Source organism: Euprymna scolopes, chromosome 14 (assembly GCF_053919585.1).
Source record: "Euprymna scolopes isolate OS-2025 chromosome 14, ASM5391958v1, whole genome shotgun sequence".
Classification (NCBI taxonomy): domain Eukaryota; kingdom Metazoa; phylum Mollusca; class Cephalopoda; order Sepiida; family Sepiolidae; genus Euprymna; species Euprymna scolopes.
Window position 1 is genome coordinate 94946784 of NC_136495.1, and position 72089 is coordinate 95018872.

The 72089-nt window shown below is 33.5% G+C and overlaps 1 protein-coding gene across 1 annotated transcript; it reads left to right on the forward strand.

Annotated features, from left to right (window-relative positions):
- Window positions 1-698: 698 nt before the first annotated feature.
- On the forward strand, window positions 699-36781 carry LOC145293170 (uncharacterized). The gene is made up of 7 exons (XM_080139635.1): window positions 699-741; window positions 2203-2305; window positions 28490-28567; window positions 31864-31947; window positions 33240-33419; window positions 35264-35403; window positions 36665-36781. Exons 3-7 carry the CDS (start codon window positions 28496-28498, stop codon window positions 36765-36767), a joined length of 579 nt encoding a protein of 192 aa, XP_079995761.1. The 5' UTR covers window positions 699-741; window positions 2203-2305; window positions 28490-28495; the 3' UTR covers window positions 36768-36781.
- Window positions 36782-72089: the final 35308 nt, after the last annotated feature.

The following is a 72089-nucleotide window of genomic DNA, read 5'->3' on the forward strand; positions in this document are numbered from 1 at the left end:
CATCACTAGTAGAAATTTAAAAATGGTACTTCTATAGGAGGCAACCTATATCAGCTCGAATGTTTCCAATTTATAAATAGACTGGAAATGGGCAGAACACACGCTAAACAGTCAGTTAGTACCGACATTGAATGAAATATCTTTTTGCATTTTTCTCTGATTTAGGGTCAATGACATGACATCTTCCTCCGTGTTAAGAATCAGTTTCGTAATTGTCTTACAATCATTAAATAAATCAACTTTCGAACATTTTTAACAAGAACCAGAAAAAAAAAACGAGTTGAACAAATAAATATACAAGAAATAGATGTTACCAAAGGCAAGATAAGCAATCAGAATAACTTTTTTGTGTGTGTTTCAAAGTATGTTAAAGTGTTTATTAACTTCGAAACAAAACTAGCATTTGTTGGGTTGGAACGAAAAAGATGGCAGTTTTGTTGCAGAGGAGTGAAAGGCGGCATGAAGGTGACAATCGACCGTTACAGCTCATGAAGTAGACGCAAGGCAAAGAGATAACGGCAATAGCAAAGAATGATGACAAACACAGTTCGCTTTAAGACAATAGGATATCGCGCTTTATTATCACCAAGAAAAGGGTAAAATGTGTTGCAATAGATTCAAGATCAGCTGGAGTGAGAATGGGAGTCTCGCGAGGTTGAGATTCTTGGGTCCTTGAGGTAGGAACTGGTAGTTAGATCTTAGTGTAGCCGATCGTCAATGGGCACTGGAGCAGTGGAGCAGGTAGGTGGACGTCAGTGGGCGTTGGTACAGGTCACACCATATTACTTGCAGTTAAAAGTGTCTTCAGTGTTTACTCACTTTCATTTTAATTTAGGTTTAATTTAGGTTAGAAATAATTCTTTTTTGTTTAGTTTGTAAAAGATGAAAATTTTGTTTTCTCTTTGTTGTTTGAAATCGATCGTTATTTTTTTTTGTTGTATATTTATTTTTGCCAACTTTTTATTTTATTTTGTTGCCCTACCTTTCTTTTAGTTTTTTATTTCTTTCTAGCAAAATTTTTCAACTTTATTTTCCTTGAAACTTTTTTTTAACAGTAACTCTAACCTAACTGATTACGATTTGAAAGATGCGAATAAAGAAAAAATGTAAAAAGGCAGACGACACTAAAAACAGCCTAAACCCCCTAAAATTGCAAACATGACCCTTTTGTTTGGGTTAGATATGGCCCAAATCAAGAGTCCATTTCTGTTTGTTGCCCTTTGTTGAAGTTTTTGGTTTTTGTCATGCCGACTGCCTTCTTTACGTTTTATCGCGGCTTTCAAATCTTTAAACGACTTCGAAAAATTCCGGTTTGTTCCGTAATCGCAAACAGTCGGGCTGATATGGATCCCCTAAAATAGTTTTGCGCAAAGTAAATATACAATAAATTAACAAAAGTTAAGTTATTCATCCGAGTGTTTGCTAAAATGTTGTTGCTAACTTAATTTAATTTTAATCGCGAAAAATAAATAAAAATACCCCAATTCTCTTTTTCTTAATTATTCATATTTTTAATAATATGAAAATAAAATAATCTTTTCGTAGAAAACCGAACGGTACAACCTCCAAATCTGATTCATTATAGCCTTAAAGTAAAAATTGAAATAAAAAAAAAAGAAAAAAATTCTGAATCAATCAACGAAATCATTATTTTTTTTTAATATTAAAAAGAAAAATAAAAACTAAAAAAAGCTCCGGATAACGTTTCCATTTTAAATCTGACCTTCTTTGTTTTCTTTTGGAAAGAAAGAGAGGTCAATGTAATTCTAATAATAGTTTTAAAACATCTCGTACATAAACGGATATTTAAGGAAAGTTTACGAAACAAATATGTACGAGTTCAGTTAAAATAATTTCTTATCTCATTCTAATCAAAGGAAAATTGGTATTTGCATAAATTTTATAAGCTAAATATAAGTAATGAAAAATAAAACAAAACAAAATAAAACAAAATTAAAAACATGCTTTTCTTCAAAATACTTCGCTAGGTTTCGTTGAATCCCGGAAACTGTCGAAGACGTTTGTCTTGCATCTTCGAGACTGTCGGAAACGTAAATCAATGTAGAATTTTAAATATCATCATTTTTTTTAATTGGTTGTTTTGGGAATTATATTTCATTGGAATGTTTGTTATTGAATGATAAAATGAAAAAGACGATTGTTTGAAAAACTTGTAACTATTGCTCCTTTATTTCTTACCAGACGATCACGTGGTTGTCGGCATAAACAGTGTCGGCGGCAAACAGGAGAGCCGATTATTTCGTTCTTTGCAGCGGCGACTGTAAATATTATTTATTTATACTTAGTAAGTGCGACGATTACAATTACTTACATCTTAAAAATGAATTAGAAGTTATGGAAATATATAATTTGCTTAAGCTATTTTCGTTAAGTATATAATAATGAGGAAAGAAGTTGGTGTTTATGCATTTTTGTTACCGTGTTATTTTTTAAAATTGTATTTTAAAATTTTACGATAAATTGTTAAGTGAAAGTACAGAATAATTACAAAACATCCCCTTCCTATGTTAGAAATGGCTTTCTAAATAATAACGGTATTATTTCAGCTCGGTAACAAAAGTGCATAAGTACCAAGAAGTTTGTGTTTATTTTTATATTATTCATATTCGTTTTTTTTTTTTTTTTGTTGTATATTTTCCGTATCTTTTCTTCGTCCGTACTATACACACACGCGCATAATCTCTCTCTCTCTCTCTCTCTCTCTCTCTCTAGAGAGAGCGATCTTAAACATAACTTTATATTTTCTTTTTCTTCTTTTTCCATCCTTTTACACTTTATTTAAATTGAAAACATTTCCATACTTCTGCAGACTACGGACCGTACTATTTTTGTTATTTTTATTTTCTTAGATTTTCAATTTAAATTCAATCGTTACAGAATCTTTTTATTAACTTGTTAGGTGAAAGTACAAAGCAGTCGCAAAGAACCCCCCTTCCTTTCCATTATAAAAGTCGGTTTCTAAATAACTTTATTTCAGCACGGTCCGTATTCTTCCTAAGTACCAACATTTCTTAAATTTTTAGTTTCCTTATTATATGGGGAGACTATTAAAACGGTTTACTTCATTTAGTCACCGAGGCTAGAAATAAACAAAGAAAATCACAAAATGAAACTCCCAGCCATTGACTAATTGAACTGTTTATTTAAATATTTACCCCCCCCCCCCCTTTGTTGTTGTGTTGGTAAATATTAAAAAAAAAAGAGAGGTGTGTGCGAAATGTTAACAATATTCCTTTAGGTAGAACATCTTCACGATTAACGAATCTTTTGTTTCAAATATACATTTATAAAATATCGTGGACTTTATTTTCTTTTTTTTTTTTTTTTTTTTTTTTTTTTAAAAGGCTGAAACAAATTTTCGCAAACTAGATTGAAATTTTCAAAATTTATTTTATTTTCGTCAAGATTTTAATTAAAAAGAAAAAAAAAACAACTAATTATTTTCTTTATTACAACAAAGACAAAACGTCTGTGGGTGCAAGTTCAGATTAGCAGTGTCACTTATGGTGATAAACAAAAATGAAAAACTTCATCCGTGTACCTATACCCTTTACAGAACGGAGATATCATATTCCAAAAATTACGTAAATCGATCAAATTTTTTAAGAAAATCAAAATTTACGATTTTTAGTGATTTTAAACGGCATTAAACCCGCGGCTTATTTTTTTTTTTTTTGCCCTCTACATTTTGATTTGAGTTGTATCTCTTTTTTTCATCGGATTTAGTTGTAAAATTGGGTTTGCTTGAATAATATTAAAAACAACCCCAAAAAACTACTTGATCAAATTATGTGATTTTTTTTTTTTTTTTTTTTTTTTTTTAGAATATTTCAACTTCGTTCGTATATCACGCATTAAATGCCGCCATCCATGAGAATCAAGTGAACTTGAACCCGTTTGTTTAAATTCTAGTACTTGTGCAGAGAAGTTACCGTGCTGTAAAAAAACAACAACAAAAAAACCTAACATGGGGAGGGGGTGTTTTGTAACTATTCTGTATTTCCACCTAACAATAATGAACGAAAGGATACCGGATACTGTAATAATTCAACTTAAATACTAGAAAAAAAAAAAAAAAAACATCGCGATACTTTCTCTGCCCTCCCCCTTTTTTTTTTCTTTCGTATATTAACTTTTAAAGTTAAATTTGTTCTTACTGTTTTCGTCTGAGTTATTCCGAACAATTTCCAACGATATAACCAACGACTTTCTTCCGGTGTCTTTTCCACACTTGTGGATTAAATGCTTCAGTTCGAAATTAAGCCGAAGACGAAATTGAGTTTTAACAACCCCGAGCAATATAATACTTAATATTTCTGATCCAACTTTGGTAAATATGAAGAATTACTCCACCCTCGAAAATTCCTTTAAAATTACCACTCTTATAGGTTTTCGTGGTCGCGGAAAACGAAAATAACGTTTAAAATTACGGCAAATGAGTAGTTTCCAAGATATGAAGAAATGTTAGTTTTAAGAAAGTGGGGGATCACTTTTATATAATAATTTAACGTAAAATGAGCACCCACTTTGTGGGCACGATTTTTTTTTTTTTGGTGGGGTGGGGGGCTTTCTTTTCACCCTCGGAAAATCCTTTAAAATTACCACTAACGTTTAAAATCGCAAGGAACAAATAGTTTCCAAGATATAAAGAAATACACTCACTTTATGGTCGGTCACGGCTGCCGGGCTGCCGGTTTGTTGTTCGTTCTTTTTTTGAAAGGGGATATTCAATTGTATAGTTTTTAACAGGTGCTTATGCAGTTTAATTAACCGTTTTAACGTCATTAACCGAGCAAAAGAACTGTTTAATATTTTACAAAAATTCTGTTTACATTTGGTGGGAGGCGGTAGAGGGGCAGGGAATGTTGTGGATGCCACGGCCGCCACAACAACCTCCGCCCCTCCACCACCTCCCACCAAATGTAAACAGAATTTTTGTAAAATATTAAACAGTTCTTCTGCTCAAAACGGTTAAAAAACTACAAGTTCTGTAATTGAATATCCCTCTCTAAAAAACAAACAAAACAAAAGGAACAAAAAAAAAACCCCGGTACCCCCCCCCCACTAAAAAAAAAAAAAAAAGAAAGGTGACCATATCTTGGAAACTACTTGTTTCCTGTAATTTTAAACGTTAGTGGTAATTTTAAATGATTTTCCGAGGATGAAAAGAAAGCCCCCCACCCCACCAAAAAAAAAAAAATCGTGCCCACAAAGTGGGTGCTCATTTTACGTTAAATTATTAAAGAAAAGTGATTCTCCCACTTTATAAAACTAACATTTCTTCATATCTTGGAAACTACTCATTTGCCGTAATTTTAAACGTTATTTTTATTTTCAGCGACCTTGAAAACCGATGAGTGGTAATTTTAAAGGAATTTTCGAGGGTGGAGTAATTCTTCATATTTACCCCAACTTTAATATAAAAAAAATGTTGTTAGTTTTTTTTATGACCTAATCCAGCGTAGTCTATCCCCCCCCCCCAACCTCATGTTAGGAACGGCTTTCGGAATAAACACCCCCAACCTCCCCATGTTAAGAACGACTTTCGAGATGTGGGGTGTTTATTCCGAAAGCCATTTTAACACGGGGGAGGTGTTTATATTACGCTCGGTTAGGTCGTAAAAAAAATACCAAAATGATAATCTTAGAACATTTATAAATCCATTATTATCCTCTCGATAAGTCTGGGTAGCAATACAAAAAAAAAAAAAAAATTGTGCGCATCTCTTTGGTCAATTATAATTTACGGAATATTCTGAATTTAGAATACTCCAAACTTATGTATGGTCTGTTCTTTTTTGTTATACGGTTGTGAGTGCTGGACCAACAGCACCAGGAAGAGACTAAAGTTAACTGAAACTTGGTTCCTGAGGAGAATTTTGAAGATATCCTGGAGAAAAAAGGAAACAAACCAGAAGGTATTAGGAATCCTCAGAACTAGAAACACAGAACGGTCGCTAATAAGAACAGTGCGAAAAAGACAAATGAGAAAGATTGTGGGTAGAAGCAGAGGATGATAGAGAGAAACAGTTTGAATACCTCAGCAACATCAAAAATGATAAGTAGCAATGAATTCATGAATGCCTCCAGGGAGAGATAGATGGAGAGCCATAGCCATCAATGCCTGTACCAGGCAGGACACCACTTGATGATTGCCCTATCAGCGGGGCCTTAGAATATGCTGACTGCCCCCCCCCCTGCAGCAAATAAGTCTCTCAATAGGGCGACTTGTTGGTCGAGGGTGGCGACCTGTTCTGTCTTAGGACAGAATCCTGGTGGTTGAAGGACTTGGAGGTGTGGCTTACGCACCTAAACTTCCTTAACACACCACTTTGGCTAGACGGGGGTCAGAGAGGCCTGATCCGATCAATCAGCCGGTCATGTCAAGCCCCGTTATATATAATCCACTCCAAACTTAACAAAATACTTATCCCCCATCCACTTAACATTATCCCCCAAATTATTATCCCAAGTGATGGCTAAGGGTCAATCAATTGGTAAGACCAAAACTCTTCAAATCTGCTTTCAGCTAAACAAATTAATTTTAAATCATTTAGTCAACAGAAAGTGCACGAGATTTTACTGACCAAAAGAGTATGTCTATCATGTAGCCCCGGCATAAGCATATCCCAATTATGGACTCCAAGGTGGGTAGGGAGCATGATAAATGAATAATTTTTTTCTGAAAAACCAAAACAAAAACTACTGCCTTTTAGACACTAAATACCGGAGAAGAAACCATTGATATGTCTCTGATCTCTCCAGCTCGGACAATGAGAAAAATAATGGAAAAGCCTTACCATCCACAAAAGAAATCTTCCAAGATTCCTGATATTTGAATTACTGGAAAAGAAAAAAATGGTGATTTATCACCATTCCTAATAGAAAAAATACTAAACAGAAGCACTTCTAAAAAAAAAAAAAGATGGAAACAACTTAATAAAAATCACCAATTAGAAAGATGCCTAAAACTTAGTTAAAATGGATAAATTCCACGAATACAAATGCAGAGTCTTCCCACATGAAAGACTGAATATATTTAAAGGAGTGATCTGAAGCTACGAGTTATCTCTAGCAATGGAAGAAGAAACAAAAAAGGAGCTGAAAAAAAAACAAGGAGGAATAAATATAAAAAGGTATGGTAGGCTGATTGCGACAAATACATATATACTAACTTTTGATTCTCCATCAATAGCAAAAGAAGTTAAAATTGGTTATTTAAATATAAAAGTAGAGCAATATATACCAGCTCATCTGAGATGTTTTAATTGCCACAAGTATGGACACCACAAAGAAATCTGCAAAGGAAAAAAAAAACATGTGGAAAGTGTGGGGATAGAAAGTCAGACCACTTAGATGAAGAGTGTACTAATGAATTAAAATGTACAAACTGCAGAGAAAACCATCCTGCATACTCCAAAATATGTAAAATATACGCAAAGAAATAACGGAGGTAAAACCTAAAGGGAACATAACTTTCCTAGAATCTAAAGTAGTTGAAACATTTTTAAAAGTTGAAACATATGCTGAAATAATAAAAAAACATCAATACAATGAAGTATACAATGAATTTTAAGAGCTAATAAACTAATCTCATTAAACCATGAAGAATGGCCCAATTTTCAAAATAGTCTCAAAGTACCTTGGTTCAAATAAAACAATATAAATAATAAAGCAAAACAAGAAAGATAATAATCTGCCTACAACTGAAGCACTTAAAAATATATCACAGAGACCAATAAAACCAGTAACAAAACAATAAAGAACACTCTAGGAAACAGGAAACGCAAACAATAGAGGTGCAACATAGTTTCCAAATATTAGAAATGATGGGAACTGATAACGATACAGAAAATATTAAAACACATAAACAAATCCAAAAAGACAAAGTAATGAACAAGAACCCAAATGAATTTCCCAAGCTAAACAAAAACTTCCAGACAAAGAAAAATCTCAAGACCCTCAACCAAACACACAAACTCCAACAAAAAAAAAAAAACCTCTCTACCTCCAAAGAGATGCCGGTAGAGTAAAAAAAAAAAAAAAAAATCCTGCAAACAAACATGGAATGGTGTGTGTGGGGGGGGGGAATAGGAACTGCTTTCTTTAAAGGTGATAGTGATGATGTCGCTCCTAGTATGTAATGTACGATTTTATTATGAAACCTAAATGTCTATAATGAAGTTCTAAAGTTACAGAATGTAGTGGTTAATAGTCGCGACATGATAGATTTGTATGTGGCATGCAGTATTTTGGGTGCGAAGGTAAAAAAACTGTGCCATTTTTATTATAATAATATTTATATTTTAATCACAGACAAATAATGTCTACATAAAAAATTGTGTGCATAAGTGTAGATATGGTTGACATCCACATATACGCATATATTGCCACATGCAACGTACATACATACATAATACATGCATTCCCATATACACACATATATATTATATAAATATCTATAAACAGACATACATGCATACACAAACATGTACAGATCCACACATGCATATATATTCATACACACACATATATACATATACACCTATATGTGCGCACACACACACACACATATATATATATATATATATATGAGCATGTAAAACAGCACAAAACATACATCAACATATATATGCATTATAAAGACATAACTATACATATATACATCATTGAAACATATATAGATAAATTATACATACATATATATGTAAATAATAAAAATAAGTATTTTAACAGGCCTAAATAGTAAGGCTTACACTAAAAACTGTGCATGCATATACATACACATAAATGTACATTTATATGTACACTCGTATATATAAACCTGCATATACCCATATATACATACACACACCTCTATAATATAAAGCTGAATTTTTGTGTGTGTCTGATCACGAATAGGCTCCTATATGGTTGACTATTATAGAAAACTGATCACATATAATGATAGATGTATCGAGACACAGGAATGAATATGTTTGATCTGGCATAATGATGATTCTTTAAAATTGTGGGGTCTGCGTACGCGCCTGGTCCACAAAGTATGGAAATAAAAAAAGTTAAAAATTAAAAAACGTTTACAAGTGTTTTTGATATAGATGTACATAATAATACTTTGATAAGTATGTTTTAACTTAAATAGGGATGGTATAATAAAATTATGGGGTCTGCGTTTGCGCCTGGCCTCCATAGAATGGAAATAAGCACAAACCTTAAAGACTTTTCATATCTATCTGCATAAGTATACTTTGATAATTGTTTCAGTTTGAAGAAATCCTGTATAATAAAATTATGGGGTGTTCGTTCGCGCCTGACCTCTAAAGAATGGAAATAGGTCACAAAGTTTAACAAGATTTTTTTAGTATAGATCCACAGAATATTGTGATAAGTGTTTCAGTGTGAACAGGTATGGTATAATAAATTATGGGGATTATCTATTTTATTTTTACTTTCATCATATTTTGCTTTGGTTTTGATACTCCCAAATTCGAAGCTATCTCTTTACAACCCTTCCTTTTCATAACCTATCATACTTTCATAAATCAGTTCATTTTCTGTAGGCTGTTTTTGAACCCAGTCAACGATGGGTACTTTTGCTAGTATATATATATATATATATATATATATATATATAAATGTAAAGTTGGTTCGTTCTAAACGAATAAAACCATATTTGTACGTTACCAATTTATTTGAAATTTTCAGACAACCCATTTTTAGAGTCGAGGTATGTTTTTTATGTTATTAAAATAAATTTACCTCGCGAATTATTAAAATTAAAATATTAAATAAAATAAATATATTTTTTTAACCGTTACTGCGAATCTGTTCTGTTGATAAAACTGAACTTCCGGTTCGATTCATTTCACAGCCACGAATTGACGAAAGATTTCATTTTCTGTTAACTCGATAAGTAAAAAAAAAAAACAAAAAAAAAAACTTACTCATGCAGAGAGTGATCGGTGCTGAAATAATAATGTTATTATTTAAAAAGCCATTCCTAACATGAGGAAGGGAGGGTGTTTTGTACCTATTCTGTACTTTAACCTTACAATTGAATAAAAACATATCATAAACTTTAATTAAACGTGGAAAACGATTTTAAAAAAATAGCACGGATCACTCTCTGCATTAGCACACACACACACACACACACACACACACACACACACACACACACACACACACACACACACACACACACACACACACAAAATCCCATATTTTAAAAATTTAAATTCATTTATGTACTTACCAATTTTTTAATTTTATTTATGTTAAGGCTTTTCACTCATGAAACATTACGTTTTAATTGTTTCGTTTCTTTTCACGGCATTGTTTACATAAAAAAGTTTGTTTTAACTTTTTCTAAACTATTTCATTTTTACGACATGCCTCAACGTATTATAAAAACCCTACCCCCCCCATGTTAAAAAAAAACGCCCTTCCATAAACCTCGAAAGCCGTTCTTAATATGGGGAGGTTATTCATTCCGAAAACCGTTTTATCATGGGGAAGTTAGGGTGTTTATAATATGCTGGGGCGAGTCGTAAAATTAACGAAGTTGCTATCTATTATTTATTGCAAAAATTGCTTGAAATTTATTTATTTGACAAAAAAAATTACATTTTGGTACTTCTTGGGCGTTGAGTTCCATGGCGACCAGTAGAAAAAAATAATAGTCGCTCCCTTAGTCTCCCATCCCACCCCGCACGTAACATTTTATTTACTGACGTTGCCGTAACTAAACGATTATTTGTCACATTTACAAACATTTATTTATTTATTTATTTTGAAAAAAGTTTTACTTTTTATGAATATTAAAAGAAAAATGGGTACTCATGCAGAGAGTGATCCATGCTAAAATAATAACGTTATTATTTAAAAAGCCATTCTTAACATGGGGAGGGGAGGGTGTTTTGTACCTATTCTATTGTTCCTTGCAATTGAATAAAAAAAAACACGATTTAAAAAATAGCGCGGATCACTCTCTGCATTAGCACCGAAAAATGTTACTAAACATTTATTAATAATTTCTCACTTTTACAAACATTTGATTTTAAATTTCTTTTTAAATGACGACTTTTATCGACTTTTTTAAAAAAAATATCCCCCCCCCCAATGGTGTTTATTCCGAAATCCGTTGTTAACATGGAGAGGTTGAGGGTGTTTATTCTAAAAGCCGTTCTTAACATTTGTGGAGGTGGACCTAATGTAAATAAATAAATTAACAAAAAAAAAAACTAAATCATTTACTGATAACTTCTCACTTTTACAAATATTTTTTAATTTACATGCGCGGATCAACAAATTGTTGTATAGTGCGAAAACAAAACGTTTTTGTAATAAACTTTGGGATAATTTTTTGGGTAAATATTTACATTTAGGTCCACCTCCACAATTTTCTTTTTTAAATGACGACTTTTATTGATAAATAAATTTACTTCTCTGCAACTTTTATTGATAAATAAATCTACTTCTCTGCCACGGGCACTGAACCCCTCCTTTTTTGAATAACCTTTAAGGAGATGGTCCCAACGTCTGCCACGTTCTGAGCTCGGGGAGAGGCCGTCTGACGTAGGCGGTGTCGAGGCAGAAAATTACCCCTTCAATAAAGTGCCCAGTTGTTAACTTAAGGAGAAAAAAAACCCGTTCCAATAATTAGAATTTTTATTTTTTTATTTTAAACAGTTCAAATAATTAGAATTTAAAAAAATAAACAGTTCAAATTTTTGATAATTCAACAGTTCAAATAATTGGAATTTTACAAAATAAACAGTTCAAATAATTAGAATTTAAAAACAAAAAAACAGTCCACATGATTAGAATAGTTCCACGTGGTTAGTTAACCCTGTAAAATTCTGTGATTTGTTTCACAATATTTGTAAAAGCATCTGTCTGTGACATATTGCATATTTTAGGGTTAGGGTAATTTTCTGGCTCGACACCGCCTACGTCAAACGGCCTCTCCCCGAACTCAGAACGAGGCGGACGTCGGGACCATTTCCGTAAAGGATAACCCCCCTTTTCTTTTTTAATAGTATTTTCGGGTGAGTATGCTGACAACAAATATCAGTTAAATTTGGCAAATAGCCCCCCCTCCAAAAGTGATGTTTATTCCGGAAGCTGTTCTTAAGATGAGGAGGTTGGAGGGGGGGTGATTATAAGGTGGACCTAATCTAAAAAAAAAAAAAAAAAAAAAAAACTAGTATATATATATATAATGTAATTCTTGGTTCGTTCAACATCGATAAACCCATATTTCTACATTACTAATTTAATTGAGATTTTCTGAAAATCTATCTTTAAAGTCAATGAATGTTTGCATGTTATTAAAATAATTTAACATTGCGAATTATAAAAATATTAATTAAAATATAAATATTTTTCGTGAGACTGCCCGGTTTTATTTCCGGTAACTTCCGTTTCAACTACTCTCGAATTACAAGATAAATAAAAAAAGAAAAAGGTACTCATGCAGAGAGTGATCCGTGCTGAAATAATGTTATTATTTAAAAAGCCATATTTAACCTGGGGAAGGGAATGTGTTTTGTACCTATTCTGTACTTTAACCTTACAATTGAATAAAAAACATAACTTTACTTAAATGTGGTAATACGATTTAAAAAAAAAATATTGTGGATCACTCTCTGCATTAGCACACAAAAAAAAATCCTATATTTTTTAAATTTAAATTCATTTATGTATCTTAAGGCTTTTCACTCATGAAACAGTACGTTTTAATTGTTTAGTTTCTTTCTTGTTTACATAAAAAAGTTTACATAAAAAAGTCTGATGTTGCTTTCATTTCAAAATTGTTTTCTTAAAATTATACTTTTTTACGCAAACTTTTCAATCGATGTTTTTACAATATTTTGATTCTCAGTAAAAAAAAAAAAATAAAAACAACCCACTTCTCCGTAAAAAAAACAAAAAAAACAATCATTTAAATTAATTTGTTGTTGGCATTTCAAAGTCGCTTTAATTAAAAAAAAAAAAAATGTATAAAATTATTTATTTGTTTGAAAAAAAAAACAAAAACTGTTCCATGAAAAACTTTCCTGTTCTCATTAATTAAATCGAAACATTTCCAATTAAACAATTATGGATATGTTCTTTTTCACTTTCTTATTTACTTTTTTCATAGTTCTTTCCGGAAGTTTAATTTTTTTTTTTTTTTTTTTTCGAACAAGTAAATAATTTTAAACCTTCTTTTGAATTGTCAAGATTCATTTTCTCCAGTAATATCGGTTTACCAAGTTTCTGGAAGTAATAAATGATAATTTTAATTTAATTTAACGTTTCCGGAAGTAATAAATGTTAATTTTGGTAAATTTATTCTTTCCCTTTCCGGAAGCAATCGTTCGGCCATATAATGATGTCTCCCCTATATTTGGATAGCAAGTGCGTGAAAAAAGATGGCGTCTCCAATTTCGGCAATAAAGGGTAGAAGCACCATTTTATTCATTGTTGATTTATTCAAACAGTCCTTTGGAAAATAAATATTTAAAATAAAATGGGTTCTCCTTGGGTGTTGAGTTCCATGACGACCAGCAGAATTATTTAATGGTCGCTCCCTTAGCCCCCCCCCCTTAGTCAAGGCTAATGCATGCGCACATAACATTTATCATTTATTTACTTACGTTGCCTTTCGCACTTTCACAAACATTATTTATTTACGTTGGCTTAACTCTTTTCATGAATATTGGAAAAAAAGTTTTACTCTTTATGAATATTAAAAGAAAAAAAGTTAAACATTTATTAATAATTTCACTTTTACAAACATTTGTAATTCATGTATTTACTTTCGTTGGTTTATTTCATGAATATTAAAAAAAAAAAAATAACTAAACCATGTATTGATAATTTCTCACTTTTACAAACATTTGTAATTCATGTATTTACTTACGTAAATACTTTTCATGAATATTAAAAAAAAAAATAACTAAACCATGTATTGATAATTTCTCACTTTTACAGACATTTTTAATTTACATGAGTGGATAATTTTTTGGGTAAATATTTACATTTAGGTCCACCTCCACAATTTTCTTTTTTAAATGACGACTGTTATTGATAAATAAATCTACTTCTCTGCAATGGACACTAAACCCCACTTTTTTTTTTTTTTTAATTAGTATTTTCTGGTGGGTATGCTGACAACAAATATCAGTTACATTTTGCAAATATTTTTTCACCCCCCCCCTTCAGAAAATGGTGTTTATTCAGGAAGCTGTTCTTAAGATGAGGAGATTGGGGGTGATTATAAGGTGGAGCTAATCTAAAAAAAAAAAAAAAAAAATACCAACTTTTTAAAATGATTAAAATAATTTCTCACTTTTACAAACATTTTTACATGCGCACAAAAACAACTATTGTTTTATTAATTTTTTATTTTACTTTTTTTTATCTAAAAATTAGTAAATGTCAATCAATAGAATAATAAACCATTTATCATTAATGTGTTTTTGGTTTTGTGTTGAATGAAACTTTATTTTTTCATTACAACAATAATGAACCAATTTAAATCTTCTGGCATGCGTTTAAGGGTTACGAAATTATCAATAAATTGTTTAGTTACTAAGCCAATGTCAGTAAATAAATGTTACGTGCGTATGCATTAGCCTTGATTAGGGGGGGGATAAGGGAGCAACCATTAAATAATTATGCTATACGCCATGGAACTCAACGCCCAAGGAGTACCTAAAGTGGCACTTATGTTGTGCTATTTTTTAAAATAGTATTTTCACACTAAATTCAAATTTTACAATATCTTTTTTTTATTAATTTGTTAGGTGAAAGTACAGATAACCCGGTCGGTTTCTAATGTGTGGAAAATCTAGCTCCCGAAAAAAAAAAAAGGTACTCTGGATAGTAATAAAAAATTAAAATTACCTCAGTCTTGAAAGATTTCTTCTCTACTGAATAAGGAAAAAAAGCGGTGAAGTGTAGTTCACCTCTGTTTCTCTCCCCCCCCTCTTTCTTCCTCTCTTAATATCTCTCTATATCCATCTCTCCCTTTCCCTCTCTCAATCTATCTTTCTCTCTATATCACCCTCTCCATCTCTCTTTGAGCCCCTTTCTCTCTCTAACTCCCTCTATCTCTCTCTCCTTTCCTCTGTGTTAAGTTTGCAGGTTGAAACAAGTAACGTAGAAAGCAATATAAATGACGACTCAACAAACAAAGGTAGATCAAATAAGAAGTGTATTAGGAAAAGGTATATTTACAGGATATTTACATAATAGTGTCAAATAAGAGACTTTGCTGGAGAACATATCTGCTCTCGGCGGCCTTCGGTGGCTTCTGGTGAACACACACTCAGACTAACTGAGTCTTCCTATTTATGTGTAATTACTATCCACATATGCAAATGAATGTGTGCCTCCACAACACCCTCCTCCCAAGATTTGAAGTCGCACAGATTTCAATTAAACTTTCTTTTTCTACCTGATCTTCGGGGTTCAGGTGTATATTGAGGCGGTTCCAAATTAAAGGAGTCGTATATGATGTCCATGGTTTCCTCCTCTTCGACTGCAGTTGTATAATCACCATCTTGAATGTGGCGTTTTTTTATTTGGTTCAGGTGCTTTTTATGTATATTTTTTGGACCTTTAATCATGTATGTACAATCACCAATGCGTTTATCCACTACTCCACATTCCCAGTAAGAAGTGTTATTCCTGTAACACTTGAAATATACTCGATCTCCCGAGTTATATTTCTTTCTTATCATGTGTGTAGTGTTTCTGACAATTGCCTGTCTTGGCAATAATTTATCAAACGCTGATTTTACCTTTCTGGCAAACATTAAATCAGCTGGTGATATGTTTGACGGGGTATTAGGGTGCGGTATTATCCTATATATATTTGCAAAAATTGTTGCAAAGCTTTTTCCGTTGGTATCCCAATGGATTTTTTCAACGCTCGTTTTAATGTGTCCACGAACCTCTCCGCGAGGCCGTTTGATCTTGGATGATACGGCGGAGTAGTGATATGCTTTACTTGGAACGTGTCACAAAATTCCTTAAAGTCTGTGGATGTGAATTGAGTTCCATTGTCAGTGAACAGTGTATCTGGTACACCAAATCGTGCAAATAACTCGTGTAGGAATCCTATTGAGTTGTTCGTTGTTGGATTCCTGCAACGCATTGCCTCAGGACATTTTGTATAACTATCTACCACAATTAAGTAGTAATTTTCTCCTACTGGAGCAGCGAAGTCCATATGGATTCTCGACCATGGGTGGTCGGTTTTCGGCCAAGGTTTGTGTACTATAGGTGGGGATTTTGCCGCTAACTGGCATCCTTCACATCTATTTATTGTTGTAGCTATATCGACGTCCATGTTACGCCAGTATACGTAGCTTCTCATTAGAGACTTCATCCGATTTATCCCCGGATGTCCTGTGTGGAAGTCTCTCAAAATCCTCTTCTGCAACGTTTTCGGTATTACTACTCTCTCGCTATATAATAACACATCGTTACATATGGAAAAAATTTCCTGAACCTTTTTGTCATTTATAATTGGTTCGAATTGCTGCAATCATTGATTCTTCCAAATTATGTTTCTGTGGTATCCGTCTTGAAAGTCCATCCGCATGGCAAATCTTTTTCGATGCTAGATGTTGTAGCTGGAAATCGTAATTAAGTAGGATCGTACCCCAGCGCAGCAATCTATTTGCGGTGTATACAGGCAATCCTTTTTTTGATCCGTAGATTGTGACTAATGGTTTATGGTCGGTTTCAAGTATGAATTGTCTACCATATAAATAACGGTGGAATTTAGTCACTGCAAAGATTATACTCAATGCTTCTTTTTCAATCTGTGAATACGCCTTCTCTGCTGGAAGCAGCGTTCTTGAAGCGTAAGCTACCGGCTTTCTAGATCCGTTAGGCATGATATGTTGAATGCATGCTCCTATGCCGTAGGAACTAGCGTCACTAGCGACGACTATATTTAATTTTGTGTCATAATGAGTTAGAAATAATTCAGATGTTGGTGCGCTCTTTATTTTATAAAAAGCCGTTTGACATTCTTGCGTCCAGTTCCAAGGTGTGTCCTTTTTTAGCAGCTCATTTAAGGAGCTCGCAAATTATGCATCCCTTCAATAAAAGATTGGTAATAATTTGCGAGTCCTAAGAAACTCTGCAAGGTTGTTATGTTATTAGGTGCTGGCATATTTTTTATTGCCGCAGATCTTTCTGGGTCTGGACATCGCCCATGTTTATTTATTATATGTCCAAGATACTTAATTTTGCTCATACAAAAGTCGCATTTATTTTCTTTTACTTTAAACCCGAATTCTTGTATTCGAATGAATACTTGTTTTAAATGCTCCTTATGTCCTTCTAGGGATTTGCTCCTGATAACAATGTCGTCCAGGTATGCACATGCGCACTCAATACCACTTAGCATGGTGTCCATTGCTTGTTGAAAAATGGCAGGCGCTACTTTGATGGCAAAGGGCAACCGGTTGTATTTGTACAATCCCTTATGCGTGTTGATGCATAATATTTTTGAGCAATTTTTCTCGACCGGTATTTGTAAATACGTGTCGCTCAAGTCTATCTTGGAGAAGATATTACCTCCATTCAACTTTGTGAATATTTCCTCTGGGCTTTGTAGAGGGTAATGGTAATCTTGTAATATGGAGTTTAGTCTGCGCACACTCTGATTTCATCATTCTTTTTCTTTACATATACGGTGGGGGCTGCCTAGTCGCTAAGTTCTATTTTTGATAGCATTCCTGTCTGTTCCAATCTGTCTAATTCTTTATTAATCTTTTCCAACCCAGCGAAGGGAACGTTTCGCTTTTTTCTAAAAATTGGGCTGGTGTTTTCTTTAAGTTTAAACGAGGCCTTAAATTTATTGCAACGACCTAATTTAGTCATAAATACATCAGGGAATGATTTTTTCAAGTCCTCTTTTATATTTTTTGTTGTTGGAGTAGTACATTCTATTTTTTTACAGAATGTATTAATTGGTTTATCCCAGAGTCCAAATTTCTCAATTAAATCTATTCCAAACAGGTTTTCGCTATTTTTCAATACAAACATTTTAATTTCTTCGTAATCCCTTTTAATTTTATCGGAAGGATAACTGTAATTTTATTGGCGTTTTAAATATTTCCGCTTTTATGTATTTTCGCCGATTTTTGTCTAATTTTTCATTTGATTTTGTTTGCTGTACTCTCTTTCTGGTGAAATCTTTATATCTGCAACAATCGCTTCTGTGTCCGACTTTCTTGCAAATGTAGCATTTTTTCTTCAAGGGCAATCTGATTCCCAACGTCTTTCTGCGCATCTCTTACAGTTATATCTAGGAAGAGACTTGTTATATTCTTTACTATAATTATAATTATTATATTTGGAATATCTCGTTCCGTTTTGACTGATTTTATTTGTATAGTTCTTGGTTGGTGCGTATGGTTTTCTAACCTTTCTTACATATGCCACTCCAGATTCTTCTGTCTTTTTTGAATTCATTTTTAGTGTAATGGCCCTTTCACAATGCTCTGCTAATTTCTGAGGTGTATAATCTTGCTCAGATTCCAGCTTAGACAACACTCGTCTGCATATTTCTGCATTTTTCGTGGAGACTAACCCTTGTGCGAAAATTAGGCATTTGAAATCTTCTACTGTTAGTTCCGCTAGCTTAAATTTATCACAGTTTTTGACAACTGATGCGTATGTCAAATAATCTTGGTTGTCCATCTTCCTTAGATTCATACACAACCATCTCTTATGAAAAAGAGATACATTCGGATGAAATAATTCTTTTAGTAATTTTACAGCTTCCATGAAATCTAATTCCGTAGTTTTTTTAGGTAGTATATAATCTACAAACTTGCTGTGTTCTCTTACACCCAACTTCCTGAGTAAAAGGCTCACTTTCTGGCTATTTGGCTAACTTTTGCAGTCCAGTTGAAAGACATCCTCGTATCTTGTATAGTATGCTTTAAAAGTCTTTTCTTCCTCCGGCACATAATTAAATGTGTCCATGCTATTAAAAATAGTTGCATGCGAGAAATTAGTACTGTCAACATTTTCTCAATTAGTCTTTAATAGTTCCAGTGTTTTAGCAAAACGTTCATTTTGCCTTTCTTCATATTCAAATTGTAATTTCTTCTGCCTATCTTCTTGTTCAAATTGTAATTTCTTCTGCCTTTCTTCTTGTTCGAATTGTAATTTCTTCTGCCTTTCTTCTTGTTCGAATTGTAATTTCTTCTGCCTTTCTTCATGTTCGAATTGTAATTTCTTCTGCCTTTCTTCATGTTCGAATTGTAATTTCTTCTGCCTTTCTTCATGTTCGAATTGTAATTTCTTCTGCCTTTCTTCATGTTCGAATTGTAATTTCTTCTGCCTTTCTTCATGTTCGAATTGTAATTTCTTCTGCCTTTCTTCATGTTCGAATTGTAATTTCTTCTGCCTTTCTTCATGTTCGAATTGTAATTTCTTCTGCCTTTCTTCATGTTCGAATTGTAATTTCTTCTGCCTTTCTTCATGTTCGAATTGTAATTTCTTCTGCCTTTCTTCATGTTCGAATTGTAATTTCTTCTGCCTTTCTCCTCTCTACGTGCATCTAGCTCGGCTGGCGCTTTTTGTTGCGTCTGCAAAAATTGCATTAACATTCTAGATAAATCTTCCATTTTTTAATTTTTTTTGTATCCTTCAGTAGCAGTAATGCAGTTACGAAGAAAAATTTTAAAATTTCACATGCAACACAATATCCGTACCATATAAAATGGCTTGTGTTACAAAAAAAATTGTTCATAGTTCCTGTTTTCAATAGTAATATCGCTGCTCGAATAATATTTTCTCACTTCGCTAGCGAGTCAAGCTCATCCAACCACAACATAAGAACTGAGGCTTTTGCTGAAACCACAAAATACGATTTACTTTTCCGTTTTAGGCATTTCCTAATAAATAACAGCCAAACTTAAGTACAACTCTTTCCATAGAAAAAAAAAAGTTTTTCAACTCGAGTAACAATTGAAAAAAATAAAATTTATGGACTACATTTAAATTTTTTTTTTTTTTTTTTTTTTCTTTTTGTGACGTTTTACTGTCTTATATCCGTTATCCAGTGACAACTTTAGTTTAAAAATATCTTTCCTTGATTTTAGTTTAACTGTGGTATTTTTTTATTTTTTTTTTTTTTTAAATATCGAAGAGAAAAATTTGGTTTACCAAAAAGACTTTAGTTGGTATTTACAGCAATTTAGGAAATCCACTGGTGAACTTTTTTTTTTCTTCGTATGTTACTTCCTTGTAATTTAGTAATACGAATCTGTTTGTCGTTTTACAAAAATTCACTTTTACAGTTTATTTATTTTTTTTTAAGATGGATTCCATGGGAAACGGCGTAAATCGTTGCTTTTTTTTTTCTTTGAGACTGCAATTAAAGGTTTTGGTTTGTCTCTTTTTTTTTCCGACTAGTATTTTAGTAAATAAAATACTATTAATCGAGGTTACTTTTTTTTTTTTTTTTTTTTTTTTTTTTTTTTTACCTGAATGTAGTTTTTGTTCTTGGAATTTAGGAAACAACTGTTTCTTTCTTTTAGTGTTGTACTTCGCAAGGAAAATATTTTACAGTTTTCCAATGTTCGCTGAATTATTCATTTTTTCCGCTTGAGTCGAACTTCTCTTTAGCGTAAAATCCGTTTTTACGACTATTTCGTTCGTCAAAACTTGTATTCCTTAGAAAGGTCAACCGTTGCATTGAACTTTTTTTTTTTTTTTTTTTTTTTTTTTTTAGTGAGTTCTTTCCATTTCTTCGTCAAACTGTTATATTTGGCGTTCATCCTCGTCGTCACTGTTAAGTTTGCAGGTTGAAACAAGTAATGTAGAAAGCAATACAAATGACGACTCAACAAAGGTAGATCAAATAAGAAGTGTATTAGGAAAAGGTATATTTACAGGGTATTTACATAATGGTGTCAAATAAGAGTCTTTGCTGGAGAACATATCTGCTCTCGGTAGCCTTCGAGGGCTTCTGGTGAACACACACTCAGACTAACTGAGTCTTTCTATTTATGTGTAGTTACTATCCACATATGCAAATGAATGTGTGCCACCACAACACTCTGTCTCGCCCTCTGTTTCTAACTCTCCCCCTCTCTCTGTCTATCTATCAATCCCTTTATCTCTCTCTATCTCCTTCTCTTTCTTTATTTTCCTCTCACTTTCTCTTTTCTATCTATATATCTTCCTCTCTATCTATCCATCTCTAATCCCTCATCCTATTTTAGTCTCCTAAATTAATCACAGTGAATAAGGCATTGTCAAAACTTGGATAAATCCTATTTTAGTCACCTAATTTACTGACTGAGAATGGAAATTACTACTACCTTGAACAGCAGCAGAAGTAACTGGTAAAACTTTTCTAATTAAATTGATTTTGGCAGCCATTCTGTAACAAAATGACATAGCCTTAGTCCTTGCTGCATGAGGAATATCTACGACCTTGCTGCCAAGTAGAAGAATTATTTATTATACTTTAAAACATTCAATTTTTCCAAAATCGCATGTCGACATTTCCAAAACATCCGATATGGGGAAAAATATTGCAGAAATGCAAACTTACTGTTTAGCATGAATGCACAATGCGTAAAAAATCACTTGAGGCTCTTGGTCGATCCTTGCAAGATTTGACTGGCAATGTCAGACCATTTGGGAATGCAATAATATTGCTTGAAGAAGATTTCAGACAAATGTTACCTGTTATTCTTCAATCAACACCAGCAGATGAAATAAGTGCTTGTCTCAAATACTCTACTTTTTTATGCCATGTGAAGACATTAAACTTAACTCAAAATATGCATGTTCAGTTGCAGACTGTTCGATTTGCACAAAATCTTTTTGCATCACTTGTGGGAAATTGGATACGGAAAAGTGCCAACTGATCAGAGATAAGGGCAAAATTCTTTGACTTTTAACTTCTGTAATTTTATTACATCAAAAGAAGAGTTAGTTTAGAAGGTTTTTGCAGATATTCAAATTATAAGAATTCCACTTGACTGGGTGAACGAGCTATTCTTGCAGGTCAATACAAAGACATCACGCTATTATTCAATGTAAAATTCCAAGTGACACTGTTGTGAAAGCAGATAAAGTGGTTAATTATCCAACAGCTATATTTGCCAGGGATGCCACCGCATGTATTGCAACTGAAATTTGGTGTACTAATTATCATGTTGTGAAATATAAACCAATCCAAGCTTTGCAAAGGCACATGGTTTGCAGTAAAAAAATTAACAAACAATATCATAGAAACAACAATCATAACAGGACTTTATACAGATGAATATATCTTCATTCCATGCATTCCTATGATTCCACCGGATACATCATTACACTTTAGGAAATTGCACTTTCCAATTTTATTGTCGTTTGCAATAATCTATATATATAAAAGCGTAAATGTATGTGTGTATGTATGTACGCTTTTCCTCGATGTCCACAAAAGGCTTCTTTCAAAGAAGCGCTTGCTCGGTTCACAACTTCTTAAAACTTTTTATATCATCTATAAATTGTAATATCTCAGAGTTATCCACGGAGCTCGCCTGTCTATTTAATTTTATTGATTTTCAAACGTTAATTATTCGACATTTCCCGCATCGGCACGCGTTACATTCGGTTTTCGGTATTAAAAAAAAAAAAAGCGAAACTCGACTCTAATAACAGGACGAAAGCCAGTTGTCTCAAGAGAGCTAAGTAACGTTTGTTCAATGTCGACTTCGTCATATCAGACTGTAGCTTTCCTTTCGCTCCTCCTAATAAACAGGGAGCGGGTTTTTAAAAACAAACAAACCGATTTATTCACCTCATTCAAAACTGTCCCGCACAAAATCGTAACTGCTGAATACCTATCGCCGTCACGTCAATCAAAAACGCGCACCTGTTTTTTTTTTTTTTTTTTAACACTTTACTATTTTCCAACTGCGTGTCGTGAAGGCTTCGTTTTTTTTTCATGGGCACCTGTTTTTTTTTTTTCCACATAACCCGAAAAACACCCGGGCAACGCCGGGTACCCCTCGTTAGTCATCAATTAAGCACAGGGAACAATCTTTACAATTGTGGGGCTGATTGTTTTTTCACATGGACAATTTATGTTACGTATTCAAGAGTCACCAAACCAGAAAATCTCTACATCAGCTAAGAAAATGGAACAACAAAAACTGTGTACCGATACGAAATGAAAAATTAAACCTATAAGAAACCTGCTTTTTCTGATTTTGGAACTTTTTCCATTGCGCCAATTTGAGCCACAGCAACGCATGGCAGGGTACAGCTAGTATATGTATATATATATATACATATATATACACCCACACATACACACGTAAATACAACAAACAAATTGAGCAACTAGCCTAGTATATTTCGGCATATACACACGTGTGTGTTATATATATATATATATATATATATATAGGGTGTCCCAGAAGTCGCGCATCATATATTTATATTTGTTTTTGTTTCAGATTTTATTTGATATGGGCAAGAAATTAACAATGCAAGAAAGAGTTAAATTGATTTTTATGTTTGGAAGAGATGGGGCTACATACCGCTCAGTAGCTAAAGAATTCAACCACACTCATCCCGAGCGAGAAAAACCATTGAGCCATACCACTGTCTGCCGTTTGATCAAACGTTTCCAAGAAACAGGTTCAGTTGCTGACCGCAAGAGATGTGGTCGACGAAAGAGTGTAACTGATGAGGAAACATCAACTATGGTTTTGGCGAATGTTGCTAGAAGCCCCGTGAAATCAGTAAGGAGAATAAGCCAGGAGCTTATGATTAGCAAATCATCAGTACGTCGTATTCTTAAAACACAGAAATAAAGAGAATCGATGCATGTATTCAGGCTGAAGGTGAACAATTTGAGCATCTATTGTGATTTTGATTAATAAAATTGATATTCATATTTGTTTTTATATAAATCTACATGGTGCGCGACTTCAGGGACACCCTGTGTGTATATATATATATATATATATATATATATATATATATACACACACACACACGGACATATGCAGACATATACATACATAGGCGCATATGCATATACTCCTATTAAATAAATATATTAATCCATATTTATACACATCTATAAAATATATATATATATATATATATATATATATATATATAGATATTTCCTACTTTTTCATTAAGCCCTTTTTATGTATGTTTTCTAATTCGCGTTATTTAATTTGTAAATTTAACATGTAACAAAGGTATTTCAAGATTTTAATTTAAAATTACATAAAATAAGCTGCACATGCAATTATAGGGCAAGAGGTGCTCAATTTCCAACCACACCTCTCCTGAATTGGTACTACTTGAGTCCAGTGGCAAGAAGTGCCAGACAACTGGAAACAATGCAGAGATAAGTGGAGAGCACATGGAATTCTCAAATGGTCATCCATCAACGTTGCTTAACTTTGGTGATCTAACACGAACTGGTGTGTCAACATGATTATGATATAATCTATAGAGAATTGACTATAATAAGTATGAAATCTGCATAAATTAAAATATATTCAAGCATATTTTATGACCGGCAATGCCAGGCAGCCTGCTAGTTTTTTCTAAGCCCAACACAAGAGAAAAAAGTTGAGTGTTCTTTGTCTTTCTAATGATATGTTGATTTGCCTTGATTTTTTTTCTTTAAACATAAGTTTGATCTTCACTGGGGTGAATGGGAGCTAATGGAGTGCTATCACTTGGAAGTGCAAATGTATGTGGGTAAATTTTTTTTTTTTTTCTGTCCAGTTGGTATTGATAACAGATAATCGGGTGAACCATTAGTTGGGGAATTTTCTTGTGACCCCCCCCCCCCATCTCCAGGCAAATTGATAATCCACATTTCATTTCACTGAGTCTTGTTTTTCTTCTAAAAAATACCAATGTATAGCTGCCATAAGAAAATATTGCTTTTATATTTAATCAAGTATAGCCAACCAAAATGATCATTTGTAAAAATTAAATTGCAGTTCTCATATTAGATTAATATTTCTGTTTCACTAGTTGGTGAATATTTGGCAATGTTCTTAGAACGAAAATATTTTGAATGAATTTTATTAAAAATTTGCTTTTTTAGTAATTGCATATTTAGTTAGACAAGCAACTTTCTATTTTGAGAAGTTGTGGCGTAAAAGGGTGCAATGTTTGCCTGTGTCCCACCTGACTACAACTTGGATGCTCTTCAAATCCAACATAAACAAATTCCTGATGAACCTCCCCCTTAAATAAGACACTTTATCAAATCTCCAGTACTAATGATTACTACGATACTATCCCGTTGATTACGGTACACACAATAACCCTTATCCCCAAGTGGCTTCTGGGCCTTGATAAGTGGTAACCTCCATGTAAAAAAAAAAAAAAAAAAAAAAAAAAAAAAAACCTAAGCCGAATAATTTATTCGGCAATATCATCTACTGAATTTGTTCATTATGCAATTTAATTTTGGGGCAAATGCACTTTCTTTTTCATAACATTTATGTGAAAAAAAAAAATTAGTGTGAATGATTTTCAAAATAGAAAATCTCTTGCCTTGGTAAATACGTGATTACACAGAAAAAAGCATACATTTCTGAACAAATATCATTAAAAAAAAAATTACGTAATATTTGAATCTATAAAACCATGTGCCCTCCACATGCAATATTTATATCAATCTGGTAATTGTATGAAATGTATGTTTCTTATACATAGTTATTGTAGTTGTGTATTAATGTGTTTTTGAATGAGATCACCTCTGAATGTATAATTACAAGAATATTAATATAAAACCTGTTTTGATGTTTCCAATTGAAATGGGGTGATTGGTGAGAGCTTCAGCTAGTTTATGTAAAAAAAAAATGCAATATTAGTAAATTTATTCTTGGTATATTCATTGCTAAAGTTTGTTTTTTTTTCACATGAATCTCCATTTTATCAGAACTAAAAACTACAGAATAAGAGTGACTGCAATGAATAGATTGAAGGTTTAATGATGAATACCATAAGATCAGAAATCTTCACATACCACCCACTGAAAACAACTACCAACCCAGAAAACAGCAATTCTACTCCCTTTGCCAGAAATTCTACTCATGAAATTGAGGACTGAAGAACAAAATACATGGGAAGCGAGTTCCGAGGTTTCAAATAAATTTGAAATTATTGCACCGAGTGTCCTGTACTTGTGCAAGTTACCCCTTGTTTTGACAACCTTTGTTCGGGGCTCGGTTGAGTATTATCCACTCTTTCCAGGACAGGTCAGAGCCTACTGGGAGATCTTTCATTACTGGAAGAGCCTCAAAGTTTTTGACTCCTTCCAATGCAGGTGAAGGTTGCTGGTGTTTGTCCAAGACGGTGACAAAACTCTTGCGGGATGGTAGTTGCTGTGGCACCTTAATGTCCATCTAGGGGATGTTGCTTGTTGTTGGGGACATGTAGCAAACCTTCTTGTGGCGTCCGTGTTAATCTTTCAAGAAACTCATTGCTGCATTCTCATCTCAGCAAAAAAACAATTTTTTTTTAATGAATTTGAAAAAAAAAATGCTATATGAATCTTAAGTTATTAATGTTTGCTTGGATAAGTTTCTATTTAAAGATTTGTATACTGTATTTTTTTGTGTATGGAATTAAACTCTTCTATATTTACAGAGAATGTTTTAATTTATATATTCTGCAGGCCAAAGGTTTATTTTAATTATTTGATCGATTTTAAAGTGTATCAAATTGTATAAGTTAAAAATATGCTCAATTCTAGGAAATATTTTATATAAAAATATTTTTTTCAAAGATGGAAAACTTTTTAACAGAACCATGGAAACCCTGAATCCAATATTATGCCTTATCTTTATGTTAAGAATGAGAAAAATAAGATGTTCAATGCAGACTAAACAATAATAAAAACAAATAAAAAATTCTCTTGGACAAATTAATACCACCATTGTATTGCTCATAATATTCGAGAAGAGTTCTTTGATCTTTGTATAAATCTGTTTTCACTTGTACCTGTATTAATTGGTAAGTGTACCCATGACTCAGATGAAGTCACAATTTTGATGTTCTGTTAACATATCGATTTCTCAAAGACAAACTTTTATATGCATTTACAAGCATTCACAGGTTTGGTAGGAGGAGTAGGGAAAGCTACTTTATAATTAAATACATCTGTGCACTTATACCATGTCTTTGCTTTTAAATCGTGGACATCCATTTTCAATCAATTAGCAAATGAAGTTACTCAAGACCAAAAAATTCAAAGTAAGAGGACTAATTATGATATAAACAATTTTTTTTTAAGACAGCAAATATATGCTCCTATTGGTAACATTTTAACTAAGCTGGTAAGATAATTGTGAATAAACATCATAATTGTGAATGAACATCATACACGGATCCCCAAAGTAATGACTGTCTCATAGCAACATAACATTCTTCTCTCCTTGAAATGAGGTATTTTCTGGGATGCCTTTTCTGACAACAGAACTGATCTCAAACTACCCACAGCCACTAAATGATCTATATAATATTCTGCTTGTTGTTTCCTAGTGCTTTGAAAAAGCCAAATAAAATTTTTGAAGGCAAACTACTTTAAAAAAAAAGTCCAAATTTACAAAATTTGGCTTTAAAAATGCTAATCTGCCAACCCTGTAGAAGATTGACTGACTTCCCTTTGATGTAGCCTCATTTTTGGTTATCATAATATGATCATTGTAATTGTGATAAAGAAGCTCATAATTTTGATGTGTAGTCGTTCTTCACCTAAGAAGCAACATTTTATGCAAAAAGGGAACATTTGAAAGAAACAGGGCAAAAAGAACATTTGTAAAGAGGTGTTGGACTTAAAATGCGCTTTTATATGCATTGAACTATGTAGCACAATATTACTGAGTATTTATTAGTACTTATTGATCTCATCTGGAGCCGTTCTATATGTAAAATACAATTCACACTATTTTTTATACAAACTCAAATTTGTATATTAATTTGTCTGTCCCAAAACTATTTTTTGCATTATCCAGAAAAAATATCAGCTTTATCAAAACATTTGTTGATTAACTATATTTCTCATTTTGTGGATTTTCCATGGGACTGTTAGTGAAATATTTAAAATCAAGTTTTTTAAAAACTTCCGAAGCCTTTTTGTTAAAATTAAAGTTTTGTGTTCTCAGCAACATCAAACATTTTATTGACAAAACTATTGCATATCTAAGAAAATGTGAGCAAATTATTTTTGATATTAGTTGGAAAATGTTTATGAAATAATTATGTGAATTAGAAAATCCTAAAGATGGTTGAGTGCTTGCAGATTACTGTGTATACAGTATTTCAAAATGTATATCATAAAATTAAATAAGCCAACCCATTTTGATGTTCATATGGTTAGGATAGATTGAAAAAAAAAAACTTTCACATTTTATTCGTTTAGATTTTATAGCTAAGCTTTTTTTCTTTCCAGTTAAAAATGCCTGCCCGATTATTTATTCAACAGAAAAGGAAAAGTTATGGCCAAGAAACTTTGGATGAAAGTATGGAGGTAAGTTGCTTCACTTCAATAATGCTTGTAGACTAATGGATACAAATGCATGTTATGGAATCAAAGATCAAATCTAGTGAGATCATGTATTGTATTCAGTTAACCTGAATGGAGAAAGGTATTATAAATATCCTCTATCCCCAGTTTGGTAAAAAAAAAAACCCTATGCTTAATAAATTTCTGTGGATTTATTTATTCCGGACAAATCTTTCGTAGATGTTTCGCAATAAATAAATAATACTCCTCTCAATGAATTCCAATGAAATAATAAATTTCTGTAGGTTTTGTGTTGAGACTTAATTTGCAATGTATTGGTATGCCATGAAACTAAATACAATGTCATTGTATAAATTTCATTGTTCAAAAAAGCAATTGCGAAACCCAAGCATTTTACTACTAGTGCACATTTATAATTGCTTATTTCCCTGAGTTCGATTGTTAGATGTTTGGGTTGTTGACATGGTCGAGTAGCTTTTCTCCACTTGATTCAATCCATTGCCAATGCTTTTAAGGTGTTTCAGGTCCTACTTGATGTTATCATTCCACCTCTTCTGAGATCGATCCCTTGGACAGGTTCCAGGGACATCAAACAATAATTCTTCTTGGCTATCAATATTGATTTGAATATTTAGTAGATAATGTGAAGTTTTTATTTTGTGACTTGTCATTGTGAATGAACCATATGTATTTCATACAGCATTGTTTTAGGCATGTGTTTACAACTATACTCTCTCCACTGCTTTGTATGTGAGGATTAATATATACTGTAATCGGGTTGTGTTGTCACTCAATTTAAGTAAATTGAAATGCATATAGTCTTGCAATTTTTATCCTTAATGTGTGTTTTGATGGTACATATTCAGTTTAATAATCCCTCTTGCAGGGATGCAAGCTTTTTCTTTTTTTTTTTTTAAATAGCTGATTTCTGCCAGATTGCTAGAGCCTTACCTCCTTATGTTTGTCATTATTTGACTGGATTTCATTTTCCTATTTTTCTCTTTTCCTGTTCCTTTCTCTTCCTCTTTCTGCCTCTTCTTTTTCCTCTTATGACGGTTCTCTTTAAAACTGTAAATGTTTTTTTGTGTGTGTGTAGGCTTAGCTTTAAAACAGTTTGTCAGGGGAGTTAGATGACTTGTTTTATCAAAGAATGATGTCCCCCTCCCATGCATTCTGTGTCTTTTAATTTCGACTTAATTAAAACTGAGCTTATTTTTGTAATTTTTCTGTGCCTCCTTCATATAAAGTAAAAAAAAAAAAAAAAAGAAGTTTCCAAGTATTTCTATAAAATGTCTTGCTTAATTTTGAAACGACATTCTCATAAACATACAATTTTGAAATGACATTCTCATAACTAAACATACAATGGATGATCCCATTGGTTTCTAAAATTTTTAGTGTGGGGATTTGTTTTTCTAAATGTTATTCGTCCAACACTGTAAAATTCACATTCACATTTTACTGATGGAAAATGTTTCTAGATCAAACTGTTGTAATGTTCAATTCATTTGAACCGTAAACCTGTAGGACAATGCTTTGCTTCTTCCAACTAATTAGTTATTAATGATTTTAGTCAAACTAATATCTTGCCACTGATCCTGTTTCATTTTGGAACCATCTTTCATTCTGTTTTAGCCGATGTTTTACTTTTTGTGCAAAATAAACTATTCTTTCAAAACTAATTTCACTTTGATATTTTCTGCAGAAAAACCATTTTATAAAATCTGTCAATATGGTAATGCATATAGCATCTTTCCTCTCGGTGCTGTTTTGAAGTGAAAGTGAAATAATTATTTTGACATATTATTTTTCAAAATATCATAACCATCGGTATTATAATGATGACGGTACCGATACTTGCACCATTTATAACGTTACCTATGTGGCAGGTGTTCTTTGATCGTACCTTGTCTCGTTACAAGTTGGCCTGTTGATCATCCTTACCCACTGTGTTTTCATGGAGGGCGCTTTTCCTCTCGATCGAATCGTCTTTCTTCCATGTGTAGGGAGTCTCCTGGTACATCAATCACTCCGCTGGTCCTTGCGGCTTGCTGCAAAATCAAGTCCTCACCACAATAAACAGAACTCCGGGTTATAACAGTAACAAACTATTTTTTCATTACTTCATAACAACTACTGTCTAATTTGAGGCGACTGACTATAGCAGTGAACAATGTAAGACCAGACCCGTAGAGTCACAGTTCCCATTAACACAGGCTAGTTCCCATCATAACATCAGGCCCTGAAGGGCTCCCAAATTGGGAGCGCTTGACTAGCCCAGCCGTTCGGTTTGCTGGCCACGACACTTCTCCGTTTAGAATTCCTTTTTCTAAATCCAACCCCTTTTTCCCTCCTCTCCTTCAGAGAGTGGTTACAAACACCTTTCTTTCTCTTAGAGCTTATCTCTACCAAACCTCAACCCCCACCTGCACTGAGGTTTTTACTTATTACCAATTAGGCGTGATTAGTCACCCCAAGTCGAACAATGCTTGGCGGCGACCCCTACCCTTGACCCCCATTCTTCATACCCCCTCAACAGAGGGTTTAAAAACAACCTTTTCGTTGTTAATAGATATATAACAGCAATGAGATAAAACAATTATCATTTGTTTTTGTTTTTTCCTTTCTGAAAAAATCCCATAGACATTTCTGTTTGGTCCCAATCAGACATCAACACCCCCCTCTTCTGCCCTCTCTTCCTCTATTTAAAAAACAAGACCATCTCTTTTGACATGTGGATAATTCCAAATCTGTCTCCCTGTTTGAGGCAACACAACATCTGCTTTGCGTCTAACAAGCTTACAATGACATATCGGCGGCTGGTCCTATTTTCCTAGCTAAAGTTTTGCATCTCTCTGCACTCCCTCACACCATCCCGTCCGGTCAAACACCCCCCCCCCTCACCGCAATATGCACCTCGCTGCATGCATTCATGACACCGTATAGTGTCATAATATTATTTTTCAAAATGTCACATAACCATCGATATTGTTTTTCAAAATATCACATAACCATCGATATTTAAAACACATGTTGGCTTTATAGGTATATAAAATACTGGCAGGTATTTGAAAAAGATTTGACAAGGTCTTTATAACACAGTACTATTTAATCTGTAACTTGAAAGAGATGAGCAGAAATTTAACTAACTTTGCAAATGCATTTTTTCCTTTTCTAACCTCAGCTTGATAGGTAACCAATGAGTTTTTCTAGTTCTTATAGAAATGTTTTATTTTATATTCTGAACTTATTATTTATTGAAAATTTGATGTTATTCAATGTTATTCTTTTAATTTCAGAATAATCAGAAGCGCCGCTGTTTAGGGTCACTTGATTCTACAAGTGGCAATAAATTCTCTGCAGCCTATCATCCTGTACAGCAGGTGAGAGAATAATAAAACACGTGGATAAAGCAAATTATTAATACCATGAAACTGTCACGTTTGTTTTTGGTTGTTTAAAATCAATTTTATACAATATTTGTGGATTTCTTTTAGGTAACCTATTTTTTTCTTTTTCATAAACTTTTACAATGAAAAATTTGTACTCTGAATTTGCACAGAATTTTAAATGGAACCTTTTAATCGACAGGTGTAGCATGCTTTGTAGGAGTGCTAAGTAATCCACAATTGTATTTCTAAAGTACTTGGTAAAATGCAAATACATGAACCCCCGTGGATTAAAGGGTTCTATATGAAATTTCATGTAGATTTCCGAGTTCGGCACTTTAAGAAGGTCAGTTTACATCAACCCAAAACGTGAAAAGAACAGTAGTCCGAAGAATCCAAATTGTATGAATAATCAATCATTTCAAAAATTTAAAAACTTACCCACAACTATCTCCCCATTTAACATTTAGAAATGTATGTTAAATAAAAATGAGTCTTACAATCTGATTAATCGTTAATATTTCAGAAAAGTTTTTAAATATTCAACTTTTAAAATTTGTATTGCTGATAATCTAATTTATAAAACTCACTATGTCTGTCTCCATATTTTCAAACTCTCTCTTCTAAAACTAAGTTGCAGAGTGGTGCTAGAGGTCTCAAATGATATGATTTTTATAATGACCGTTCTTTTATGGGTCTTTAGCTGTCAAACTTGAAAAAAAAAAATTGTTATACATTTTGTACATTCATCTTAGTTTATTTTTAATGAGTTCATATGTGTGTCATGTTGATTCAGTGGTAACGTCACCAGCTTTGAATGCTGCAGTTTTACTGTTTTGATTCTAGCTGATGGCACTTAAATACTTTTTTTTTTACTTTTGAAATCCCGACTCCATAATAATATATATGAAATCAGGACAAATTAAAATATCATTTAAGCGTGTTTTACAACCGGGAATTCTGGCCGATAAAAATAGCCTGAATCACCATGTTAACATTCAACTAGCAGCGTTTTAGGCCATTTTAGGAGTGTTTTAGGTCATAAGCAACTCTTCCTCAAAGAGAAGATGAATCTCTTAGTGATGGACCTCATAGACTCGCACAGAACCACATCTCTCCTAACAACAAGTGTGCTGCAGTTACCCATACTCCAGACAGTCTCAAGTCCTTGACCTTTGGAGTTTCCATATTTACTAGTTTTAAAATTAAATATAACTTTTGTTAATTCATTATAAATCTTTAATTTTAAGAGTTTGTGTACTAAAACTTTTTTTTTCTTTTTACAGGATACTATTTGGGTAGATGAAATGATCGAGGATGATAATGATGGCTTTTTTGCTAACCATGAAATGCCAACGGAAAGCAATAATAATAGTTGTAATAATTACAATTATAATTTGCCCACACCCAATGTGCAACACTCCTCGCCAATTACCAATGGATCTGACCAACTTTCTAAACAAGAGGTTAAAACATTTCTTCATTAAAACTTTTATTTTATGTTAATTTCTAGATATTTTTATTTGACTTGTATTATCATTATCATGTTCAGTTTTACATGGATAGCTTTTAGAAATTTACTTGTAAATTACCCTATCTCTGGCCTGTTCTTTTATCTCTTTTCTCTCAAATCTATCCCTATCAAATCCTATGTTTTTCTTAGTCTTCCCCTCTCAACTGACCCTACTACCTCAACTGCTCTACATCTAATAGCATTCTTTCAACACGATCAAACCGACAGTCTTTGGTTCTGCACAAATCTCCTTATAATGTCCAAATTTCATTCACCCTTTCAGGTGAACACATCTAAGGGAGTTTAAACATTGTGTAATTACTCTCCATCTAACATGTTTTCATGGGTCAAGTTCCACTTGCATTCAGGTATGCATGCCTCATGGACTGTTTCCTTGCTCAACTGTAAAAATAAAATGTATACCTGTTTGCTATATGCATGTTTTTCCATCACACTTGGCATGTGGATAGGTTTACAACATGGCAATTGATCTATCAACCCTAAAAGTTGTGGGAGTATACCTTTTCAAGTGCAAATTTTATATGATGAATGTAGTGTAAGGCATAAGTGGGGAGCTGATGGATCACAACATGACCCCCCCCCCCAATATTATAACGTAGCGTTTGCATTGATGTTGAAAACTTGGCTTTTCAATACTCATATGTGTGATGCAACTGCTACATCTATATAATTATACTTATCTGTATTTGTTTTTGTCATGCTCAGCATCCTGGGTCTGGTGCTATCAGATTGTCTGAAAACAAGATTCCTACACCAAACATTTTTATTTTTTCCTTTCCCTTTGCAAAACTCAATCATGTTGTGCAATGCCAAAAACAATCTTTCTCTACAAAACAACCAAATTAAATACCTTGAATATTTGAAGATATATAAAACCACTTAAAATTTCCATATTTGGCATTAAATAACCCTAAAAAGGTTGATATGCTGTAAAACAATAACCAAACCAGTATCCTAGGTGTAATTATGTCAATATGTAATAAGATGAGGCAGGTAATCGTCAGCTTAGGTTAGAAACAGAACTGAAAACCATGTAATGCAGAAAATTTTTATTTTTTTAAAATAGAATTGATCACTGTGTAAAAAAAAAATGGAAACGGCAACAAGTTGGACAAGGTTTCGGATGGATCAGTTTATGCATTAGACCAGGAAACATTTAGACAACAAATAGTGATTTGTTAGCTGATGCACCCCAACATGTATCCACACACTTGTTGTCAAAAAGAATTGTGCAATTATATCAATTGAAGTAAGCAAAAGAATATTTTAATGTGACTTGCCAAGCTTTATTTATTTTTTTCTGCAAAGGGGAACAACTTTACAATTAACACGAATAAAGTTGTCTCCCCTGATATCTGTCAGTAATAAACCGGTAAGAGATGATTTTATATATAACTGGGGGGGGGTACGTGTTAGGAGGGAGGTAGATAAAAAAAAGAAAAAAAGTGTTGGTAAGAAGGTAGGCTTGAAAACAAATATTAAAACAAAGAAAAACAATAAAACAGCGAAAAAAGTTTTGGGAGGGAGGTAGGCTCGAACCCGATGGGAGGGCGGGGGTACTCGTGTGTGATTTTTAAAAAAAAAAAAAAAAAAAAAAAAAAAAAGGGGGGCTTGAATTAAAAAATGAACAATGAATGGGGGGGGGGGGGCTTTGGTGGGTATACAGAAAAATGCACACACACACACATTTTCGCTTTTATATTATAGATTAAACTCTTTTAAAGGAACTTCATAAGAGTAACAGTTTAAAGAAAAAAATAAAAAACTTCTTTACAGGAATCAAGTGCCTTGATGAACGGTTGTGATATGGAATTTGATTCTTTCGATGAAACGAATACCACTGCTGCCTCAACAACTCCTTCAACTTACTATGAGCAACTGAATGTCATATTAGGACCTGCTGACAGATTCTGTGTGTAAGTCTCTCTCTTTCTCTTTATACCTCATTATTTTGGATCTTATTCCTCCTGTTCCTCATTAAAAACAATAGAATCTCTGGAAAATATCTGAATCTTGTATTATTCAGATTATTGTTCTAATCTTAGATATTATTCTCATGCTACGGTCAATATAACTTCAGATTTTCTTCAGGTGCATTTTGACACACTCTGGGAATCTACATGTAACTTCAAACGGAACCCATCATTTAATCCAGGAGTAGCTTGCTCTCATTCTGCCAGCTATGACAGGGTAGAAGTGTAGAGTAAATTGTAATTGTATTAGTATCGTCCTTTACTTGGAATTGAACTTTCAACTTGCAAAAGACTATCACTTAGCACTGCTAAGTGATAGCCTTTTGTCAACATCTATATCTAATTGTACCACAGGCGTGTTAAATATATTCTTTAGACATTGAGCATACAAATTAATATTTATACTTAGTTATGCTGAAAATTTGCTACTTTGGTTGAACGTAGAGATAATACAAGGACTCAAAAAATTTAGTGATATTTGCATACATATGTAATTGACACAGTTTAAGTTGTGTAAGGTACACACCGTGGTTAGTATCTTTGTGGTAGTTGGTGTATTCATACTTTGTCTGACCTGTGCTCTGTATGTGATTTGCAAATTACACAAATGAATTTGCAATTTGGTATGATTTTTGGAATTTGTGCTTGATGAGTCCAAATATTACCGTTAAGAATGCCAGAATGTTAATGGTCTGGTAGATCGACAACTAGATTTCAAGCCATTGAAGCAAGTAGCACACCGAGATGTTGAGCTTAACAGATACTATCAAAGTTCAAGTTCTTCATATTCATGCAAATATTCCTCGCTCAGTGATAGACCAGCATGTTTGCGTTTACATCGCATAAAAGCCTGTGAATAAAACCATCTTCCGTGCACGAAAATGTCAGGTGATGCAGAGTAAGAGCAAATAGCAAGTCGGGCTTGAAATGAATTTTGAAAAATCCTCTTACTCTAAAATAAAACGGTGATCAAAAATGATAATTTAATATATGAAAAATGAAATTACTGACATAATTCTGATTTTTGTTTTTATATGAATATGTAATATACCCAGATAAATAGCGAGTAAATCTTGAATGATTATTTATGTGTGTATGCTAGTATTTAAAATATTTCAATACCTTTTATTCACGTTTGTAAATTCATGCATATACTAAAATAATAATTCCAAGATAAAAATTTTTTTTTATTTTTCAATTTCAGGGGAGGTACCTTTGTTCATCGTCCCGGTCTGAATCGTTCATATTGCAAACCATCTTGGGATGCCATGACTGAAATGAGGCCCTATGTTTCTGATTATTATTAAAAAAAAAAAATAAATAAATAAATAAAAAAATAAGTGGGGGGGGGGTGGATTCTATCTCATCTAAAACATCTCTTACCATCTGTACATTTATTCACGAGTTCATAAAACCTTTTGTTAGATTTTAATTTTTAATCACTCATTAAAAACATGACATGGATCATTTTCACTCTTGAAAGAAAACCAGTTTATTTATTGGAAATCTATATTTATATTGGAAGCTTCTATTACAATGGATGTGATTATTCAGATTCTTTTAAATATTCATATCTTAGTTGTATTGGACCAATAATTTGGTTATAAATATGAAAACGTATTAATTTATAAAAAAAAAATAGTTCAATAAAATAACTAAAAAAAACCAAACAGCTTTTCTATGTGAATATGACAAATTGAAAAATTGATTTTAATATTTTTGTCAACTTGAAATATCTTGGTGTCGAATGCATTGTATTAATTACAACTGGTTTACCAATTCAGATCAATGTATCTGTGCACATATCTTGTCACATCTCTGGCACATTCCAAAATGAAATGCTGAAGGATTACCCCCCCCCTCCCCCCATCTATTATATTGATTGTTATTCAAGGGATGTAACTGCATAAATTGAATTTGAGCAATATTTTTAAGTTTATTCAAAGCTTCAGTTGTATGCAATTTGTATATTTTCTAAATTAAAATAACTTAATTTGCTTGCAACTATTAAACAAAATTTAATCCTATATATATATATATTAATGAGTGAGATGATTGGGCTTTTTAGCTACACTTTTGACATTATAATCAAACCATGAAGTCAAACCAGTTCATTCAGATCAGTTAGATTATGGTGTTTGGGGCAGCTAATTATATCTTCAATTTTTGTACAGTCGTACATTTCTTAAGCAGTTAAAGGTTATCCGCTGCTTTCAGGTCGGACACTTGCCAAGAATATCTGGGATCTTTAACATGGGACACAAATGTAAAAGTTGACTTAAATTAGTGTCTTCATAATATTTTATAGATTATAGTGCTTTTTTAACTTTAGTGCTTGCAGTAGCAGTACAATGAAGAATTTTGCTACCAGCAAGTAATTGAGATTTTTTTTTTTTTTTTTTTTTTAATTCCACATGAACTTGAGATTTTGGAATCTTTTAAAGTTAACTATCCTTTATATTTTAGCTGCATCAGTGCATCTATAAAAGTCTTTTTTGGACAAGTTAAAGTTTGGAATAGCATTTTCATCAGTCTGTATTTTTTGCATTTCTTTTTTTAATGCATAAATTGACATCTTGTGTTATGCATGATAAACGTTTTTGTTTAACAGTTGGTCTGTTATGCTTAAGTTTGCAATAGAATTTTTCATCAAAGAGTGAGCTCATCTTTATTATTTGAGCAGTTACAATATTTGAGATCTTAAATTTTCACTCTTGAAAGAAAACCGTTTAAATCTTGAACTTTTTCATCCAGTCTTATGTGATATGCAGCCTCCTATGGTAAATACTTGTTTAATTCTGACGACTGATAATAATTTCAGTAACTTTTGGAGTGTAAGTAGACAAACAACTGCAATTACAGATTACAGTAAAGTCCAAAGACAAAGATTCTCAAAGTCAACAAACATAACTTAGCATAGTTTAATTTGATCTGTAGTTTTAATAGCTAGGGACTGCTAAGCTTCTTTCTATGGTTTAAGATTTTTTTTTCTTTTTTTGTCTCATTGGTAAGCTGCAATTTTCTTCAAATGTTTCTACTTTATCAATTCTTGCAATTGGAGATTTTACTAATTTCAACATGCATTTAAGTTGATACTATTAGTTTTGATAAAATTCACCATTTCAATTTTTGTTCTTATTGCTAAAGTACTTTTCAGATTTGTAAGGAAATTATTTTCTTTATATTTCAAAATATATAGGATAACATTCTGACTTATACCTGCATATCAGTCATGAAAGATATGTTAAGGAGACAAAATTGTGCATCCCTTCTGTTTGTTCTAAGCCTGTTTTCATGCTTTTGGTAGATAGTACGCTGATATGTTCATGCACATCATTATTTGGCTATATAATATATAAAAAAGAAAAAAAACCTGCATTTTCATTCTATCCCTTTTGGTCTAAAATAATTTTACATCTGACAGAATGTTAGATTTCTATGACAAAATTGAATTTATTGCAAATCAAAGCAAGAGACCAGTCTGCTCTATTTTTCTGAGGTGGGAAGACTACTTGAGAAGATAAAATGGATATTAGTTAACTCGTTGGAATTTCTTGTATTTATGTCTAATGTGTCTGGATACACAGTTTGTAATTCTTGAAACTTTTGAGATTGTGGATGTCTCAACATTAGAACCTCATTATCCTAATCACCCAGAGTAGCAAGGGGATTTTTAGATATTTTGGAGAAGGTTGGTTTATTTGTCATGCTTTAAAATAACCTTTTCATGTCTTTGTGTGAAGATTGAATGGCTGTGTCTTATTTAATCATCTAATAGTTTTAATCTCCTAAAACTTTTTATGATGTGTGTATACATACATACTTTAACTATATATATATATATATATATATATATTGCAATTAGGAAGGGAAGACTTTTATGATTCATGATTAAAAGTAAATTTGTGTGTGTGTGTGTATATATATATATATATATATATATATATATATATATATATTCCTTTAACCTTTTCTTCAAAAAGGGGGAACAGGAGAGGAAAGAAAGAGAAATGGAGAGCCAGCTGACCGGTTTTGACTACAGCTTCTCAAAGCTGTATCGAGGGAATTTTTAAAACAAAGAATGAAAAAGCGATTAAAATTGCGTTTTATTCAATTTTCGGGTAGAGAAAAAAAAAAAGTGAGAAAACGATTAAAATAAAACAGCGTTATGGTCGAATACCCTAGAGATCAATCACGTTCAAACCCAAGAGGCATTCCCTTTGCTATAGTGATATAGTGAATGAGCACGACTAAGTATAGAAAAAGAGTCCAATGCTAAAGTTTGCTGCACAAGACGGGTTTTTAAGTAAATGACCAGTAATTGAGAACCCGTATGTGTTAGTAACAACGTCCGTTGCCCGGTAGGTTCCATTCCTAATTTTACTGGGTACATGTTGTTGGATTCTTCCATCTAATCTTAATGTCGTTTGACCCAAGTAGTTGGCACCCCAACCACTGTCAAAATTGTAAATAACGTTACTATTATGGTGGGGGGGGGTAGAACATCTTTTCGAGAAGATGGTAATAAAGTTCTCATAGAGAACACAACACGCACACATTGGCAGCAAAATAACATCCATGAACTGCTGAACTTATTTGTTTGGCAAATTTCTCACTTACTGTACCCAACCAAGGCAAACGAAGATAAATTGGACATTTGGCTACTATATTCTCTTTGATTCGAGAGAATTCAGCCAATTTCTTTTGAATAACTGACCTAATCACATCTAGTAGGTACCCGTTTTTGGATAAAGTATCCGTAATTGTTTCCAATTCTGCATCTAATTTTAACTTGAAACAAATCATAAGAGCACGATGTGTTAGGGTCCAAATTAGATTTATCTTACGTTTTTTAGGGCAAAATGAATCATTCACTATATCACCTTAAGATCTTGGAGACTATTCACGTTCAACTTAGAAAACCTTCCCTTTGCAAACAAAGGGAATGCCTCCTGGGTTTGAACGTGATTAATCTCTAGAGTATTCAACCATAACGCTGTTTTATTTTAATCGTTTTCCCACTTTTTTTTTTTTTCTTTCTCCGGTCAGCTGGTCTCCATTTCTCTTTCTTTCCTCTCCTGTTCCCCCTTTTTTCCCCCCTTTTTGAAGAGAAGATTAAAGGAATATATATATATATTTATATATATATATATATACAAATTTACTTTTAATCATGAATCATAAGTCTTCCCTTCCTAATTGCAATATTTAAATTTTGTATCCTTAAAAACATTGATACATAAGTAACCAAAATTCTGTCTAAATTCCTAGTTATACCTAAGTTCAACCCGATCGCAAACTTGTCACCTGCATAAGCTGACTTACTGCTGGAAAATTCACGAATAGAAAAGAGGATTTAACTATTTAAATTGTGAAACTGAAAACAAGGATCATTAGTTGCTTCAGATATTTAGGAACAGGACAGCTGTTAAATTAATGGCTCTCCAGTGAAAACTACTTCCCAGTAACAAAATGTAGACACAATCTAGTTACTATTTAACTTGAATATAAATTTAAAACCACATAAGTATGATACTATTAAGATATTACTTGTATAACTATAATTTTCAAAATCATTTTTTTTTTTTTTTTTGTAGTAGTGTATTCTAAAACTCAATATAGTCCAAAAAAGCTTCGAGTATTTTGTTATTCAGAAAGTGTAGAGTTTTTGCACATGTGATCTGCAGCAGTAAAAAAAAAAAAAAAAAAAAAATCCAAACAAACAAAGCATTTAAATTTCTAGTTATACTAACTAAATTCAACATATTAGACTTTCATGAGCAAAGTTCATAATTGTAAAATGGGATTCAACTATATGACAATGAAAAATGAACAAGAAACCTTAAATTGTTAAATATAAAATGGGGCTCATCAGATTTTTACCATGTAGCTGTTTTGTAGATTTTAAAAACGCACACACGCATGATTTCCATAATCAGACGTCACAGCTCACAAGCTATTACTGCTGTGCAAGACTCTAGTTTTGCTCTGATTTGCTCTCATCAGTTGAACATATGAGTTCATCAATTCAACTGATGATCCCTAATGAAAATGAAACTTAAGTCTGCATTGTTGTTTGATTGTGGAAAAAATCATGTACTTACATTCGAAAATCTATATAGATTTATCTAAAGCTGCAGTAGTATTGCAGCTTAGGCACCTGCATAAAATGTTCAGTTTCTGTGATTTCTTGTTCTCTTAATCGTATTTATTTTAATATTGTAATTATCATGAGTTTCTTCTACAAGATGTAGAGAGACGAGTTAAAGTTTGAATAACTGATGTATTTGAAACAGCTTTTGCATTGTTCAATGTGCAGATTGAATAGCTGCGTCATGAGTGTTTCCTAAGTTTGACCTGTTGGCTTGTCATGCTTAAGTTTGAAATATCATTTTTGTCTCGAAACAGATTGAATGGATAAATCTAAACATGTTTATTTCTCTTCATTTCATTTGAAAGTTGAACTACATTTTCCGTGCATATGATCATTTAAATTAGAATAACATGTTAAATTAGAATAACATGTTAAATGCTGTTGTCATGGTACAACTGGAATGTTTGAAATTTTCAACATTGCCTTCAGACAGCTTCATAACTGGTAGTCTATTAAAAATGTGACTTCCCTAGCTATCATAAGAACTATTCTGTTAAGTAAAGCCTACAGTTTTTATTATTTTAATTGGAATTCATTATTGAGATGAGTATTATTTATATCAATTCGGACTATTCTCATCTTTTATTGTTTTTTCACAACGTTTCGGCCAACTATTCCTCTGGCCTTCGTCAGGTGGTAACCGCGACGGATAAGAACTTTGAATCTCCGAACTGCATTCTCAGCAATCACTGCCATCCGTAGTTGTCTTTTCACCACGTTTTCGCCAAGTAACCTTACTTAGGAGATTTGAAGTTCCTATCTGTCGCGGTTACCACCTGACGAAGGCCAGCTCTACAGTTCCCCCCCAAATTATTTTTATTAATAATTTTCTACTTTATTATTTTTCTAATCCTTGGATATTTTACTAACTTCAAAACTACAGTTAAGTAGATACTGTTGGTTTTAATTGACATTCAATATTTCAATTTTTGTTCTTATTCTAAATAAATGTTGAAAATGTTTTATTTTTCAGATTTAAAAAAAAAATTTTCCTTTTTAGACGAGGGAGTCACCACTTATCAAGGCCACTTGATGATAAGGTAGTATATGGTAGTCATCAAAATAACAGTGTAGTAATCGTTAGTAGTGGGAATTTGTTATAATTTAATTATTTAAGGGGACGGGTCAGCAAGAACTTCTTTACATTGAACTTGAAGACAACCACAATATAGTCCGCTGGAAATTAGTTCCACAGGTCAGACCCAGGAGCATGTCAAGTAATGGTGCTTTCTCAAGACTGGAGCCATTCATTTCAATTGGGGCCTGATGGGGGTTGGAGTGTTGATGGTTGGTTGTAGATGCATTAAAATTAACCAGCCATCTTTTTTCCATTGCACTATCTGCTCAAGATCCGAAGAAAATCCGAGAGACCTTGGTGATTTCCAGCCTTTGAAATGTTGCCATAGATGGTAGGCGTCTGCATAAATATCTACGAATGTGATTTGGGTGATCATTGATGTATATCAAGAAGTCGGGCTCAAGATTGAACCTTGAGGGATGCCAGTGTTGATACTATGAGCTTTTGATGTCTGCCCATCAACCGCTTCTATTATAAACCTATCAGAGAAAGGATTTAATAATTGAGTGAACATTTCGAGCTGTTCTGTAGTTGGAAATCTTTATGCCATACCCTATCAAAAGCTTTTGATGTGTCTAGAGCAATTACTCTAGAAACCAAGCTCCCTTTTCGAGATTCATTAATCCTGTGTGATATTACAGTTAGCACATCAGCTGTAGATCTAGCTGAGCGGAAATATATGACATGTCGCTGAGGTACTTTATTACTTCTCTAACAGATTCTTGCAGCAGCACAGGGAAGACTGATTAGTCTGTACTGAGAGGGAGATAACCAAACATGAATTTTTAAATACAGTGTTTTTCAAGCGGTTGGGAAGCATTTCTCCTTAAGACATGTAAACAGCTTTGTAAGTATGGGAGCTAGTTCTGGTTGAAGCTTTTGAGCATTATAATTAGAATGCCTTTGGGGCCAGTTGTTTTACTGAAGTCAAGATTTTTGATAAGCTTGGCAAACTGGTGTAGAAATTTGTATGTTGTATAGCCTATTTTCGGTCACCAAAAGAAAATACTGGTGGTAGGCTGTCCTGATTGAAAAGGGTAGAATTTACTACAAAGTTCTTAGCAAAGAGTTTAACTTTGTCGGATGCTGATGAGATTACGTCAGGCCCAATGATAATGGTTGGGATAGAGGACCCGCCTCGTCTCAGGACCCTGTTAATCATCAAAACTTGTGGGAACCAAGCCGCTGCTCAGCTACTTTAGATTTGAGGGACCGATCATACAACTCAATTTTCTATTACTCTTTTACAGTGATTGCGTGCAGTCCTAAAGGTAGCTTTAGTCTTAGTACATCTATTTCGTTGGAAGCAATGTAAAAAGTGGTTTCTGTGCATAGTGGCACATTCTGGAGAAAACCATGTTTAGCTGTTAAGTTTTTGTTGGGATTTCTTGGAGGGTATGAAGCGGTCTATATTGCAATTAACAATTCAGTCGGCTCTGATACTATAGAAGACACGTTCATTTTAAACATAAAACAGGTTTTAGCCAAGGGATGAGTGGACAGAATGTGGTCAATTTTCTCAGATCCTCTTAAAGATAGTAACTCTGCTGTGGGAGGAGAAATAGAGGGCAAATATAGACGCTGTTCTGTGAGCAAGTGCTACCTGGAAATACATATAGGGCAATTTTGGATCTTCTCTGGAGATGTCCCTTCCACGTGGAAAACCATCTCTAATGTAGGCACAATGCCATGTCCATGCTGATATTTGGGTCAGATTTTGGTATCAAGTTAGAGTATCCCTTAATCATGAACTCCTCTTGGGAAACAGCCGATCCAATGTCAATTTCCCACACAAACAATAAGTTGTATTAAATCTATCATTGGATTTCAACCTCTGAAAGGTTGGAACAGACACTCTGGATGTTGGAGGAGACCTGATAGGGTCTGCATTGGAAGTTGGAATGCTGCGTCTAATCTTGTATTGTTTATTGAGACTTTTCATGTTGAAATATGAAAATATGTGGAAGAGGTCGGCAGAGTTGTTAGAGAAGGACATGGAAAGAAATGGAGAAAAAGAAACGGAAAATGATTTTTGTAGACCATGAAATGGTAAAGCTGTAACATTATACACTAATATGGCATCGAGAAGCTCAACCAGAAGCTACTGCATGATTCAGAATCCTTTCACCAAATAGCAATGCGGCAACCCCAGTACTTTGCACCTGTGTTAATCCAAGATTCGGATCCCTGACTATCGGGCGTATAAGGTCAGCTCAGTTTAAACATTTACCTCTAGCACTCTTATTAATGAGATGGCAACAAGGATAGGAATGAAAAGAAAAATTAGGACATTTTGAGTGACTGCTCAGGAAAAAAACAGCCGATCTAATATACAAACTTTTTCTCCCTTTGTCAGAAGCATTATTCATTGTAAACAAGGACTGAAGGACAAAATAAGAGAAGCAAGTTATGTGGCTGCCGAGAACCATTCAAAAGAAAAGAAAAAAAAAAAAACAACTAAGTATTGTATAAGTCCAGGTGATATTTTTCAGGGGAAAGAATGGTGAAGTTCCCTTCTCACTGAAATAAAAAAGGGACTTTTTTTACTTACAAGGATTAGTTGGCAAAATTTTCATATATATTCTTGAGACTTCTCGCTGTTACTCCTATGGGTTATTCCTGATTTGATTTGGATGAAATTGTCTACCCTTTTTGCTAATATTGGATGCTAGACAGCACTTTTTTTTAGTATCAATTTGTACTTTAGTATAAGGCGTGAAAGATAGATTAATGAAAATATTAGACAAAACTGTGCCTCGCCTCCGATTGTTTTTAAGCCTGTTCCTATGTTTTTGGCACATAGTAGCGAGGAAATCTCGATACTTTCATGTATGTCCTTAATTATTTGGCTATTTAATATTAAAAAAAAATCATCTACTGTCTTATCTAAGTGTTACACATTAAGTTTAATACTCAAAATGAGCAGATGAAGTATAATCTGTAACAGATTTATTCAACAACTTACAACACAAAACGGTAAGGTAGAATCCGTTGGATTTATAATATTTAATGGCTGATGTGAGACACCTTTTGTTTACTTAAATTGTCATGGCGGATTTACTTCTTTCAAGGGGTATAACTCTTCCCTCCTTTGGTCCAAGGGAAATAACTATTTTTAGATTGTAACTAACGCTTTGTCCCCAACACATCTGGGAATGAGTGCCTGATAAATGAGTTTGCTTTAGGACACTCCCATCATAAACTCATAAGGGGAAACATTGTGTACTGGTGCGGTTACATCATCAAAATAACATTGTCAGACATTACTCCTGCATGATTAGTGGAGTTTCTTCCCTTTGATATTCTGATGAATTTTTTCTTAAAATTTAAATATTGATTTGCATTTACCTATAATAGTTTATATTTATTAACGTTGAGGAGTTAAGTATATTAATGATGTTATTCACAATGGAATTGGTTGAATTATACTATTCAAACACTTTTGAAAAAAATCTAAACTAATTACCCATAGAAATGTAATTTCTTTGTTTTTATATCGTTATGAATGTTGCCATCATAGTTCCAATCAATGTTGTTCATTGTGGATATTTTTCAGTTTTTTATTATTGAAAAATTGAGTCCTAAAGTTTATTAAAATTGAACTTTGATTACATGATTCATTTGATTTGAAATAGTTTATAACATTCATTTGGGTCACAGTCTTTTTCCAAATTTGTGTCTGGTAATTTCTGCAATATGGATCAATTCTTTTCCAGTGATCTTGATTGCTTTTAATCTTCGTTATCGTCTTCATTTTTTCTTTTATTTTTTGCTCAGTGTAGACAAAAAAAAAATTATATTAATGCAGGCTGTGTTGAAAACTGAAGAACATTGTCGTTTTCTTTTCTTTAATTATCCTGAAAGTTTACAAGTGTTAGTCGAGATGACTCTAACTTTGGTATCTTATTGAACACTTTCAATCGGTGTTGAACTTAAATAGTTTAATTTGTTTAATTGGTTACTTTTTAAAATGAATTTTATCCATATTCAGAATTGCATATATTTAAGGTTAGTGTTAAATATTAAGGATTAATGTGTTCATATTTTTTATATGCTGTTATTTTAAAAACTAACAGGGGTACCTGGTGTTGCCAGGGTGTGTCGAGGTGGTGTAGTAAGGAACCCTGAGAGGTATTAAAAACAAAAAAGTGGTAGTAGCAGGGGGGGGGGGTCAAACAGCAGTAGGCAGCCTGGGTGAGGAGAGGTATTAAAAAAAAAAAAATGTGGTAGTAAGCAGGAGGCAGGCTCGAACTTGTAATGTGAAGGAGAAAAAGAAGGTTAAAAAAAAAGTAACATCTTAGCCAATGCGTCGATGGCGAAACTGGAAGTCGCGAGCGTTGGAATTAATGCTAGTCAATCCAACAGAGACGATGACTTGCAAAAATGTTGACACAAAAGCGACACCCTCCTTGTAGAAAACTCCCAGTTGAGGGTAAAGGAATTAATGTCTTTGGTCAGTTTTTCGATATTTGTCGTCTGAGATGTCGAGTTTTAGAATCCGTCGCATGTGATGAAAGTTTTTGGCAGACATACAAACACACACACACACACACACACACACATGCAAACTTTTATATTATAGATGGTAAACTTTAGAGATTTGTTGTATAAACAATGTATGTATTGAAGTTGTGGGAGTTCCTATTGAAATAGGCAGGTGAACTTGTATTTTTTTAATTTATTTTTTTTCTGACTGAAGTTAGAACTTTAAGATTTGGTGTAGTACACATTTACTTTATATCGTTAAATGGACTCAATGTATTTTTTATGGCATGTTATAATGCGTTTAATTTTTAATAACTATGGTTTAAATAGTATTTTTATTTTTATGAATATTTGAGAAAAAGTTTTCTGTTCAACTAACTTATTGGAGATTATTGCTAATGAGTTTTACTTTTGAGTTTTTTGAAAATGTTCTGGAAGGAATGTGGAATACTCAGCTGATTAGGTTTTTGATTAGGGCCATTTTATTTATTTTATTTTATTTTTTTACCTTCACTCTAGAAGGTAAGTAGTCAAGAGGTTTTACTTGGCATTTTTATGTAAATTTAATTTAAGTGTTTATTATTGGAGTCTACAAGTACACATAGAAATGATACTTTTGATATTTAATTCAAGATATATATTAAAAGAAAAAATGACTTGTTCAGTCGCTCATTAAGCTTGGATTAAATTGTTTTACCTGAAAGTGAGTTTGTAAAACCAATTAAATATTTCCAAAAGAAAATAGACATTCTATTTACTATATTTCTCTCAAATATGATTTAAAAAGTTTTTTTTTCCGTTTTGTTTATAATGGCCTATTCCAATCTTATTCTTGCCTTTCTATATTACCTTTGACTGTTTGCCATAAAGTGATGGTAGCAAGAGTAATAGTTGGAAGGGGGGGTATACACAGCATGTGTACAGGTGAAAGTTATTTACAAATTACAGCAAATTATGAAATTTTTTTCCAAACTTTACGTAATCCCAAAACTGAGGAATATTTATGCATGTGTTTTGTATGATTAAAATATAATAAATAGGGAAATATGTTGAGTAATTTAGCTCTATATAATGTAAGAGATTGTTTCTGTATGGTTTTAACCAGAATACTGAACATTCAAAAAGAACATGGGTTTTTATTAGTTGAATATAATGAGCATGCTCTATTGGGACATCTTCCCCCACTTATCATTTGCATAGATAGATGACCATTCCTACAAATTTCAAGTTCCTATGTCTTATAACTTAAAAGTAGTTGCCACACATACAAGCACATTGCAGTGGCTGCAGTCAAAAGTCCTGTCAGGTAGGGCTGCTGAGGCTTCCCAGATCTTCCTCCTGCAGCGTTTCTCTCACAGATTCTCTGTGCGGGAGACCTTAAAGGAGGTGACAGCCTGGTGGACAGTGCGTCGCCAGGTGTCACGGTTATCTGCAAGAGCAGACCACTGATGGTGGTCAATGTGGCAGAGACTTCTTCAAAGAGTTTTTATATCAATTCTATGGTACCCCTCTGTCACGGCGGCCAGTGGAGAGTTCGCCATATAAGGCTATCTTGGGCAGACAATGAACCTCCATAATGGAAACGTGCTCGGCCCAGCATAGCTGCGACTTCAGCAATATGGCCTTGATGCTGGTGACTTCTGCCTGCTCAATGACATTGGTGGCATAGTCACTCTCGTGAACGTTAAGGATGGTATGGAGACAGCGCTGATGGAAACACTCGAGGAGTCGTACTTGGTGACAGTTGGTTGTCCACAACTTGGAGCTGTACTGGAGGGTGGAGAGTACTACGGCTCTGTACACTCTGATTTTTGTGCCCTTTTTCACGTGTTTGTTTTTCCAGACAGTGTTGTACAGTCTGCCAAATGCACTGTTTGCCTTGACCAGGCCGTTCTCCTGTCAAGTTTGGAATCTGATATGATGGTACACTTCAGATAGGTAAACTGTCAGTTCAGTCTCACCAATGGTGATGTTGGGAAGGCGGTACTCTACCCGAGAAGCTGGTTGAGGACTTCTGTCTTTTTCAAGCTGACCTTGACCCTGAAGAGCTGGGCAACCTTTGTAAAGCAGGATGTGAGGCACTGCAAGGCCCTTTCGGTATGGGCAACGAGGGCCACGTCATTTGCAAAGAGTAGGTTTTGGATCGGTTGTTTGAGAGTCTTTGTGTGGATTTGCCGCCTTCTAGGGTTGAACAGACTGCTGTGGAGGCGATAGTGAATGCAAGCAGTGTCGTCATCTTCAGCATCATGCTGAACAGACTCGATGCCAGGACGCATCCCTGTTTCACGCCATTGATGATGAGGAAAGCTTCTGAGAGATGGTTATTCACTCTGACCTGACTGCTCTGGTTCTCATGCAGCTGAATGATCATGCTGAGGAGCTTTGGGGGGCAGCTGAGGTGCTCCATGATCAGCGAATGCCCCTCCTGCTCATTGTGTCAAATGCTTTGGTCAAGTCTGCAAATGTTACATAGAGTACCCCTGTTTTGTTCTCTGCCCTTCTCGTGGAGTTGCCTGAGGACGAAGACCATGTCCTTGATACCCCTGGTAGCTTTCTTGTTTCCTGTTTTTGTTTTGCACATCGGGGGGGGGGGGTCTTCTGTGATAGGATGTATCAGTCTGTTTAGAAGCATACGGGTAAGGATTTTACCTGTGATGGAGAGCAGGTGATCCACCAGTAGTTAGAGCAAACTGACTTTTCTCCTTTGTTTTTGTACAAAGCATGACTGTGTCACAGAGGTCAAGTGGAAGTTCTTCCTGCTCCCAACAACAGACAAGGAGCTCATGGAGCTTGCTGTGCAATGCTGGGCCTCCATATTTCCAGATCTCTGGTGGAATCCCATCAATTCTTTCTGCCTTGACAAGTTGCAGCTCCATGCAAAACTCCAGCAGCAAGCGCCCATTGTCTTTGCAGCTTCAAACGCCATGTCCGCCAAGACACTCTATCCGGCCCATTCTGGCATTAAAGTCACCAAGAGTTATCTTGTCATCTGCTGGGGTGTGCTGCAGAACATTGCAGAGCCCTGAGTAAAATTGTCTTTTTCTGCAGGTTCAGCTTGAAGAGTTGGAGCATACACACTGAGAAGCGTGGCATATTCCTTGTTCCTGAGAGGGAGGTGTATGGACATGATGCGGTCAGAATGACCAGTTGACAAGCTTTCTAATGTGGAAGCGATGGAGCATCTGACTATGAAGACGATGCCCAAGAAACGCCCCTCCATTGCAGGTTTCCCTGACTAGAAGAGGGTGTATCTAGCGCCGTGTTCCTAAAGGCTGACTTCCTTTGAGAAGCAAACCTTGCTAAGGGCAGTGATGTCGACATCCAGCCTGGACAGTTCAAGCGCAATCAAAGCAGAGCGATGCTCAGGTCTGTTACTGTCGTCTTTGTAAAGTATAGTTCTGATGTTCCAACATGCCAACTTCAATGCTTTTGTACTCTTACAGGTGGGTGCATACCTTCCTTTCTTTGTTGTATTTCGACTGCATTGGGGGATGCCTGTTGACTGCAGCAAGCCAACTGGGGGTGACAGAAACAAGCTTTGGTTAGGCCACCTTTTCTAGGTCCCTCTCTTTGTGTAGCAAGCAGTGCTTTCCCTAGATAAGGCTGCTTGATCGTTCAGGGTACTGCTGAGTGATGTTGTTGTCTCTAGGGTCAGCATCAGGCGACCAATATCCTGAACCACCTGCATGCAGGATTTGGATCTGTGGCTTCGAGGGATCAGCTTTCACTTGCCGTTATCACCCCTTTCCCACCACTACAGGACTTGGTAAAGTTAGTGGACGTGTCCTTCAAGCCTGTGCAGTGGATTTTTATGGTGAAGTGCAGTGTGCCACCCTTTACACCCGTGGCTCATCTATCCTGGCCTAGCAAGCTGGAGTGGTGACAACAAGGTCCTTGTCTTAGCCTCTGGCTCCAAAACTTTCCCTTGGAGCACAGGGAATATATTGGCTGTTGAACTTGTCATGGAACCCTTTTGCCCTGGCCAGTGACCTCAGATAAATTCATATGCCCAGTGATGCAATGTTAGACACCAAAGCGGTTTACCAGGACATGACACTTGGAGTCAATATGTGAGCAATTTAGGGATGAGTGGGGACCAGTGATACCCATCCACCCTACTAGGTGGGGAGCAGCATGCTGAACAACAAAGTACCACTCCTCCTTAAAGCCCCATATCCTTATATGTACGGCCCTGTTGGTGGGGCATTAGAATACACCGACTGCCCCCCTGCAGAGGGTAAAAGTCCCTCAATGGGGGTCCTGGATATGACCTTAAACTATATCCAGTGGTGAGGCCCCAGCTTGTGGGCTTTAGGGAGTGTGGAGCCACCCTTTAATTGCCATTGCTCCCAGGTCCACTCTGACCCAGAGTGGTAGTACCTGTTAGGGTTCCAGCTATGGGTTAAAAAGAAACCGACTTGAAAACAACAAATATATTCTATTAAAAAATTTTTTTCTTCAAAATCTTTGGATTCGGCATTAAATAACCCGAAAAGGGTTGATATGCCACAAAGCAAAAACAACCAACCAACCAACCAACCAACCTTATATGTATATACCGGGGAAAGTTGATGTTTATTTTTATTTTTATTTTTTAACATACAAAATAACACTAGTTATAAAATTCATACACCTCTTCATTTTAAATATATTGGCTGCATATATCAAATTTACATGAATGCAAATGAGATTAAAGTATTTCACTTGGATTAATACATGGCCACAGAGATATAGAAGACTTGTTAACTGAAAAACTACCTGCAGGCAATATAGGTAAGATTTGTCAAACTCTCACTGTCGATACTATATGATGGCATTTTTAAAAAGAGCATCAAAACATGTTAAGAAAAAAAAAAGAAAGGCACCCAATTCGATTAATAATGAAACTGAACTTTATTCAATATAAAATATAAATATTATGTAAAATTACGTAATTTTAAAGCAATATACAATCTAATACTAATAAAACTGAATTATGAATTTAGGGAACAAACAATTAAAGAAACATATTAAACACAAACAATTCTTGACCTTCAGGACAAGATCACAGTGTAATATCTGTTCTGATGCTACACTTCACCTTTTCTGTCCTCGGTCAGTGGAGGAGAAATCTTTTATGACTGAGACAATTTTTATTTTTGTTTCTCTCCAGAGTGCCCCTTATTGGAGAGCTGGATTTTCCACACAATATTATATGTTGAAATATTTAAATAAATATTACTTTTAATACAGAAATTATATTTAAAGTTTTGGTTTTCTGTTCTTCTTTGTCCATTTTTTTCCCATGTTTTTCATCAAAATGTGTAGCGTTTTTTCATCAGTTACATAGTTAGGAATCTTATACTCTGCTATAGTCTTCACTTGCATATCAGTGCAGAATACATGAATGCGAAAATGAAGTTCACATAACTATTAAAAGACAATCATACTATAATGTGAATATTGGTTAAAAACTAAGAAAATATAGTAAACATCTACGATATTAAATCAGGGTGGTGATGAATTTGGGCGAGGACATTATTATTATTTCACTCACTCGGAGTTGTCTCACAGGCTATTATCAGTGATCACTCACTGGCAGTAACCTGTGGTGTTCTCTGGAGACTGAGTGACAACAAGTCTCCCCAGATTTCCAGTGTTCTCCACCTTTTGATCACTCGTGCAGATGATTGCACGTTATCGCAACAGCTGTTTGCCATTGATTTCTCGTTGGCATCAGCCATTGGTGTTTCCTGGGGTTTGGCTGACAAAATGCCTCCCCAAGGTACCAGATTTGAACTGCACACTTCCAGTGGACATCTGGTTAGTATTCTCCCACCTCGGTCTTTCCATCCTCCCTGACCCTTCACAATTAGTTGATGTGACGCCAGTTGATGTCATCTACACCAGTTTTTTTTATTATTATGATAATAATGGTGCTTGTACAGTGTACGCACGTGTATTTTAGATAGTATTTCCAAGTTAAATAAATTTTTATGGTATCTATTTTTTTTTTTTCTTTAAATTTTTAGGTGAAAGTGCAGAATAATTAGAAAGCCCCCACCCCTACCCCCCTGCGGTTAAGAATGGCTTTCTAAATATTATTTCAGCATGGTTCGTACATGACACAAATACCAAACAATAACATTTATTTATAAGATAAAACACAAGAAAATGTTAACTAAAATTTAATGCACTCTATATTTTTAATTCATATCAAAAACAGTATTACAATACAATATACGGTGAGAAGGAATGCAGGTCTATGCACCCAAGATTAGTCTCTCAATAACATCTCTAGATTTGCAGTCAAAGCGAAGTGGGTGATTCTGCCAAGTCTGTCTGTCTTTTTTGAGTGCCTCTGCAGATACCACTTCATCTGGCAGCTGGTTCCACACGATTGGAGAAGTGTGCTCAAACAGACTCGGCTTCTTGCTTCTAATGTCGCTGCTTATCCAAACACAAGGAATGCCCATGGATCCTACAATCTTGTTGCAAAAGAAGCATCTTAAAACCGTCCACGTTGTATTCCCATGAAGATATTTAAGACTTGGATAGCATCCCCTCTCATTTGATGGAACACCAGAGTTGGAAGATCCAGTTGATTCAGTGACTGCTTGTAGGACAGATCATGCAGATCTGGGACCAATTTTATAGCCTGCCTCTATACTACTTCTATGGGTCCAATATCACACATATATCACCAGTGACCATATTCTAGCTTTGGACAGATCAGCCCCTTATAGAGAGACAGAAACATAACCTGTATGTAGACTAATGATAACATATACCAACCAACTTGTTAACCACAGGTGCTGTTTTAAGACTGAGTTTGGAAACCGGCATGAATCAATGTCCCCCCCCCCCTGATCTTTTTCTACCTCTGTAGTTTCTAAAGAAGTTATGCCATCATGTACTTGTACAGATCCTCCCATTTCTTGCCGCGATGTAATACATGGCATTTGTTTGGGTGGGAAATTAAATGCCACTGTTTTGATCACTGAAGTAGATTGACAATATTTTGCTGGAATTGCAGGCAGTTTGTGATTGAGCCAATCTTGATGTAAATTTTAGTGTCGTCTGCATAGATTTTAATGCTACAGTTAACGGCCTCTGAAATATGAAAATCACAAATGGAAGTGTCCTGAAAACTGAGCTCTGAGGAATCCCACTAGTCATATCCACCCAAGAAGGTTTGGATTCATTCAGTACAACTTGTTGCTGTTTGAGTAGGAATGATTTAATCCAATCTAGTGCAGCACCTTTAATACCACAACTCACGACTTTCATGATTAGATGTTAGTGGGGGCAATCATAGATTTTCACTAAAGCACATCAACTCCCTCATGCTCTTCAAGGAGTGTTGTCCATTCTTCTAGGGATTTCAACAGCTGAGTAGTGGTGGATCTACCACACAGGAATTCATGCTGGTCTTTAGTGAATAAATAATTCCTGCCCATATAGTCAATAATTTTGTCCTGGATAATCGATTTTAGAATTTTGCACACTAAAGAGGTCAAGTGACAAGTCTGTAATTTGAAGGCAAATGACTACTTCTTTTCTTAAAAATGGGAGACACACGTGCTATATAATGAATAAATATATTGACTAGTTGACTCCCTTTTTGTTGTCTATTACAAATGTAATAAGAGTAAGATAAAAGTAAGAGGTTGCCAATCTCTTTTGTGGGGTTGCTCCACTTACTCTTGAACATCATCATATGATGCTAAGTGGAGGCAGCAGGTACTTGGGTTAGTTTAATTAATAATTTGACGAAAGTATGATTTATAAAAATTAAAAAGGAAAAAAAAAATTTATAATACAATACAACCTTTTTTTTTTAATTTTTTTATTATTATGAATCTGCACGTCATCCCTTGACTTTATGCTTGATTCTACTAGCATTCATTATCTTAATTCTTTTTAGAATTTTGTATCCACAATTATTGGCCACGGATCTTATTTAAAATAAGATGTGTTAACACCAACCATTATGACAGAATTTCTGTTTTCTCTACAAATATGAGTAACATAACTAACAAACGTAGATACTAATTCCTTTTAGTCGATATTTATTGTGTAATCAATTTGAACAAAAAACATGATCTATATTAAACTTATTTGAACAAAAAATAAAACTCGCATGCAACCTTTACCTGTCTGTAAACTAAGTTTATAGTTTAGTTTCCTAAAGAATCTTTTACCAATAAGACTGATGAGAAATCTTTGAATGGTCAAAGTGATTTCTTTCTTTTTACACCCATACAGACTTTAATAACATAATATTTTAAACACTTTAGCAGCAAGTGTAGTTTGAAAACCTTGCATAATTACATCTGGATTTTTTTTTTTTTTTTTTTCGTCCACTTCCCAGTTGTTAGCTGGCCCATTCTGCATAATGTAAAAAGATGTTCACTAATAGACCGGGAAACCGGGAGTTCAATTCTCAGTCAAGTCATGTTAAAGACTTAAAAAATGACACTTAATACCCCTTGCTAAACAACTGGCATCATAAGAGAAGTATCAAGTGCAAGTGGAGTAATCCTAGAAATGGAGTGCCGTCCTCCCCTACACTTCTGTAGCAGCTAATGAAAAAGGAATATTTGGGTCGCCCTTAACTATGGTTGGACACTTTTTTTTACATCTACCCATATTAACCACAGTCTTGATGTAAGCATATTGGTCTTTCCTTGTACTTAAAGTGTATGCTTCTGAATATATATATATATATATATATATATATATATATAATAATCTCGCTTTGAGTGATATCCAATGACAGCCAACACAAGTTTTCCAGTTGCATGAAGCTAAGAAAAGTGTATAAGTATCACAGAATGTGCATGCAGTGCCTGGTCTTTTCTGTGCTGGTGATTAATGGGTTTGAGTTGCAATTTTACTGTGACTTTAGGCTGATCTTTTAGTTACTTGCTTCACAGAATGTATTACCTGCAGATAGGTAATAGTATTACACTCAATTCTAGTATCTTTACTAATGAATTTCAAATATCTGAAATCTGATAATTCTTTGCAGCTATTCAGAAACTATTAGCTTTTCAGAATACTTGCTGAAGCTACTATGCTAAACAGAATATTTATTCAAGAGATGATGGTCTTTGTTTGTCCCTTTAAAACATTCGTTGGAAGTTTTTTTTTTTTTTTTTTTTTTCACTCTCTAATCGAATGAAAAACTTATAAACAGTCTGTGATGTTTCGTATGGTTTATGGGCTGCATGACAAAATGTATCTTTAACTAAAAAGATGATTATATCAAATTTTTATCCAGTAATTTTCTGAGACAACCTTCATGCCAGAATTTGTCAAAAACCTCAAATATATCAATTACTATTGCCCTAACTTCACCTGTTTTATTCAGTGGATGGTATATGCATTCAGAGATATCCACAATAGAATGCAATATCTAAATTTAGACTTTTTTCCTCAGAAAAAAGTTTAGCATATTCAAGATAGTAGACTGATTGCATATAGCATATTCAAGATAGTGGATTGATTAATGACAAAGATTTTTAGCAAGGAATAGGACTTTATGAAGTAATTTTTTAGGTCGGTTCTTTGACTCTCCAGGTTCTTTCTTGAACTCTCCAGGTTTTTTCTTGAAAACTGGTAGCACAAAGGCAGTTTTTCAGTTATCAAGGAAGCAAAATTTGATAAGGCATTTGTAATAGTTTGCTCGAACAACAGAACATTTCTTTATTATAGAAAGGATATGTGTCATCAGATATACTATAGTTTCCAGCTGTGATAGGAAATAGGGAGGAAGTGATTTGTGAAGTTTAAAGCAAACTGCTGGAATTTGTCTAAAGGATAACCAGTGTTACAGAAGGTTCTTATAATTTAAACTCTTCGTCCAGGTAGGGCTTAGAACTATTGAACTATGAGCCATTGGGATAGTTGCTTCTCTTAATGTTTCTTGCTTGTTTTGAGATATTGCTTCATCTGTTTTGATGCAGATATATTTGTGACCTCATTAAACGGCTTTGAATTAGGAATGTTAATTTTTCCATTGCCAGTTTCTTTTGAGTTAGAAATGATGCTGGGGGTGGTGGGCATGAGTTAAGAATAATTCTTGGGAGTGTAGAAACTTGACAAGGTTAACCATTCTGTTTTTTTTTTTTTTTTTTTTAAAACAGAAAAAATTACTTTGTGGTTAGAAGGCACAGGTTTTGTTTTCTCTTAATGCCGAGAACATAGTATCCCTACAAATTTGGTCCCAAATAGTAGCCCCTTATGTCAAAGTGCACTGTTCCTTGTTTGGGATGACAAAAACAAAAAACAACATCCATACACTCTCGCTAAAACTGTTGACAAAAGTGAAGAGAAAGCAAAATTTAGGTGAATTCAAAGACTTTTAGAACATAGGGATAATGTTCTCTTGCTATGGAAATGATTTCTGATTGCCTATATCAAATAAACAGCTGAGTTTATGCTTGCATCATGCATATCTTTTAGATGCAGTAATTGCAATTATCATGAAAATAAGTGGCTTTTCCAGTAAAGCAGTGTTGGTTCAAATGTAGAAGCAGAATTACCTTTTTTCATCAACATTTTTTTTTCATAAAAAGTTAATGTGACCTTTTGAAATTGTGGATGTGCATACAACTATCAGTTTTATGAGTAGCAACAAGAGGAAGGCATCAATTAAATTTGTCACATCGAGAATGTCTAGATTCAAATGAAGAGTAATTGGCACAGCAAATCATATTTTGTCCGTTGACAGAAGTCTACAGTGAGTAACAGATTTACTAATCTTTTGTGGAGAAGTTTTCCAGTATAGAAAATAGTTTTCATAGGTATTACTTTTTCCATTGTTTAAACTTGTTCTGATATTGAATGTAATTTTCCATATTTTCTTTAAAGTTTCTAGAACTTCATTAAAATTATTAAAAATCTAGTTGATATTTGTGAAACCAATGGTATCTACTTAATTGTCATGTCACTGCAATGAAAATATCCAAAAATTATGAAAGACGATGAGGTAGAAAATTAGTTTTCAAAGACAATTAGCAAAAATTAAGTTTTGCTAATTTGGCCAAAGATTTGTTTTCAGAAAATATTTACCTCCCTTTTGTTACAGTTAGAACTCTTTTTTTTTTCTTTTTTTTTTTTTTTTTTTTTGCAAAACTTAATTTTCGCAAATTGTCTTTGAAAACTATTTTTGTACTTTTTTGTAATTTTTGATGTGTTCATTACTGTAACCTGACAATTCAGTAGATACCATTGATTTTACTTGTTTTCCGGTTTTCTCAATGTAGGTATGTCCCCTTGTGTTAGACACCTTAAAAGAAAAAAAACAAAAAAACTCTGGTTTGTTGGTGGTGAGATAGTTAATAATTTTGTGGGTATTTATCAAGTATGTTGTTAGATGTTGGAGCTTCCCTTGTACTAAGCCAAGGGAAGCAAGGTTTTCATAATAATCTAATGGAGGATATTTACTTGATGGCACATTTCTCAATGATTTCCAGGCGATGAATATTTTTAGCAAGATTGTAATGTCCGGGAACCAACACATTGTGGCCTCAGTCACAAAGTAGACAAAGAATAAAAAGAACTTCAACTTGCTTTTTCTTTGTAACAACATTTACTTCCTCGTTGTGGTGGGCGTGACATCACCCACATGTTCTGCTTGATCATCATCACGCTTCTTATGTGATCTTGAATGGCTTTTTCGTCTCTAATGTGAACTCCTTTTTAAAGTCTTTATTTTTCTACTGGTGACTTTATTTCACATTTGCATATGATCGTCTGTGCTATGTTACAAAACGAGGTTTCTAGATTGATGCAAATTCTAAAGCAGTCGCATCATAACCACATCCAGTTTCAAACAGCTGATCGAAGAGCTGCTTACAAATGTCTTGCTAATTGGTGCCAAGATACTATGCAACATGAAGGCTGAAAATAACTATTTCTGGGTAGAAGGATAGTGAACATTTCTTCAGTGGTACACCGTTTCTTTATTGTCGATATACCTAATTATAATCCACTTGGCTGAGAAAGAGATATAGAATAGTCTAGCTATGGCGATGTTTATTACCAATCTAGTAACCGTGTCGCTGGGGAAGGGGGGGGGAGAATGGATGTGGGAATCTAGTTGCTAAGTAGCCATTTGATTTCCACATAATAATTACAGAATATGTTCGTTCACTCAGGAATTTCTTAGCAATGTTAGTGAACTAGCATACACATTGAGAAACTAATCTACAATTATTGACAGATTTCTATAAAACCGAGTGTTCAAAAAAAAAAGTTTAATATTTGTAAAAACATTAAAAATCAATACTGATTATGTAAATTTAAGAAATGTATATTCATTTAAAATTGATGAATGAAACTCAAATAATTTGAAAATTTCAGTTGTCTTAAATAACTCTAATAATAATAACAATTTAGAAATATTTGTCAATATAATTCCATGCCCTTAAAATTTTTTTTTTCTATATTGAAAATGATGCATATCAGGAACTTGTCAAAGAATTTCTGCAAGTCTTTAATGTAAGAACAAGCATAAAAAAAACTGGAAAACACTCAATTGCAATTTACCATTCACAGCTCTCTTATATCTAGTTTACACCTATATCCGGAGTTCTTATATCCGGGTTACATTATACATTAATGCAGGCTCTGATTTTGGACCAGAGAAAATCTTTCTTATATCCGTTTCCTTATATTCTTTATCCGAGTTACACTGTAGTTTTTCTTCTGTAGAACAATCTTTTATTACATAGCCTGCTATAAACAAATGTAATGGGTTTAATATCGTTACAGATTTCAATTTCGAGGTCTTGAATGCTATTTCTTTTTTTTCCCCCATATTTTGAGCAATTACGACTTGCATCAAATTTGTATTCATTAGCATTTATGTTAATTTACTTTTTCAATTTTTTCTATGCTAATATCTTCAATAACGGTTATAAAATGTAGATTACCAGAACACTAGTTTATAATAAATTCACTAAGGGCAAGATCAAACTCATTGCATAGCAAATGGCTACAAACCAAATGGCTACAATGGCCAAACTATTATCTAATTTAATGATTTCTTTCCCTTGCTTCCCTTACATTTTTCTCGTTTTTCTCAAATTAGAAAGAAATAGATTTTCATTTAAATCTTTTTCAGTATCAGTTTTCTTAGTCATTTTATATCTCTCTCATTTTCCCATTGTTTAAAATATTTTTTTTATTTTTATTCTTTCTTAAAAAATTTGCGATATTCTCATTTTCCCATTGTTTAAAATATTATTTATTTTTATTCTTTCTTAAAAAATTTGCGATATTCTCATTTTCCCATTGTTTAAAATATTATTTATTTTTATTCTTTCTTAAAAAATTTGCGATATTCTCATTTTCCCATTGTTTAAAATATTATTTATTTTTATTCTTTCTTAAAAAATTTGCGATATTCTCATTTTCCATTGTTTAAAATATTTTTTATTTTTATTCTTTCTTAAAAAATTTGCGATATTCTCATTTTCCCATTGTTTAAAATATTTTTTATTTTTATTCTTTCTTAAAAAATTTGCGATATTCTCATTTTCCATTGTTTAAAATATTTTTTATTTTTATTCTTTCTTAAAAAATTTGCGATATTCTCATTTTCCCATTGTTTAAAATATTATTTATTTTTATTCTTTCTTAAAAAATTTGCGATATTCTCATTTTCCATTGTTTAAAATATTTTTTATTTTTATTCTTTCTTAAAAAATTTGCGATATTCTCATTTTCCATTGTTTAAAATATTTTTTATTTTTATTCTTTCTTAAAAAATTTGCGATATTCTCATTTAATCTTAACGCTTTTAACTGCTTCTGTAGTTTAATCACAAAATTTAAACAATGGGGAAAACATTTTGTTAATCAACAGGTTTTGGATAAAATTATCAGTTTATTTTTTTTTTCCAGTTCAAAAATACGTTTTAGTACTTCCCCTTTTTCTATGTTTTTACATCCCTAAATAGTAATTTAGAGGCTCTAGTAATCCAATTATTCCAAATATTTTTTAAAAGGTAGATGTAATCAAAAATTAAATACAAGCCATTTTTTCGTGATTGACAATTACAATTACTTAACATTTGATTACATATATATAGGAAGTTTTTCATACATAAAATTTCTAATTTACCTATTGGAATAATAAACCTTTTGGTTAACAATTTTAACAATTTACCATAATGCCGAAAACTTACGGATATTTTTGCTTCTTTATCACTGTGTAACATTATTACAAAAAATTATTATTGAGGTTTAGCTGAAATTAATCAGATAAAAGACAGGTTAATATTGTATATTAAAACTTGAAAACGTTTCTGAATACCAGAATCAACTATCTCCCAACTGTTAACTATACAAAAGGAGCCAGGCTTACTTTACAGAAAAAAAGAAGAAAAACGAAAAAGAAAGAAAAATGGTTTTTAATTTGTATTTTTTTTATCATGTCCTGTTGACAGATCTTTGTAAAAATCTTTGTTTTATTGATGATAAACGAAGGTTAAATTCTCCCTCAATTGTTCATAAAAAGGTGTCATTTTCCCTTTTTCTTAAACCTCCCCTCCCCCATACTTCTCAACACTAAATTTTTCCATTTCAACAAAATAAATTTACAAAATGCTTTTTTTTTTTTTTTTTTTTTTTTTTTTTTGCTAATCCCTTAGTATTTTCATCAAAACCAAATAAATTACTTGTGACATGCTATCAACAATTTTTTTTTTTCAGATTTTCATAAATGTAATTTGCTGATGTTAAAATGATGTCCAAAGTCTGTTAAATATCAGCTTCAAATGCTCTAAGAATATTTTGTTCAAAAGCTTTGTATTGACATTTTTCTTAAAATTGTCAAATCTGAAAAAAAAAACAAAAAAAAAACGAATTTATCTTTGATCTCGAGTCGGCTGGAACCTAATTAGATTAAAAAAGAAAACCAATTTTGTAAATTTTGTTGCATTGTAGTATTCACATTGGAAAATTTCCAAAAATGATTTAAAATATTGAAATAACTATGGGGATTGAATTAACAACTGGTTTTATAACCACTAACACAAAAAGCTCTTTAATAGTATACGTATTTTCGTTTCGTTAAAACTCAATTTTTCATTTTTCCTTTAAGTCTTCATGTCATATGCTCAAATACTAATGGGATTTTTTCAGTCCTATTTTTCCTTGAATAACAATGAGAAATGCCTTTCAGTGTATCGTTTGGCAGGAGAGTTTGTCTCTTTCTAATCGTTTTTTTTTCTTCTCAATCTGATCAAACCATAATCTGATTATCATAATTGCTACAGTAACTTTTCACATAGAATTTTTTGCTGTTCTGGGAAAGATTTCTAAGTGCTGACATTAAAACTACTGCCTAAAAATGACATGGTGCTTCTAAAAAGTATTTGGACCATAAATTCCAGAGTTTGCAAGGTTTTAATTCAACAATAGTTTGTAAGCATTTAATTTGTCCTATTAAAAAAAAAAAAAAAAAACTACTGTTGATATAAATTTAAAAAAAATTTAAATTTAAAGAATTTAAAATTCAGATATGGGTAGTATAGGATTTGGAAAATTAAATTTATCCCTTCTTGGATCAAAAGCACATAGGAATTTAAAAAAATCCATAATAATTTAATATAGTGTAAAATAATAATACTTCATAAATATTTCTGTTTGTTACACCCCCCTTACACACACACACACACACACACACATACACACACACACACACACACACACACACACACACACACACATTTTAAAATTTTAATTAAAATTTTTTTTTTCACGTTTATGTGGCATCTCTATGGCAGAATATTTCATTGACATATTCTGAATTTAATTAGTTTTATTTTTATTAACAGGTATATGATACGCTCTGCAATGTTAATATTCAAGCTTATATATTGAATGACATTGCTTTAATTCAACCCTCAAATTGTTGTAAATTTATTTCATTGTCATTATTGAAAGAAAAATGTCTGCTCATAATTTGAAGGAAATTCTTTGCAGAGAATGGAAATCTTGTGAAGGGTCTTTTTTTGAGAATGTTCAAGTATACAAAGTTTTGCCGTTTCTAAGTTGATAAACATGCATAATAATAAAAAGTTGAATAGTTGTGTATAAATATACTTAAAAGAAAAAGTCTAGCTTTGAAAGCAATTGTTACACAAGCAATTACATTTTAAAACTCTATTCTGCAGCTTAAGGCATTATTCAAATTTAAAGTGAAACTAAAAAAATAATATTCAAATATAGTATATTGTCACGGTCGCAAATCACTGCTCCTGTGTTATTGTAAACAAAACATGCTGGTCGGCAGGGACAAACATGAGATTGACACTCCCAGAAATATGCCACTACCATGTGTGCTTAAAATAGCAACGGTTATTTTCGAACAACAAAAAGAAAACGAAGACTTCATCTTTCACAAACTAAACAAAAACAAAGGGCTATTATTTTGAACCCAGATTAAAATGAATACAATCAATAAACACTGAAGACACTTTTAACTAAAAGCAATATGGTGTGGAATTAGTCCTTCATTATTTAGTGACGCAATCACAGATTGTAGAGACTGTACCACAAACGGTTCTCCATAAAGCTAGTGGCTTTCACAACAAATCTTCGGTTCAACTCGGGAGTTCTGTGCACTCCCATCTCGACTTGACTCTCAAGTTGTTGCCGTGGGCAGAACACTATGCACACTCTACACTATCTCTGCGTTTGTTTTGTTTACAATAACAAAGGAGCAGTGATTTGCGACCTCAACAATATTGATATATTTTTTGTTGAAATTTATTTATTTTTTCAAATAAAAATTCTCACAAATTGTTCATTGTTTTGATTAAGATTCTTTTGATAAAAAATGATCATGATGGAGAATGGTGAATATCTAATCGGAGAAATCATTCATTGTTTCCCCTATTCAAAAACGTATACAAACTAATACTTCTTAAATCAGCTATAGATTTTTTTTTTTTTTTTTAAAAGAGAAAAAAAATGCCAGTGTTTGATTATCATATTTAGAAACTGGGTTAAAATTAAATCAAATTTGGTTTATGTTTCTAATACATATGGCATTAAGGGTTAATTTGTTTCTCATGGAATCCAAGTTTAATAAAATATTTAAAAAAATTAGACTAAAATCAGAATTTGGTTTTATGATAATGTAATACGATTGTTAAAATAAACATTTAACTTCAAATAAACATCCTTTTGATAGGATTCTAAAAAATGCATCTTTTTATGTAAAGAGAAGCTATTGACTTCTAACTCTGAAATTAATGTTATTTTTGTTTCCGTCTATTTCTGTTATGGCATATGTAGGGTTTTATTTAAGTACGACAATCAAGGAACAAAAAATGGCTCTTGCTAATTCTATATTCACGTGATATTTAAGCACGTCGTTCGAGCAACCTGAGATTTTTGTTAAGAAAAACTAATTTTAATTTAGATGGACTGTCGTGTTATTTTTTTTATTATTCATTTAATTATTATTATTATTATTTATTTTTTTTTGTAAACAAATTTTCAGTGCTCTATATTGAATGAACGAAATTCGAAAGTTGAAATTCAAGTTTCAAGTAAAACAAATGATATCTACATAATTGTCATGTTGTAAATAGTAACATATCCAAAAAACAACGGAAAACGATTCAGTAGAAAAATAATTATTAATGAAAAACAGTTTTTGATAAAGTTTAGATGAGGCTAAAATTTGTCGTAAGCAGCAGAATTTAATTATATCCCCTGTCAACTTATCCCTTTAGTAAACGTAACATAGTGGTTCTGCTTCATTTAACAAATTTCATTTTTTCATTAATTATTGTTTGTTTTTTCTTATACATATATGCTTGGGTGTGAGTGTTCAGTTAACAGTGTGTGTATGTGTGTGTTATATATATAATTAAATATTTGCTGTTTGTCAAGGGACCCTTCACTTTCCAAAATGACTAGGTTGGATTGTGATGTACACATTTGTTATCAAAGAAAAATGCTGTTATGGTTTTTATAGTATGCTCTGACATTAGGAGTGAATATCCTTTTTTTGTTTGGCTGAAAGAAACTGCTAATTAGATCTTGTCCAATTAAGAGTCCAAGTATTAATACAATATTTACTGCTGCTACTTTGAATAAATCCATGCAATGTTAAGTATAATTTATTTACATTTGTTTTAAACAGAAAGGTAGTGAAAAAACTGAATTTTCTTTTTTTGTTAAATCCCTAATATGTATGTTATAATTTATGTTACACAATTGTTCAGATGAGGATTGATAATTGGATTATCTGAACTACTGTCAGCATCTTGAATTTTTATTCTCATAATTCCTCGGACGATTTTAACCTCTGACTTTGTCCAGGTGCATTTTGTTGAACACAAGAATCTATAGAAATTTCAAATTGACTCTTTCTTTTAATTTATTAGAAATAAAATAAATTACTTAAGATTTCTACATGGTCATGGCTGATGAAACGAATACGAGCTATCCACCATGGATTAAATAAACAGTTCCGTTTGAAATTCCATATACATTCCGAAATTTGACAAAATGTATCTAAAGGATGTTTTTGGTAATTGTAAGCGCTTGAGTATGTAAAAAGTCCAGTTAAATTATTGGTAGATTGCGAGATTAATAACTAGTTTGTGTGTAAGACAATGGAGATGGATGAGAACTCGGATGAGGAAAAAGTATATTTGGACAGTGAAGCTATTGAAATTGTCAAGTTTTGTTACCATGGTGATACCATTAAAGCACAGGGTGGAGCAGGTGCTAATGTGATTGCAAGAGTTAATCGAGTGGATGGAGTAAGTTCCGGGAATTTCTGCCATTAGTAACCTTCAGTGTTATCACTGTTGATCAAGGAAAGAGTCTATCAGGCATGTGTGATGATGTATGGAACTGCAGCCTGGTCAGCGAGGGTTGAGTACATGTGCTGCATGGAGAGAAATGATATGTTAATGATGTTTGATATGACAGGCTTAAAAATAGGCTCAGATCTAATTACATCAGAAGCAGATTTGAACTGGAAAAGTATATGGTGTGAGCAGGACAAGACATAGGTGGTATGGTCACATTGACAGAAGGGATGGGAGCTGCCAAGTCAGTAGATGTAGAACAGTTGAGATAGAAGGTCCAGTTCAACAAGGAAGGCAACAATACATGAGATGAAATGGTAAAAATGAATTTTGGAGAAAGAGGGATATATAAAGACTTGGCTAGAGATAGGCTCGTTTGGGAGTCAATTTCTAAAAGCTGTCCGATACATGGCAACACGTAAAACAAACATTAAACTGATGATGATTATACATTTGTATTTGGATAAGTATATTTCATTTTGATCAAAATAGATACCACATTATCGTGGTCACTTTGATCTGATGACAAGGTGAAAACTGAAGAAACTCTGCGTGTCAATTTTATTGATAAAAACAAACAAGAAATGATCAAAAACTGATCAGCTTCAGCCGATTCATTGATGTTGTTTAGAATCACCTGATCGGCAACATTCTTGATTCGATTTATTTATTTATTTTTTTTTTCTCTTTTGAAAAAGTGATATGATATTCATTTTGGGATAAAGTGCAAGGACCCTGCATGTTTCTTTGACCCCTCGGACATCAAGGATCATAACTTTTTAAACTTCATATACAAGTGTTCATAAGGGTTTTGGTTTGCTGGATTTAGTTCAGGGATAAAGAGGTTGATTAAGAATTTCATGTGTCTATGGTTGAAATATTTCGCTTGTCCAAGTGATTAGTCTTTTGATCTGCTAAATTTATATCTGGGAAGAAAAAATTCTAGTTGCTGTTTCAAAGTAATCAATAAAATGTTTTAACTTTTAAATGGATGAAACCTAATTAAAAACTGATAAATCATATTTCGTTACATGTGACCATGTTAATTACTAAGTTAATCTTAATTTTTATTGCACGTAGTAAGGATTGTACACAGATACTAGATACAACGGATAAAGTTGTTGATTACAACCAGTTCTAAATGACAGTCTTCTGGAGATTGAAGGTTCAAACCTTACTGCAGGTAATACTAACTATAATAACTTAATTAATAAACACTTCTACAGGGTGGCCAAAAAGTCCCAGGACACTATACATGTATTTTTAATAAAACACAGTATTTTTTAATGAAACACACAGAAAACATATATATTCAACAAAAAAAGAGAACTTTATTAGAAACAAAGCAGAAAACAACTAGAGTAATTTAGTGGTCTAGGGGATCAGTATGTTGGCCCTCATTGTTCTTGCACAATTCCATTCGCCTCCAGGTTCTTTGTGCCATTTTTTTTTTTTTTTTAGAGAATTCCTTGATATGCTAGCAAAAGCTGCAATAATCGCATGCTTTAGCATTAAAATATTAAAAATAGAGTGTCCTGGGACTTTTCGGCCACCCTGTATATGGTCATGGATGATGAAACGATAATAATCTACCCCCATGGATTAAATAAACGGTTCAGCTCGAAATTCCATACATATTCCCAAGTTTGGACATAAAACTTTACAAGATCAAAATGATGAACCCAAAGAAAGTCGGAGGTTGCATCGGTTGAGATATGAAAATAGCAACAAAGATGAGGAATAGTGTAATGATCCAAACGTTCATAACTTTTCAGATAGTATTTTAAATCCATTTTTCTTTTTCAGATTTTTTCTTCTAACAATCATTCTATTTTCTTCTCTTTCTTACCCGTGACTCTTTTATACGATGGAGTCACGCTTGAAAAATGTTTTTCTTTGGCTTAAGAACCAATAATTTTTGCTTTTTGACTTTATTTCAATACATTTTTTTTTTTTTTTAATTGACAATTTAGAAATTACAAATTCCTTTTTAAGTGGTCAAGATATAGTAAAAATCTCGGCCATTTTAATTCATAAGAAGTATCCGATATGAGGAATGGCAAAACAATTCCAACAAAGGCTCAAAACAAATGCCTCAAATAAACCGTTCATAGATTTGGTTATAGTCGAAATCATAGAGCAGCTAAGAGATAAGGAAACGGAACATGTTGGAATAAGAATGGCACAAGTGCCGACTCCAGACTCGTCTCTCATCTCCACACTGTTGCCATTCAAGCTCGGACTGTGTATTGACCATTCAACCAATTTTGTGTATTGACCACAACCAATTTTGTGTATTGACCATTCAACCAATTTTGTGTATTGACCACAACCAATTTTGTGTAGAAACGTTGCTGTAAAACAAGCTGGAGCATATCACAGTCTCTACCAACTTTACGTAACAACTGTGCATTTTTTTTTTTTTTTATTGCAATCTCTGTATTCGAAACATGTTGGCAGCTTGCAGTATTTAGTATTTGAAACTCCTCACTAAGAAGCCACCAGTGTTGTTTATTTTGCTGAAACCTGTAAATCCCTCCCCTATTTGTTAACGTTTTCATTCCTTGAGATTGTGTAATGATTTGACATGGTTTTTACTATAGAGTTTTTGTCTCATTTTGTGCATGAATTTTCTGCACCACTGTGAGCTTTTCATGGATGTTCACAGATGTCAGTTGATTGATGTTCATATGAAACTTTTGGTTCCGCATTTGAAGTTAATTTTCTCATCTATCAGCCTAGTATTCTTCTTTGTTATTTCTCATGATTCATGCTAGACGTTACTATACTCGTTCCTGAAGTTGACAAACCAAAATTTTGTGAGCAAATCTATTCACTCAACAAAACGTCATATTGAGATGGTCCTCCGTTTTCATGCCTTCACCATCTCTCTACAATGAAATTAAAAGCAGCAAAAGCAATCATATGTTGTAATACCAGGTGAGGATTCACCCTGGTAAATATGGTTTTGGTGCTTTGTCATTAGTATTCTTGGACCCCATTATCAACCCTGAAGATATATCTCCTTTATATGGAAAAGTATTACAAAGACCTTCAACCACCCACTTCATTTCACCAACTAATGCAGTTCATTGTCTTGCTTAATTAAAGATGCTTTATCCTACACTGTGCAGATCTCCTCTTTCCGATCTGTAATGTAACGTGAATAAGAATAGCAAACAGATTTTTTTGCTGCATGAAATAGAAAACAAAACTTACAAAAGCATCCTTACATGCACATCCGGTTCCCAGTTTTCACTGATATGGCTGTAAATGCAGGGTTGCATATTTTTGGAAAACAACTGAAAGTGACAGAACAATGTTACAGCACTTTTGGCAGTGAAACCTGATCAGTATTCACTCGAGGGTTGTCAATTTATAATTTATACGAATATATTATATCATTAGCAAATACACCCATCTCGGACACAATATTATCAGGGAAGTCATTGATAAATATCAGGAATAATAGTGGTTCAAGGATCGACTCCTGAGGCACTCCCGTATAATGTTATGCTGCTTGGATGAACGTTCATCAATGACAACCTTGATGGTCCTATTTTCTAAGAAGGATCTAATTACATTTAGTATTCGTCCAATCATACCCTATGATTTAATTTTCATTCGCAGCCCTTCATGCCAGACTTTGTCAAAGGCTATGACCTGGGCTTCACCTGTCTTATCCAGTGCATGGTATATACGTTCAGAGATGACTGTTAAAATATCTGCAGTAGAACGACATTGTCTAAATGCATACTGTTTGTCAAAAAGATTAGCTTTTGTGAGGTGCTGAATTAGTGCTTGATTGATTAGCATCTCAAAGATTTTAGCGAAGTGGGGGAAGAGACTGATAGTACGATAATTGAAAGGGTCGATCCTTTCGCCATCTTCCAGCTATTAGAAAAGCAGGATTCAGCAAGCATTTATTGCAGAACTTGGAAAGTATGGGAGCTGGTTCAGCTGAGCATTTCTTAATTAGTATAGCAAGGATGAGATTGGCCTACACACCTTGGAGGTGTTTAAGTTTTTTATATTGTGGACATGAGAAGGGATGATTTTCAGATCATCAGTTGCGGCTTTCATCCACATAGGGAAATTTGGGAGAGAATTGTTTATTGGCTCTAGGATGGAGTTGAAGGTGCATCACTGAGCAAGTAGTTCCGTCTTTTCGGTTGCTGTGCATGTGACCTTCTGGTTGTTGGGGGAATTACTGATTGTCCCTTTATTCACTACACGATTATAAATTTTTCAGAAATCACTGCGATTCTATGTGTTTCATGGTTATTTTAGTATGCTTTCTTTTAGCTGTGGCTATTACTCTCTTACAATGATTTCTAGCATCTATAAATTTTTGCCTATTTGTACTTGACTTATGACGTATGAACCAGCAGAATGCATGCTGTCTTTATGCAATAGCAGCTGTACAATCTGTAGTGAACCATTGGGGTGAGTGGGGCTTGCTATAATACTTCCGTGTGGGGACATGTGCTTCAATGCCTGCTTTGCATCATTCAGTTGTCTCATTGGCACACTGTTAAGCAGGGAGAGGAGATATCAGTCCATGGGGCATCTCTGATATGTTGTTTGATGGCTTTCCAGTCAGCCCTTGTTATTTTGAGCAATTACTCCTCACCTTGAGGTTGGGATTTGAGTGCATTGTCTACTCATAACACTAGGTGGTTTGCGTTTCTGAGTGGACTGTGGGCATTAGTTACACAATCCTTAGGTACTGTGGTAAGGAATAGGTTTAGAAGTGAAGCTTGCTGGTAGTCACTATCTGGTAAGCCAGTTGGAAACATGACTGTCTGTGTGAGGGAATGGGCTATAGAGAAGTTATAAGTAGAGCATCCAGCTACATCTGTGTAACCTGAGAAACGAAGCCAATTTTTTTTTTTATTCTAACAATTATACAATGCAAGTCAGAAAAAATTATGCTGTGATCATAGATACACTAATGCATTTGACAATGTCTAGCATAAAGAACTTCTCATGAAAATTCATTCGTATGGTATTATTGGATAAATATTTAATATAATCAGGTCCTTCCTAGTAAAAAGAAAGATTCAGGTTGTCTTTGATGGTCGTATATGCAAACGGCATAACATCAGTTGTACCTCAGAGGTTGATCCTTGGACTCTTATTGTTAGTTATATTCATAAACGACCTCCCTGATGCAATTGTGTCCGAGATGGGTGTATTTGCTAATGATATCATGTTTGAGATGTGGACGAAACGAATGCACATATATCCAAGACAATGGCTGAATCCTCAGAAAATGACCTCCAGTTTGTAGTAGAATGGGTTAATAAATAGATGTTTACATTTAATGCTACTAAGACAAAGCTCCTCTCTTTTAACAATTATAAAAATCCTTTTCAACCATCGATTTCCACGGTTTATAGAACCTTACTTGAGTCAAACATTCAAATTCCTCACATCAACATAAATTGGAACAAATACATAATAAACACGGCCAAGGCTGTAACGTAGCCGGGCTCCTTCGACCAATCTAGAAAACTTTTTGCAATAGCTAGCATCTTCTATCTCTACAAAGTCATTATTTGTCCATGCACGGAGCATTGCTAGCACATGTGGGCTGGTGCACCAACCACTAGTACCCCCTTCTTAGACAACATCCAAAAAGGTCTCTAATTTAAACGTCCTGCACTGTCCACCAAACTCCAGCCTCTGTCCTATTGCCACAATATTACATCCCAGTACTTGTTTTACACGTGCTTTCATGGAATATGCTCTGACAAACTTGTTGTTCTGGTGCTCCAGTGACGTTAATACACCTGATTAACCCGGCTTTTAATCAGGTAAATACCACCCTTTTATTGTGGAAGTTTCTGGATGCTGTAGGGTTTTCTACTCCATTAGTTTATTTACTCAAATTGTTAGCCTTGGGAATGTTTGATATTGTGAATCCTGGCCAGCAGAAGGTTGCCGAAAGGGCGAGGAAGCAAAAGCTAACATTGCAATATGTTTAAATGGTATTGAATACGAAATATTTCAATAAAGAATGTTACAAAATATAATAATTGAAATTTAGTTCAGCGAAATAAACAAAGGACATTGGAATG

Coding starts and splice junctions, on each gene's coding strand:
- LOC145293170 (XM_080139635.1), top strand. CDS start 28,496: ATGCCTGCCCGATTATTTATTCAACAGAAAAGGAAAAGTTATGGCCAA. Junction 28,568..31,863: donor CTTTGGATGAAAGTATGGAG/GTAAGTTGCTTC, acceptor TTTTAATTTCAG/AATAATCAGAAGCGCCGCTG. Junction 35,404..36,664: donor CCTGCTGACAGATTCTGTGT/GTAAGTCTCTCT, acceptor TTTCAATTTCAG/GGGAGGTACCTTTGTTCATC.